The sequence below is a fragment of the Oncorhynchus masou genome, chromosome 32, assembly GCF_036934945.1.
Source record: "Oncorhynchus masou masou isolate Uvic2021 chromosome 32, UVic_Omas_1.1, whole genome shotgun sequence".
Taxonomy (NCBI): Eukaryota; Metazoa; Chordata; class Actinopteri; order Salmoniformes; family Salmonidae; genus Oncorhynchus; species Oncorhynchus masou.
The window spans coordinates 9,458,521-9,530,609 of record NC_088243.1 but is presented as its reverse complement, the minus strand read 5'-3'; the positions used below and the strand labels follow the sequence as shown (position 1 = coordinate 9,530,609).

Genomic DNA, 72,089 nt, shown 5'->3' with positions numbered 1-72,089 from the left:
GAGGGCGAGAGAGAGCGAGAGAGAACGAGAGAGAGAGGGCGAGACTGAGAGAGCAGAGAGAGCGAGAGAGGGTGAGAGAGAACGAGATAGAGACGAGAGAGAGGGCGAGAGAGGGTGAGAGAGAGAGAGCGAAGAGAGAGAGAGAGAGGGCGAGATAGAGGGCAAGAGAGAGAGGGCGAGAGAGAGAGAGAGGGTGAGAGAGAGAGAGAGAGCGAGAGAGAGAGAGAGAGAGAGAGAGCGAGAGAGAGAGAGAGAGAGGGCGAGAGAGAGAGACGAGAGAGAGAGAGAGAGAGAGAGAGAGAGAGAGAGAGAGAGAGAGAGAGAGAGAGGAGAGAGAGAGGGCGAGAGAGAGGCGAGAGAGAGAGAGAGAGAGAGAGAGAGAGAGAGAGAGAGAGAGAGAGAGAGAGAGAGAGAGAGAGAGAGAGAGAGAGAGTCAGAGAGAGAAGAGATCGAGAGAGAGAGAGAGAGAGGGCGAGAGAGAGAGAGAGAGAGAGAGAGGGGGCGAGAGAGAGAGGGCAGAGAGAGGCGAGAGAGAGAGGTGAGAGAGAGAGAGAGAGAGAGAGAGAGAGGCGAGAGAGAGGGAGGGTGAGAGAGAGAGGCGAGAGAGAGAGAGGGCGAGAGAGAGAGAGAGAGAGGGCGAGAGAGAGAAAGAGAGGGTGAGAGAGAGAGAGAGAGAGAGAGAGAGAGAGAGAGAGAGAGAGAGAGAGAGAGAGAGGGCGAGAGAGAGAGAGAGAGGGCGAGAGAGAGAGAGAGAGGGTGAGAGAGCGAGAGAGAGAGAGAGAGAGAGAGAGCGAGAGAGAGGGCGAGAGAGGGCTTGTTTCAGATTTTCTAGGAGGGATAGGGCTGAGTTGTTGTCTATAGAAAGACAGTGTGTGCACCAGATGGTTTATTTATTACAGATGTGAACAGGAGCTTGTGGAAGTCAAGCCCCGCCCCTTCTCAGAGCTCCTCCAGGGCAGAGCTGTTAGCCCCTCCCACCACTGTCACTCACTAGCATTGTGCTGTATATTGTTATAGGGACTACCACTGTCACTCACTAGCATTGTGCTGTATATTGTTACAGGGACTACCACTGTCACTCACTAGCATTGTGCTTTATATTGTTACAGGGACTACCACTGTCACTCACTAGCATTGTGCTTTACATTGTTATAGGGACTACCACTGTCATTCACTAGCATTGTGCTGTATATTGTTATAGGGACTACCACTGTCACTCACTAGCATTGTGCTTTATATTGTTATAGGGACTACCACTGTCACTCACTAGCATTGTGCTGTATATTGTTATAGGGACTACCACTGTCACTCACTAGCATTGTGCTGTATATTGTTATAGGGACTACCACTGTCACTCACTAGCATTGTGCTGTATATTGTTATAGGGACTACCACTGTCACTCACTAGCATTGTGCTTTATATTGTTATAGTGACTACCACTGTCACTCACTAGCATTGTGCTGTATATTGTTATAGGGACTACCACTGTCACTCACTAGCATTGTGCTGTATATTGTTACAGGGACTACCACTGTCACTCACTAGCATTGTGCTTTATATTGTTAAAGGGACTACCACTGTCACTCACTAGCATTGTGCTGTATATTGTTATATGGACTACCACTGTCACTCACTAGCATTGAGCTGTATATTGTTATAGGGACTACCACTGTCACTCACTAGCATTGTGCTGTATATTGTTATAGGGACTACCACTGTCACTCACTAGCATTGTGCTGCATATTGTTATAGGGACTACCACTGTCACTCACTAGCATTGTGCTGTATATTGTTATAGGGACTACCACTGTCACTCACTAGCATTGTGCTGTATATTGTTATAGGGACTACCACTGTCACTCACTAGCATTGTGCTTTATATTGTTATAGGGACTACCACTGTCACTCACTAGCATTGTGCTGTATATTGTTATAGGGACTATCACTGTCACTCACTAGCATTGTGCTGTATATTGTTATAGGGACTACCACTGTCACTCACTAGCATTGTGCTGTATATTGTTACAGGGACTACCACTGTCACTCACTTGCATTGTGCTGTATATTGTTATAGGGACTACCACTGTCACTCACTAGCATTGTGCTGTATATTGTTATAGGGACTACCACTGTCACTCACTAGCATTGTGCTGTATATTGTTACAGGGACTACCACTGTCACTCACTAGCATTGTGCTGTATATTGTTATAGGGACTACCACTGTCACTCACTAGCATTGTGCTGTATATTGTTATAGGGACTACCACTGTCACTCACTAGCATTGTGCTGTATATTGTTATAGGGACTACCACTGTCACTCACTAGCATTGTGCTGTATATTGTTACAGGGACTACCACTGTCACTCACTAGCATTGTGCTGTATATTGTTACAGGGACTACCACTGTCACTCACTAGCATTGTGCTGTATATTGTTACAGGGACTACCACTGTCACTCACTAGCATTGTGCTGTATATTGTTATAGGGACTACCACTGTCACTCACTAGCATTGTGCTGTATATTGTTATAGGGACTACCACTGTCACTCACTAGCATTGTGCTGTATATTGTTATAGGGACTACCACTGTCACTCAATAGCATTGTGCTGTATATTGTTATAGGGACTACCACTGTCACTCACTAGCATTGTGCTGTATATTGTTATAGGGACTACCATTGTCACTCACTAGCATTGTGCTGTATATTGTTATAGGGACTACCACTGTCACTCACTAACATTGTGCTTTATATTGTTATAGGGACTACCACTGTCACTCACTAGCATTGTGCTTTATATTGTTATAGGGACTACCACTGTCACTCACTAGCATTGTGCTGTATATTGTTATAGGGACTACCACTCACTGTGTATACTTGCAAAAATAACATTTATTAGAAGTGCACAGGCTTTGGTCACCGGTTCTCCGCATCATGATGACTTGGTCACCACCTCCTCCTGTTTCTCTTCTTCCTCTTCCCTAACATCCCTCTCTTCTCTCTCCATCACTTTCATCTCCTCCGTCGGCATCTCAGTCAACTCAACACCAACGTCCTCTTCCCTCTCTCTGTTCACTCTTTCCTCTCCTTTGTCTCTATTGCTACCTTTCTCGATCTCACTCACGTCTTTCTCCTCCTCCTCCTCCACCTCCTCACCCCTCTCTCTTTTCACTCTTCTTTGTCCTCGGTCTTTATCGCTACCTTCCTCTTTCCTTCCCTCTTCCTCCTCTTCTCTATCTTCCTCCTGTTTCTCTCTGGCATCTCCCTTGACAATGACAGACAGAGACAGGTGACGGTTGACATCTATCCAGTGCAGTAGAGGATGCTGGATAATGGCGCCCTGTTTGATGGCAGCCACCCAGAAGTGTGTGTGTCGTTCTCTCTGCTGGTCTCTGAAGCGGTGCACTAACACGCATGACACAGTCAGCACCAACACACACACCATCAGGGCCGAGAAGTAGCCGATGTACCACACATACCCACCTGGAGGGAGAGGAGAGAGTTTTAAGGATCAGGGTATTTGATCATTGATAGATATCTCAAAAGATCTTATCTTTAGAAAAATTTAAAAACATAGTTTAATGCTGGAGTGGCTGTATACATACTCTATACGACCAATGTTAAACTCACTGAACTGCCTTTTTGGTTGTTTATGGATGACATTCTTGCTTACCAAAACTGCATTTAAACTAACAGACATTCTTGCTTACCAAAACTGCATTTAAACTAACAGACATTCTTGCTTACCATAACTACATTTAAACTAACAGACATTCTTGCTTACCAAAACTGCATTTAAACTAACAGACATTCTTGCTTACCAAAACTGCATTTAAACTAACAGACATTCTTGCTTACCAAAACTGCATTTAAACTAACAGACATTCTTGCTTACCAAAACTGCATTTAAACTAACAGACATTCTTGCTTACCAAAACTGCATTTAAACTAACAGACATTCTTTCCTACCAAAACTGCATTTAAACTAACAGACATTTTTCTTTGTTATTGGTTGTATCAGTGGCCCATACTAGTTTGCAGAGGTCTTGGGTAACGTTAGCGGATAGTCACTACAACACAATACATCTCTGACTTTGTTGTCATTGTTTAGAAACATATAGTTGGTTTCGTTTGACTTTTCTACTTACTCTTAGGAAGTGTCATTGGGTGGAGCTTCTGTACAAGTTTCAGCTGGCTCTAAGCTGCAGCTCTCTGTTTCTGCAGTGAGATTGCACCTATCAAGGATCCAAGGATGGTTTGGTTGCTAAGGGACACAAACATTCTCAGCACAGAATGTGCATGTTTTGAAATGTGTTGCATTCTGTTAGAACTCTTCTATTTCTGGGACTCAGGCTGCTGTTCTGATTCTCTCATTAATAATCATGGTGAAATGTTTTGCATTCTGTTAGAACTCTTCTATTTCTGGGACTCAGGCTGCTGTTCTGATTCTCTCATTAATAATCATGGTGAAATGTGTTGCATTCTGTTAGAACTCTTCTATTTCTGGGACTCAGGCTGCTGTTCTGATTCTCTCATTAATAATCATGGTGAAATGTGTTGCATTCTGTTAGAACTCTTCTATTTCTGGGACTCAGGCTGCTGTTCTGATTCTCTCATTAATAATCATGGTGAAATGTGTTGCATTCTGTTAGAACTCTTCTATTTCTGGGACTCAGGCTGCTGTTCTGATTCTCTCATTAATAATCATGGTGAAATGTGTTGCATTCTGTTAGAACTCTTCTATTTCTGGGACTCAGGCTGCTGTTCTGATTCTCTCATTAATAATCATGGTGAAATGTTTTGCATTCTGTTAGAACTCTTCTATTTCTGGGACTCAGGCTGCTGTTCTGATTCTCTCATTAATAATCATGGTGAAATGTTTTGCATTCTGTTAGAACTCTTCTATTTCTGGGACTCAGGCTGCTGTTCTGATTCTCTCATTAATAATCATGGTGAAATGTGTTGCATTCTGTTAGAACTCTTCTATTTCTGGGACTCAGGCTGCTGTTCTGATTCTCTCATTAATAATCATGGTGAAATGTGTTGCATTCTGTTAGAACTCTTCTATTTCTGGGACTCAGGCTGCTGTTCTGATTCTCTCATTAATAATCATGGTGAAATGTGTTGCATTCTGTTAGAACTCTTCTATTTCTGGGACTCAGGCTGCTGTTCTGATTCTCTCATTAATAATCATGGTGAAATGTGTTGCATTCTGTTAGAACTCTTCTATTTCTGGGACTCAGGCTGCTGTTCTGATTCTCTCATTAATAATCATGGTGAAATGTGTTGCATTCTGTTAGAACTCTTCTATTTCTGGGACTCAGGCTGCTGTTCTGATTCTCTCATTAATAATCATGGTGAAATGTTTTGCATTCTGTTAGAACTCTTCTATTTCTGGGACTCAGGCTGCTGTTCTGATTCTCTCATTAATAATCATGGTGAAATGTTTTGCATTCTGTTAGAACTCTTCTATTTCTGGGACTCAGGCTGCTGTTCTGATTCTCTCATTAATAATCATGGTGAAATGTGTTGCATTCTGTTAGAACTCTTCTATTTCTGGGACTCAGGCTGCTGTTCTGATTCTCTCATTAATAATCATGGTGAAATGTGTTGCATTCTGTTAGAACTCTTCTATTTCTGGGACTCAGGCTGCTGTTCTGATTCTCTCATTAATAATCATGGTGAAATGTTTTGCATTCTGTTAGAACTCTTCTATTTCTGGGACTCAGGCTGCTGTTCTGATTCTCTCATTAATAATCATGGTGAAATGTTTTGCATTCTGTTAGAACTCTTCTATTTCTGGGACTCAGGCTGCTGTTCTGATTCTCTCATTAATAATCATGGTGAAATGTTTTGCATTCTGTTAGAACTCTTCTATTTCTGGGACTCAGGCTGCTGTTCTGATTCTCTCATTAATAATCATGGTGAAATGTTTTGCATTCTGTTAGAACTCTTCTATTTCTGGGACTCAGGCTGCTGTTCTGATTCTCTCATTAATAATCATGGTGAAATGTTTTGCATTCTGTTAGAACTCTTCTATTTCTGGGACTCAGGCTGCTGTTCTGATTCTCTCATTAATAATCATGGTGAAATGTGTTGCATTCTGTTAGAACTCTTCTATTTCTGGGACTCAGGCTGCTGTTCTGATTCTCTCATTAATAATCATGGTGAAATGTGTTGCATTCTGTTAGAACTCTTCTATTTCTGGGACTCAGGCTGCTGTTCTGATTCTCTCATTAATAATCATGGTGAAATGTGTTGCATTCTGTTAGAACTCTTCTATTTCTGGGACTCAGGCTGCTGTTCTGATTCTCTCATTAATAATCATGGTGAAATGTGTTGCATTCTGTTAGAACTCTTCTATTTCTGGGACTCAGGCTGCTGTTCTGATTCTCTCATTAATAATCATGGTGAAATGTGTTGCATTCTGTTAGAACTCTTCTATTTCTGGGACTCAGGCTGCTGTTCTGATTCTCTCATTAATAATCATGGTGAAATGTGTTGCATTCTGTTAGAACTCTTCTATTTCTGGGACTCAGGCTGCTGTTCTGATTCTCTCATTAATAATCATGGTGAAATGTTTTGCATTCTGTTAGAACTCTTCTATTTCTGGGACTCAGGCTGCTGTTCTGATTCTCTCATTAATAATCATGGTGAAATGTTTTGCATTCTGTTAGAACTCTTCTATTTCTGGGACTCAGGCTGCTGTTCTGATTCTCTCATTAATAATCATGGTGAAATGTTTTGCATTCTGTTAGAACTCTTCTATTTCTGGGACTCAGGCTGCTGTTCTGATTCTCTCATTAATAATCATGGTGAAATGTTTTGCATTCTGTTAGAACTCTTCTATTTCTGGGACTCAGGCTGCTGTTCTGATTCTCTCATTAATAATCATGGTGAAATGTTTTGCATTCTGTTAGAACTCTTCTATTTCTGGGACTCAGGCTGCTGTTCTGATTCTCTCATTAATAATCATGGTGAAATGTGTTGCATTCTGTTAGAACTCTTCTATTTCTGGGACTCAGGCTGCTGTTCTGATTCTCTCATTAATAATCATGGTGAAATGTGTTGCATTCTGTTAGAACTCTTCTATTTCTGGGACTCAGGCTGCTGTTCTGATTCTCTCATTAATAATCATGGTGAAATGTGTTGCATTCTGTTAGAACTCTTCTATTTCTGGGACTCAGGCTGCTGTTCTGATTCTCTCATTAATAATCATGGTGAAATGTGTTGCATTCTGTTAGAACTCTTCTATTTCTGGGACTCAGGCTGCTGTTCTGATTCTCTCATTAATAATCATGGTGAAATGTGTTGCATTCTGTTAGAACTCTTCTATTTCTGGGACTCAGGCTGCTGTTCTGATTCTCTCATTAATAATCATGGTGAAATGGGTTGCATTCTGTTAGAACTCTTCTATTTCTGGGACTCAGGCTGCTGTTCTGATTCTCTCATTAATAATCATGGTGAAATGGGTTGCATTCTGTTAGAACTCTTCTATTTCTGGGACTCAGGCTGCTGTTCTGATTCTCTCATTAATAATCATGGTGAAATGGGTTGCATTCTGTTAGAACTCTTCTATTTCTGGGACTCAGGCTGCTGTTCTGATTCTCTCATTAATAATCATGGTGAAATGTGTTGCATTCTGTTAGAACTCTTCTATTTCTGGGACTCAGGCTGCTGTTCTGATTCTCTCATTAATAATCATGGTGAAATGTGTTGCATTCTGTTAGAACTCTTCTATTTCTGGGACTCAGGCTGCTGTTCTGATTCTCTCATTAATAATCATGGTGAAATGTGTTGCATTCTGTTAGAACTCTTCTATTTCTGGGACTCAGGCTGCTGTTCTGATTCTCTCATTAATAATCATGGTGAAATGTGTTGCATTCTGTTAGAACTCTTCTATTTCTGGGACTCAGGCTGCTGTTCTGATTCTCTCATTAATAATCATGGTGAAATGTGTTGCATTCTGTTAGAACTCTTCTATTTCTGGGACTCAGGCTGCTGTTCTGATTCTCTCATTAATAATCATGGTGAAATGTTTTGCATTCTGTTAGAACTCTTCTATTTCTGGGACTCAGGCTGCTGTTCTGATTCTCTCATTAATAATCATGGTGAAATGTTTTGCATTCTGTTAGAACTCTTCTATTTCTGGGACTCAGGCTGCTGTTCTGATTCTCTCATTAATAATCATGGTGAAATGTTTTGCATTCTGTTAGAACTCTTCTATTTCTGGGACTCAGGCTGCTGTTCTGATTCTCTCATTAATAATCATGGTGAAATGTGTTGCATTCTGTTAGAACTCTTCTATTTCTGGGACTCAGGCTGCTGTTCTGATTCTCTCATTAATAATCATGGTGAAATGTGTTGCATTCTGTTAGAACTCTTCTATTTCTGGGACTCAGGCTGCTGTTCTGATTCTCTCATTAATAATCATGGTGAAATGTGTTGCATTCTGTTAGAACTCTTCTATTTCTGGGACTCAGGCTGTTCTGATTCTCTCATTAATAATCATGGTGAAATGTTTTGCATTCTGTTAGAACTCTTCTATTTCTGGGACTCAGGCTGCTGATTCTCTCATTAATAATCATGGTGAAATGTTTTGCATTCTGTTAGAACTCTTCTATTTCTGGGACTCAGGCTGCTGTTCTGATTCTCTCATTAATAATCATGGTGAAATGTTTTGCATTCTGTTAGAACTCTTCTATTTCTGGGACTCAGGCTGCTGTTCTGATTCTCTCATTAATAATCATGGTGAAATGTTTTGCATTCTGTTAGAACTCTTCTATTTCTGGGACTCAGGCTGCTGTTCTGATTCTCTCATTAATAATCATGGTGAAATGTTTTGCATTCTGTTAGAACTCTTCTATTTCTGGGACTCAGGCTGCTGTTCTGATTCTCTCATTAATAATCATGGTGAAATGTTTTGCATTCTGTTAGAACTCTTCTATTTCTGGGACTCAGGCTGCTGTTCTGATTCTCTCATTAATAATCATGGTGAAATGTGTTGCATTCTGTTAGAACTCTTCTATTTCTGGGACTCAGGCTGCTGTTCTGATTCTCTCATTAATAATCATGGTGAAATGTGTTGCATTCTGTTAGAGCTCTTCTATTTCTGGGACTCAGGCTGCTGTTCTGATTCTCTCATTAATAATCATGGTGAAATGTGTTGCATTCTGTTAGAACTCTTCTATTTCTGGGACTCAGGCTGCTGTTCTGATTCTCTCATTAATAATCATGGTGAAATGTGTTGCATTCTGTTAGAACTCTTCTATTTCTGGGACTCAGGCTGCTGTTCTGATTCTCTCATTAATAATCATGGTGAAATGTGTTGCATTCTGTTAGAACTCTTCTATTTCTGGGACTCAGGCTGCTGTTCTGATTCTCTCATTAATAATCATGGTGAAATGGGTTGCATTCTGTTAGAACTCTTCTATTTCTGGGACTCAGGCTGCTGTTCTGATTCTCTCATTAATAATCATGGTGAAATGGGTTGCATTCTGTTAGAACTCTTCTATTTCTGGGACTCAGGCTGCTGTTCTGATTCTCTCATTAATAATCATGGTGAAATGTGTTGCATTCTGTTAGAACTCTTCTATTTCTGGGACTCAGGCTGCTGTTCTGATTCTCTCATTAATAATCATGGTGAAATGTGTTGCATTCTGTTAGAACTCTTCTATTTCTGGGACTCAGGCTGCTGTTCTGATTCTCTCATTAATAATCATGGTGAAATGTGTTGCATTCTGTTAGAACTCTTCTATTTCTGGGACTCAGGCTGCTGTTCTGATTCTCTCATTAATAATCATGGTGAAATGGGTTAATGGGTTTATGAAAGGGAGTCATATATCTAGAAATCTGAGGCTGATGTTACTAGACTTGGTTGAGTATTGTGATCTATTGGATAACTTCACTGTTATTGTTACGGTTTTCTTCTATCTCCTCCTCTGAAGAGGAGGTGTAGCAAGGATCGAACCAAAATGCAGCGTGGTAATTTTGATACATGTTTAATAAAACGAATAAACACGAACAATACAAAACAACAAACGTAACATGAAAACCTAAACAGCCTATCTGGTGTAAATTAACACAGGGACAGGAACAATCACCCACGAAACACTCAAAGAATATGGCTGCCTAAATATGGTTCCCAATCAGAGACAACGATAAACACCTGCCTCTGATTGAGAACCACTTTAGGCAACCATAGACTTTTCTAGAAAACCCCACTATACCACAATCCCGATACCTACAAAAAAAAAACAAGACCCATGTCACACCCTGGCCTGACCAAAATAATAAAGAAAACACAAAATACTAAGACCAGGGCGTGACAGAGCCCCCCCCCCCCAAGGTGCGGACTCCCGGCCGCACACCTAAACCCATTGGGGAGGGTCCGGGTGGGCGTCTGTCCACGGTGGCGGCTCCGGCGCGGGACGTGGACCCCACTCCAACTAAGTCTTCGTCCCCTTGCATCGCGTACTTAGATTGGCGACCCTCGCAGCCGAACTTGGCCTAATAACCCTCACCAAGGACCCCACTGGACTGAGGGGTAGCTCGGGACTGAGGGGTAGCTCGGGACTGAGGGGTAGCTCTGGACTGAGGGGTAGCTCGGGACTGAGGGGTAGCTCGGGACTGAGGGAAAGCTCGGCACTGAGGGGAAGCTCGGCACTGAGGGGAAGCTCAGCACTGAGGGGAAGCTCACGCAGGTAGTTGGCTTAGGCAGATCCTGGCTGGCTGGTGGTTCTGGCAGATCCTGGCTGACTGGCGGTTCCGGCAGATCCTGGCTGACTGGCGGATCCTGGCTGACTGGCAGGTCTGGAAGATCCTGGCTGACTGGCGGATCCTGGCTGACTGGCGGATCTGGAAGATCCTGGCTGACTGGCGGATCCTGGCTGACTGGCGGATCTGGAAGATCCTGGCTGACTGGTGGATCCTGGCTGACTGGCGGATCTGGAAGATCCTGGCTGACTGGCGGATCCTGGCTGACTGGCGGATCTGGAAGATCCTGGCTGACTGGCGGATCCTGGCTGACTGGCGGATCTGGAAGATCCTGGCTGACTGGCGGATCCTGGCTGACTGGCGGATCTGGAATATCCTGGCTGACTGGAGGATCCTGGCTGACTGGCGGATCTGGAAGATCCTGGCTAACTGGGAGATCTGGCAGATCCTGGCTAACTGGTGGTTCTGGCAGATCCTGGCTGACTGGCGGATCCTGGCTGAATGGCGGATCCTGGCTGACTGGCGGATCCTGGCTGACTGGCGGATCTGGTAGATCCTGGCTGACTGGCGGATCCTGGCTGACTGGCGCATCTGGAAGATCCTGGCTGACTGGCGGATCCTGGCTGACTGGCGGATCTGGAAGATCCTGGCTGACTGGCGGATCTGCAAGATCCTGGCTGACTGGCGGATCCTGGCTGACTGGCGGATCTGGAAGATCCTGGCTGACTGGCGGATCCTGGCTGACTGGCGGATCTGGAAGATCCTGGCTGACTGGCGGATCCTGGCTGACTGGCGGATCTGGAAGATCCTGGCTAACTGGCAGATCTGGCAGATCCTGGCTAACTGGTGGTTCTGGCAGATCCTGGCTGACTGGCGGATCCTGGCTGACTGGTGGATCCTGGCTGACTGGCGGATCTGGAAGATCCTGGCTGACTGGCGGATCCTGGCTGACTGGAGGATCTGGAAGATCCTGGCTGACTGGCGGCTCTGGCTGCTCCGTGCTGAATGGCGGCTCTGGCTGCTCCATGCAAACTGGCAGCTCTGGCTGCTCCATGCAGACTGGCAGCTCTGGCTGCTCCACGCAGACTGGCAGCTCTGGCTGCTCCATGCAGACTGGCAGCTCTGGCAGCGCTAAACAGGCAGGAGACTCCAGCAGCACTGTAGAGGAGGAAGGCTCTGGCAGCGCTAAACAGGCGGGAGACTCCGCCAGCGCTGGAGAGGAGGAAGGCTCTGGCAGCGCTAAACAGGCGGGAGACTCCGGCAGCGCTGGAGAGGAGGAAGGCTCTGGCAGCGCTGGACAGTCGAAGCGCACTGAAGGCCTGGTGCGTGGTGCTGGCACTGGTGGTACTGGGCCGAGAACATGCACAGGAAGCCTGGTGCGGGGAGCTGCCACCGGAGGGCTGGTGTGTGGAGGTGGCACAGGATGGGCTGAACCGTGAAGGCGTACTGGAGATCTTGAGAGCAGGGCTGGCACAGGACGTGCAAGGCTAGGGAGGTGCACAGGAGGCCTGGTGCGTGAGGCTGGCACAATCTTCACCAGCCGACTAACACGCACCTCAGGACGAGTATGGAGCGCTGACCCAGGTTCCATCAAATCCCGACACGCTCCGTCCGGCGAATTCCATGCAAAAAGCACCATCACAGCAACTCCCTCATAACTCTCTCCTCCAATTTCCACATTAACTCCTTCACAGTCTCTGCTTCGCTCACCTCCAACACCGACTCTGGTTCTGGTCTGCTCCTTGGCTCCTCACGATAAACAGGGGGAGATGGCTCAGGTCTGACTCCTGACTCTGCCACACGCTGCCTGTGCCCCCGCCCAAGACATTTTTGGGGCTGACTCTCGGGCTTCCTTCCACGCCGCCGTGTTCGTTTCTCCAACTCCATTCCACTATAACCTTCATCGCACTGCTCCAGCGAATCCCAGGCGGGCTCCAGGACACTCCCTGGGTCGACAGCCCACCTGTCTATTTCCTCCCAAGTCGTATAATCCAGACCTTGTTGCTCCTGCTGCCACTGCCTGTCACCACGCCGCTTGGGCCTTTTGTGGTGGGTGATTATTTTACGGTTTTCTTGCGGTGAAGGAGAGGCGGACCAAAATGCAGCGTGTTAATTTTGATACATGTTTAATAAAATGAATAAACACGAACAATACAAAACAACAAACGTAACATGAAAACCTAAACAGCCTATCTGGTGCAAACTAACACAGAGACAGGAACAATCACCCACGAAACACTCAAAGAATATGGCTGCCTAAATATGGTTCCCAATCAAAGACAACGATAAACACCTGCCTCTGATTGAGCACCACTTTAGGCAACCATAGACTTTTCTAGAAAACCCCACTATACCACAATCCCAATACCTACAAAAAAAACAAGACTAAACACACCACATAATAAACCCATGTCACACCATGGCCTGACCAAAATAATAAAGAAAACACAAAATACTGAGACCAGGGCGTTACAGTTATTTTATTTTTGGTATTTCAGAAAGCTTTTGATTGAAGTCACAATTTAATCTTTGATTGTCTTTAGCATTTGAAGTTTGGTCATTTTTGATGCTATTAAACCTCTGTATAATTATGGCAATTGCTGTATCAAACTCCGTCGTGGATCATCCTCAAGGTTGAACATTTACAAAGGAATACGACAAGGTTGTCCAATCTCACCTTTTATATTTTTGTTAGTATCTCAAATCTTATGCTCATTTGTTCATCAAAGTCAATTTGAAGGCCTGACACCTCACTTTTTTGGGAAAAATGTGTCACAAACTAGATTAGCATTGGATATTGTGAAGCAGTTCTCCATAATCTCAGGTTTGGAATTAAATCTTTCCAAATGTGAGATGTATGTTCTGAAAGGAGCTGTCTATCCAGCAGATTGTAACATCTCTGAAAAAGATACTGTAACCTACCTCGGTGGAAAGATGACCAAAAAACAGAATTATCTTAATTTGAACACTGTAACTGAATCTGTCAAAAAAAGATTTTCCTCGTGTTTAGGGAGGGATTTAAGGAAGGGTGCTTTAATCCAAAGCAGAGGGGCTCTTTTTTCATCTATTGACATTCCCAAATCCACTTGCAGTACCTTAGATAGGCTTTTGTACAACTTCATATGTAAAAACAAGCCACAAGATAAAAAGAGATGTTATCACCAACAGGGTTTGTGACGGCGGTCTAAACGTCTCAGACTTCACTCTCTTCAATCAGATATCGAAACATCAACTGGGTTAAAAAGGTACATAAAAGGCCTCCCGGGCAGTGGTTAAGGGCGCTGCAGCTCCAACTGTGCCACCAGGGACTCTGGGTTTGTGCCCAGGCTCTGTCGCAACCGGGAGGTCCATGCGGCGACGCACAATTGCCCTAGCGTCGTCCGGGTTACAGAGGGCTTGGCCGGTAGGGATATCCTTATCTCATCGCGCACCAGCGAGTCCTGTGGCCGGCCGGGCGCAGTGCACGCTAACCAAGGTCGCCAGGTGCACAGTGTTTCCTCCGACACATTGGTGCGCCTGGCTTCCGGGTTGGATGCGCGCTGTGTTAAGAAGCAGTGTGGCTTGGTTGGGTTGTGTATCGGAGGATGCATGACTTTCGACCTTCGTCTCTCCCGAGCCGTACGGGAGTTGTAGCGTTGAGACAAGATAGTAGCTACTAACATTTGGATACCACGAAACTGGGGAGAAAAAGGGGGTAGAAATAAAAAATAAATAAAAAAAGTACATAAAAAATCCTCATAGTTTTTGAAATATTATACCTAATTTTGTTTTTCAGAAGCTCGGAGGGCTTAATTTTTTACTACAATGTCCGTATATTGTCGGTAAACTTCAAGTGAAATTATCTTTAACCTCACTAGGGTATGTGGGACGCTACCTCGTCAACAGCCAGTGAAACTGCAGGGCACCAAATTCAAAACAACAGAAATCCCATCATTAAAATTCCTCAAACTTAAAAGTATTTTACACCATTTTAAAGATAGACTTGTTGTAAATCCAGCCACGGTGTCCGATTTCAAAAAGGCTTTACGATGAAAGCACACCAAACGATTATGTTAGGTCAGAGCCACAGAAAAAACACAGCCATTTTTCCAACCAAAGAGAGGAGTCATAAAAAGCAGAAATAGAGATAAAATGAATCACTAACCTTTGATGATCTTCATCAGATGACACTCATAGGACTTCATGGTACACAATACATGCATGTTTTTTTGGCAAAGTTCATATTTATATCCAAAAATCTCAGTTTACATTGTCGTGTTATGTTCAGTAGTTCCAAAACATCTGGTGATTTTGCAGAGAGCCACATATATTTACAGAAATACTCATAATAAACATTGCTAAAAGACACAACTGTTATGCATGGAATTTTAGATCCACTTCTCCTTAATGCAACCGCTATGTCAGATGTTTTTTAAACTTTACAGAAAAAGCACACCATGCAATAATCTGAGTACAGCGCTCAGACACAAAACCAAACCATACAGATATATGCCATAAATATTCATTTAGCTTTGATGATCTTCATCAGAATGCACTCCCAGGAATCCCAGTTCCACAATAAATGTTTGATTTGTTCGATAAAGTCCATCATTTATGTCCAAATACCTAATTTTTGTTCGCGCGTTTAGCCTAATCATCAAAATTCATGAGGCGTGATCACTAGGTGCAGACGAAAAGTCGAAAAGTTCCGTTACAGTCCGTAGAAACATGTTCAGCTCAAGGCACTCTGGGAGAGACCTTACTCAATCCCCTCTCATTCGCCTCCACTTCACAGTAGAAGCCTCAAACAAGGTTCTAAAGACTGTTGACATCTAGTGGAAGCCTTAGGAAGTGCAATATGACCCCATAGACATTGTATATTTGATAGGCAATGAGTTGAAAAACAACAAACCTCAGATTTCTCACTTCCTGTTTGGATTTTTTCTCAGGTTTTTGTCTGCCATATGAGTTCTGATATACTCACAGACATCACTCAAACAGTTTTAGAAACTTCAGAGTGTTTTCTATCCAGATCTACTAATTACATGCATATTATAGCTTTTATGGCTGAGTAGCAGGCAGGTTAATTGGGGCACACTTTTCATCCAAAATTCTGAATGCTGCCCACTAACCTAATTTAATGTACTGGGCGTTGCTGTATAAACACAACCTTTCACCTCATAAATGTTCTATATGGAATAATGGGTCGATATTACATGGCAACGTGTTCAAATCAAATCAAATCAAATGTATTTGTCACATACACATGGTTAGCAGATGTTAATGCGAGTGTAGCGAAATGCTTGCGCTTCTAGTTCCGACAATGCAGTAATAACCAACAAGTAATCTAACTAACAATTCCAAAACTACTATATTATACACAAGTGTAAGGGGATAAAGAATATGTACATAAAGATATATGAATGAGTGATGGTACAGAGCTGCATTGGCAAGATACAGTAGAGCATGGTGCTTGCAACGCCAAGCGTCGTGGGTTCGATTCCTGCTGGGGCCACCCATATGTAAAAGTAGTGGCCCCAGCCGACTTGTAAGTCGCTTTGGACAAAAGCGTCTGCTAAATGGGATATATATGGTATCTAGTACAGTATATACATATGAGATGAGTATGTAAACAAAGTGGCATAGTTAAAGTGGCTAGTGATACATGTATTACATAAAGATGCAGTGGATGATATACAGTACAGTATATACGTATAGATATGAGATGAATAATGTAGGGTATGTAAACATTATATTAGGTAGCATTGTTTAAAGTGGCTAGTGATATATTTTACATCATTTCCCATCAATTCCCATTATTAAAGTGGCTGGAGTTGAGTCAGTGTGTTGGTAGCAGCCACTCAATGTTAGTGGTTGGTGTTTAACAGTCTGATGGCCTTAAGATAGAAGCTGTTTTTCAGTCTCTCGGTCCCAGCTTTGATGCACCTGTACTGACCTCGCCTTCTGGATGATAGCGGGGTGAACAGGCAGTGGCTCGGGTGGTTGTTGTCCTTGATGATCTTTATGGCCTTCCTGTAACATCGGGTGGTGTAGGTGTCCTGGAGGGCAGGTAGTTTGCCCCCGGTGATGCGTTGTGCAGACCTCACTACCCTCTGGAGAGCCTTGTGGTTGTGGGCGGAGCAGTTGCCGTACCAGGCGGTGATACAGCCCGCCAGGATGCTCTCGATTGTGCATCTGTAGAAGTTTGTGGATGGATGGATGTGGATAGGGGGTGTTCCCTCTGCTGTTTCCTGAAGTCTTTAGTTTTGTTGACGTTGAGTGTTATTTTCCTGACACCACACTCCGAGGGCCCTCACCTCCTCCCTGTAGGCCGTCTCGTCGTTGTTGGTAATCAAGCCTACCACTGTTGTGTCGTCCGCAAACTTGATGATTGAGTTGGAGGCGTGCATGGCCACGCAGTCGTGGGTGGACAGGGAGTACAGGAGAGGGCTCAGAACGCACCCTTGGGGGGCCCCAGTGTTGAGTATCAGCGGGGTGGAGATGTTGTTGCCAACCCTCACCACCTGGTGGCGGCCCGTCAGGAAGTCCAGTACCGTTGCACAGGGCGGGGTCAAGACCCAGGGTCTCGAGCTTGATGACGAGCTTGGAGGGTACTATGGTGTTAAATGCCGAGCTGTAGTCGATGAACAGCATTCTCACATAGGTATTCCTCTTGTCCAGATGGGTTAGGGCAGTGTGCAGTGTGGTTGAGATTGCATCGTCTGTGGACCTATTTGGGCGGTAAGCAAATTGGAGTGGGTCTAGGGTGTCAGGTTGGGTGGAGGTGATATGGTCCTTGACTAGTCTCTGAAAGCACTTCATGATGACGGAAGTGAGTCATACGGGGCGGTAGTCGTTTAGCTCAGTTACCTTAGCTTTCTTGGGAACAGGAACAATGGTGGCCCTCTTGAAGCACGTCTGAATAGCAGACTGAAATAGGGATTGATTGAATATGTCCGTAAACACACCAGCCAGCTGGTCTGCGCATGCTCTGAGGGCGCGGCTGGGGATGCCGTCTGGGCCTGCAGCCTTGCAAGGGTTAACACGTTTAAATGTTTTACTCACCTCGGTTGCAGTGAAGGAGAGTCTGCATGTTTTCGTTGCAGGCCGTGCCAGTGGCACTGTATTGTTCTCAAAGCGGGCAAAAAAGTTATTCAGTCTGCCTGGGAGCAAGACATCCTGGTCCGTGACTGGGCTGGTTTTCTTTTTGTAGTCCGTGATAGACCCTGCCACATACCTCTTGTGTCTGAGCCGTTGAATTGAGATTCTACTTTGTCTCTATACTGACGCTTAGCTTGTTTGATAGCCTTGCGGAGGGAATAGCTGCACTGTTTGTATTCAATCATGTTTCCAGTCACCTTGCGCTGATTAAATGCAGTGGTTCGCGCTTTCAGTTTCACGCGAATGCTGCCATCAATCCACGGTTTCTGGTTTGGGAATGTTTTAATCGTTGCTATGGGAACGACATCTTCAACGCACGTTCTAATGAACTCGCACACCGAATCAGTGTATTCGTCAATGTTGTTGTCTGACGCAATTAGTTTCTGTCTGTAGGCAGGGATCAAAAAAATGGAGTCGTGGTCAGCTTTTCCGAAAGGAGGGCGGGGCAGGGCCTTATATGCGTCGCGGAAGTTAGAATAACAATGATCCAAGGTTTTGACAGCCCTGGTTGCGCAATCGATATGCTGATACAATTTAGGGAGTCTTGTTTTCAGATTAGCCTTGTTAAAATCCCCAGCTACAATGAATGCAGCCTCAGGATGTATGGATTCCAGTTTGCAAAGAGTCAAATAAAGTTCGTTCAGAGCCATCGATGTGTCTGCTTGGGGGGGAATATATACGGCTGTGATTATAATAGAAGAGAATTCTCTTGGTAGATAATGCGGTCGACATTTGATTGTGAGGAATTCTAAATCAGGTGAACAGAAGGATTTGAGTTCCTGTATGTTTCTGTGATCACACCACGTCTCGTTAGCCAAAAGGCTAACAACCGTAACTGGTTCTCGAAAAACTATTGTCCTTGTCAACCAATTAATTAGTTAGTATTAGTGGGAATCTATTTACAGTGAGATAATTTATGGGGGATGGGGGTGGTCTATCTCAACCAGCTGAGAGGAAAAGGACATGAAGGGGGGGGGGGTCTATATCAACCAGCCTAGAGGACCAGGACATGAAGGGGGGGTGTCTATATCAAGTCTTCAAAAGCCATGTTAATAAACGATCACCGACCATTTCGAATCCCACCGTACCTTCTCTGCTGGGCAATCCGGTGTCCGAGCCGGTCACGGGTGCACCTCAGCCACACTCAAGGTACTGAACGATATTATAACCGCCATCGATAAAAGACAGAACTGTGCAGCCGTCTTCATCGACCTGGCCAAGGCTTTCGACTCTCAATCACCGTGTTCTTATCGGCAGACTCAATGGTTTGGTTTTTCTAAAGACTGTCTCGCCTGGTTCACCAACTACTTTGCAGAAAGAGTTCAGTGTGTCAAATTGGAGGGCATGTTGTCCGGACATCTGGCAGTCTCTATGTGGGTACCACAGGGTTCAAGTCTCAGGCCGACTCTTTTCTCTGTATATATCAATGATATTGCTCTTGCTGCGGGCGATTCCCTGATCCACCTCTACGCAGACAACATAATTCTGTATACTTCTGGCCCTTCCTTGGACACTGTGATAACTAACCTCCAAACGAGCTTCAATGCCGTACAACACTCCTTCCGTGGCCTCCAACTGCTCTTAACACCTAACTGAGGAACTCAGTTTAACCATGCGAAATACCCTAGATGCAGTTGCACCCCTAAAAACTAAAAATACCTGTCATAAGAAACTAGCTCCCTGGTTTACAGAAAATACCTGAGGTCTGAAGCAAGCTTCCAGAAAATTGGAACGGAAATGGTGCCACACCAAACTGGAAGTCTTCCGACTAGGTTGGAAAGACAGTACCGTGCAGTATCAAAGACCCCTAACTGCTGCTCGATCATCCTATTTTTCCAATTTAATTGAGGAAAATAAGAACCATCCTAAATGTATTTTTTGATACTGTCGCAAAGCTAACTAAAAAGCAGCATTCCCCAAGAGAGGTTGGCTTTCACTTCAGCAGTAATAAATTCATGAACTTTGAGGAAAAGATTGATCATTGGAAAGCAAATTACGGACTCCTCTTTGAATCTGCGTATTCCTCCAAAGCTCAGTTGTTCTTATTCTGCACAACTTTGCCAGGACCTAGGATCAAGGGAGACTCTCAAGTGTTTTAGTACTATATCGCTTGACACATTGATGAAAATAATCATGGCCTCTAAACCTTCAAACTGCATACTATTCCAACTACAACTGAAAGAGCTGCTTCCTATGCTTGGCACTCCTCTGTTGAACATAATAAATGGCTCTCTATCCACCGGATGTGTACCAAACTCACTAAAAGTGACAGTAATAAAGCCTGTCTTGAAAAAGCCAAACCTTGACCCAGAAAATAAATAAAAAGTATTGGCCTATATCGAATCCTCCATTCCTCTCAATTCTTTTTGAAAAAGCTGTTGCGCAGCAACTCTCTGCCTTCCCGAAGACAAACAATGTATACGAAATGCTTCAGTCTGGTTTTAGACCCCATCACAGCACTGAGACGGCACTTGTGAAGGTGGTAAATTACCTTTTAATGGCGTCAGACCGAGGCTCTTCATCTGTCCTCGTGTTCCTAAACCTTATTGCTGCTTTTGATATCATCGATCACCGCATTCTTTTGGAGAGATTGGAAACCCAAATTGGTCTACACGGACAAGTTCTGGCCTGGTTTAGATCTTATCTGTCGGAATGATATCAGTTTGTCTCTGTGAATGGTTTGTCTTCTGACAAATCAACTGTAAATGTCGGTGTTCCTCAAGGTTCCGTTTTAGGACCACTATTGTTTTCACTATATATTTTACCTCTTGGGGATGTCATTCGAAAACATAATGTTAACTTTCACTGCTATGCAGATGACACACAGCTCTACATTTCAATGAAACATGGTGAAGCCACAAAATTGCCATCACTAGAAGCCTGTGTTTCAGACATAAGGAACTGAATGGCTGCAAACTTTCGGCTGCTAGAATCCTGACTAGAACCCCAAAAATGTATCATATTACTCCAGTGCCAGCCTCCCTACACTGGCTTCCTGTTAAGGCAAGGGCTGATTTCAAGGTTTTAATGCTAACCTACAAAGCATTACAACGGGCTTGCTCCTACCTATCTTTCTGATTTGGTCCTGCCGTACATACTTACACGTACACTACGGTCACAAGATGCAGGCCTCCTAATTGTCCCTAGAATTTCTAAGCAAACAGCTAGAGGCAGGGCTTTCTCCTATAGAGCTCCATTTTTATGGAACAGTCTGCCTACCCATGTGAGAGACGCAGACTCGGTCTCAACCTTTAAGTCTTTACTGAAGACTCCTCTCTTCAGTGGGTCATATGATTGAGTGTAGTCTGGCACAGGAGTGTGAAGGTGAACGGAAAGGCTCTGGAGCAAAGAACCGCCCTTGCTGTCTCTGCCTGGCCGGTTCCCCTCTCTCCACTGGTATTCTCTGCCTCTAACCCTATTACAGGGGCTGAGTCACTGGCTTACTGGTGCTCTTCCATGCCGTGCCTAGGAGGGGTGCGTCACTTGAGTGGTTTAAGTCACTGATGTGATCTTCCTGTCTGGGTTGGTGCCTCCCCTTGGGTTGTGCCGTGGCGGAGATCTTTGTTAGCTATACTCGGCCTTGTCTCAGGATGGTAAGTTGGTGGTTGAAGATATCCCTCTAGTGGTGTGGGGGCTGTGCTTTGGCAAAGTGGATGGGGTTGTATCCTGCCTGTTTGGCCCTGTCCGGGGGTATCATCGGATGGGGTCACAGTGTCTCCTGACCCCTCCTGTCTCAGCCTCCAGTATTTATGCTGCAGTAGTTTATGTGTCGGGGGCTTGGGTCAGTCTGGAGTACTTCTCCTGTCTTATCCGGTGTCCTGTGTGAATTTAAGTATGCTCTGTCTAATTCTTTCTCTCGGAGGACCTGTGCCCTAGTACCATGCCTCAGGACTACCTGGCATGATGACTCCTTGCTGTCCCAAGTCCACCTGGCCATGCTGCTGCTCCAGTTTCAACTGTTCGGCCTGCGGCTATGGAACCCTGACTTGTTCACCGGACATGCAACCTGTCCCAGACCTGCTGTTTTCAACTCTCTAGAGACAGCAGGATCGGTAGAGATACTCTTAATGATCGGCTATGAAAAGCCAACTGATATTTACTCCTGAGGTGCTGACTTGCTGCACCCTCGATAACTACTGTGATTATTATTATTTGACCATGCTGGTCATTTATGAACATTTGAACATCTTGGCCATGTTCTGTTATAATCTCTATCTGGCACAGCCAGAAGAGGACTGGCCACCCCTCATAGCCTGGTTCCTCTCTAGGTTTCTTCCTAGGATTTGGCCTTTCTAGGGAGTTTTTCCTAGCCAACGTGCTTCAACACCTGCATTGTTTGCTGTTTGTGGTTTTAGTCTGGGTTTCTGTACAGCATTTTGAGATATCAGCTGATGTAAGAAGGGCTATATAAATACATTTGATTTGATCAGGATGGAAATGAGTCCAGAGAATGATATATAAATTGAGCATTTTTAATCATTTTATTTCAACTTTTTCCACTCTTTTGAGACCTTGAAGATCCATTTCCTAACAAAAGCCTGTTGCATAAGTGAAGTACATTTCAATGGTTTTACAAAAACTTCAACATAAATGAAACAACCACAGTAACTGATGCAGTCTGGTACAGTGCCTTGCGAAAGTATTCGCCCCCCTTGAACTTTGCGACCTTTTGCCACATTTCAGGCTTCAAACATAAAGATGTAAAACTGTATTTTTTTGTGAAGAATCAACAACAAGTGGGACACAATCATGAAGTGGAACGACATTTATTGGATATTTCAAACTTTTTTAACAAATCAAAAACTGAATAATTGGGCGTGCAAAATTATTTTTATTTTCTTAAATTATCTTGCTGCCAAGGGAATGCCTGACAGCTTGAAATACTTTTTGGACACTACAGTGAAAATGGTTAACAGCAGTGCCCATGTAACATTTTTACATTTCTTATTTATTTCACCTTTATTTAACCAGGTAGGCTAGTTGAGAACAAGTTCTCATTTATAACTGCGACCTGGCCAAGATAAAGCAATGTAGTTTGACACATACAACAACACAGAGGAATAAACAAACATACAGTCAATAATACAGTAAAAAAAGTATATATACAGTGTGTGCAAATGAGGTAAGGTAAGGGAGGTGAGGCAATAAATAGGTCGTAGTGGCGAAGTAACTACAATATAGCAAATTAAACACTGGAGTGATAGATGTGCAGAAGATGAATGCACAAGTAGAGATACTGGGGTACCAAGGAGCAAGATAAATAAATACAAACAGTATGGGGATGAGGTAGTTGGATGTGTTATTTACAGATGGGCTATGTACAGGTGCAGTGATCTGTGAGCTGCTCTGACAGCTAGTGCTTAAAGATAGTGAGGGAGATATGAGTCAAGTGTGCTGTGTGCTGGTTATCAAGGGGCCAAGTATTGACACGTTTCTTTTTAATTGAGAGACAAGCTTAAAGTTTTCTTTACTGACCATCATTTTCCCTTGTCTGACCACTTGCATGATGACGAGTTTCTCACACGACTGACCTGTCTGGGTGATGTTTTTCCTCGCCTGAATGATCGGAATCTAGGATTACAGAGACTCTCCGCAACTGTATTCAATGTGTGGGATAATATTGAGGCTAGACGTTGAGCTCTTTTTTGTCTGCATTAACAAGGAAACACACAGGTCTTTCCATCATTGTATGATTTTTTATGTGCAAATGAACTCAAGCTTACGGACAATGTCAAATGTGATTTAGGAAAGAAGGAAAGTAAGTTGGGTGTGCAATTACGCAGGTACTTTCCCGAAATAGAGAACTCGATTCATTATCCCTTTCATGCCCTGCCTCCAGTCCACTTACTGATATCTGAACAAGCCTCATCGGAATTGCAACAAGCTGTTCTATGAAAATGGAATTTAATCAGAAGCCACTGTCAGATTCCTGGTTAGGGCTGCGCTCAGAGTATCCTGCCTTGGCAAATCACCCTGTTAAGACACTGATGCCCTTCGAGAGTGGATTCTTGGCCCTCACTAGTATGAAAACTAAATACAGGCACATACTGTGTGTGTAAAATTATTTAAGACTGAGACTCTCTCCAATACAACCCAAAATTGCAGAGTTATGTACATCCTTTCAAGCACAACATTCTCATTAACCTGTGGTGAGTTATTCACAATGTACGATGAACAAATAAGGTTTTATATGTAAGATGGCTAAATAAAGAGCTAAATTATTGATTCTTATTATATTATTATTTATGCCCCTATAAGAGCTCTTTGTCACATCTCACGAGCCGGGTTGTTACAAAAACTCACACTCCAAAACTCACACAAACGTATCGTATAGTGTGGGTGAGGCAGGCTTACAATGATGCCATAAAACATAATTTGAGAGTGGGCTGACCCTGGTGCTAGAGGGGGTATGCAGCTGGAGGTTGAATGTTTGAAGGGGTACTGGACTATAAAATGTTTGGGAAACACTGATGTAGAGGAAGATAATGAGTCAGATGACCAAAAAACAGATGCAATAGAAGGTTGAACAATAACGTGTTACATCTCACAGGTTCATTCAGGCAAAACATTTTTTTAAATTATCCTTAAGGCAGCTCCACTCAGTGATGAGCCATTCAAAAGTGAATACCATAAGCTATGGCGAACTACTGTACAGCGAGTCATGCAAGATGACAATCCACTTCTCCAACCCAGCAAAGCTACACTCAAGCTATATGACGTCACACTGATAAAGCCAACAGGAGAATGCAATCTCAAATCAGACCACGATGGAAAAATGTTTCATATAAAATGTCAGGTCATGGAGACATCCCAGCTTCCTCTGCTGTCACCTGACACGTGTGAACAGCTCAGCCTACTACATGTGCACCACAGCCATGTGTTACATCACGCCGATACCCCAAAGCAAAAAAAAAAAAAAAATCTTTATGGAACAAAATTAACATTTGCTGTCTAACTGGGAGTCTCGTCAGTGAAAACATCAGAAGATCAACATAAACGGTTAATTTGATTGCTTTTCTGATTTGTGGCCAAGCTTCCTGCTGCTAGCTGGACATAATGCTATGATAGGCTATCGACAAACTTACACAAATGCTTGTCTTGCTTTGGCTGTAAAGCATAATTTCAAAATCTGAGATGACAGGGTGATTAACAAAAGGCTAAGTTGTGTTTAAATATATTTCACTTGTGATTTCATGAATATGAATATTTTCGAGTAATATTTTTTGTCCTTTGCGTTATGCTAATTAGTGTCAGTTGATGACAATTCTCCCGAATCCGGGATGGGTAGTTCCAAGCGGTTTAATCTGAAAGATTCTATATATTGTGGCAAGCCTCTTCAAGGTTATGAGCGTTTGTCACAAATTCAGTGGGAAACTGTTACCAAATCACCCCAGAATGAGAGTTCTTTCGAACAGGACAGTACTGTGTGTTTGTTTCTACGTCCTAGTCCACCCAGGCCAAGGGCAAGGTCAACGATAGCAGGGTTCGGTACACTAATCGGGTTCTCGGTAGGTACAGGTCCAAACGCCAACAGGGAAGTCCAAAACAGTCCAGCTCATACACGGCAAATCCAGCAAATCTCTATTGTCTCTTTCTCTATGGTTCATAGATCCTTCCAGGCCCCCCTGGTTTTTCTTGACCCTTTATCTGTGGGTCGGCTCCACCGACAAGGGTTCCCCTTGCTTCTGGGACTTGTAGTTTTGGCAGTCGGACATTTTGTGATCTGTAGTTCTGTTCGGGGTGACCATTTTAGTGATCGGGCAGAGCCCGGTTATTAGTTCTGCTCTCACATATCTGCCATTTATCACTCAGCCCCCTTCTTTGCTACAATATATATATATTTTGTAAGAGGTTAGTCTTCTTATTGACTTTAAAGTTGATGCTTATTGAAAGTACTTTAAATAAGAACAAAGTTATATTTTTTTGTTAACAGTGTAATGTTTTCATTGGCAAGGGTCTTACCCCAGTTCTCCTGTTTATGAGCAGTTATCTTCATTTGTTGTGTGAAGGAAGACGTTATGAGATGTTGCCAAGCCAATAGACGGCGCCGCTGATATGTGTATCTGAGTGTGATACTATATAGTACGAGTGAGCCAAGTTCGGCATTACTTACTATGCAGTGAATGGAGATGTATGCATGCTACACCATGAGGTTAATCAACATTACCTCGCTCTTGTATAGAAGATTTTTGAACCTCACTTTCTCACCTGTGTTCATAAAGGGCCTGATGATTGGGACTGATTGGGATTTATGAAGATAAGATGAAGATAAGCACGGCCATTTCTTATGCACTTCTCAGTAATTTGTATTGAGACTTACCTTATGAAGGCACATAACAGGCTTTGCAGGCGCGGTTCCAGTTTGCATGATGAATAAATGGCATTCAACTGCTGAAAACCTTCCCACTTGGTGGCCAACAGATTGTCTCGTGGAGTTTTCATTCAGTAGGGATTTCAGTACATTTATTATAAGCCATCCATTTAAATACGGTGTACCTTTTAATTTGAATTTGTCAACACACACAACATTTTGGGGGGAGAATGGGTTCAGAAAATAGGGGTCATGAAAGAATACCATCTATGCATATTCGTCTCCGTAGACAGTCTGGTTTTATAGATTATTTAGGGACATTTTAGGGTCAGGATAGTATGTATGATTCATGAAATAAAACTGGTTTTGAGATCATTGATGAATAAAAATTACAGTGGTTTGATTCATCCTGAAAGTTATCATATTCAAATTTTAAAAAAAAGTAAATAGGGGTTGAACAATAGTCCTATAAATCTACCATGATTCCCACCAATCATGGAACTGTATGGCAACCTTCCAGCCATTGTGAACCGTTAGCCAGGTGCCAGGTTTAACCTGCTATGTGGTGGTCTGAGTTCCATAATGATTCAAAATGGGCTACATATCCTAAATTACTACACAACGTTAGCCTAATATAATCCACTAATGCTAGTGACCCTCAGGAACAACGACAAGGACATGACAGAGGAAAGAAAGGTTAAAGAAATGATGCTATATGTAAGGTACAAATTGAAGACCTCTCCATCCCGGTTGGCAACTCCAGTGTCGCCCTCCCAGAGTGCAAAGCACCTTGGAGTGACCCTGGACAACACCCTGTCATTCTCTGCAAACATCAAAGCAGTGACTCCCTCCTGCAGGTTCATGCTCTACAACATCCGTAGAGTACAACCCCACCTCACAAAGGAAGCGGCACAGGTCCAAATCCAGGCACCTGTCATCTCCCATCTGCACTACTGCAACTCACAGTTGACTGGGCTCCAGGCTTGTGCCATCAAACCCCTGGGCTTTAAACTTTCTCAAGTTCTCTCATGTCCCCCTGCTCCTCCGCACACTCCACTGGCTTCTAGTCGAAGCTCGTATCCACTACAAGACCTTCTAGCTCTGACTTACTGATAGCTAAGTTAGAGTAAAAATGTAATTTCTATGCCTGTGATATGTATGTGGCTGTCCCACCTAGCGATCTTAAGATGAATGAACTGTAAGTCACTCTTGATAAGAGCGTCTGATAAATGACTCAAATGTAAATGTAAGTAAAGTGACCGTTATAAATGTATGTGGGTATTACTGAGGGTGGCTCCCGATAGTGGCCAATATGGGGCGGCAGGGTAGCCTCGTGGTTAGAGCATTGGACTAGTAACCGAAAGGTTGCAAGTTCAAATCCCCGAGCGGAAAAGGTACAAAATCTGTCCTTCTGCCCCTGAACAGGCAGTTAAACTACTGTTCCTAGGCCGTCATTGAAAATAAGAATTTGTTCTTAACTGCCTTGCCTAGTAAAATAAAGGTAAAAAAATATTATTTAACAGGACAAAATTTGTAAAACTAAAACGGGAAAAAAGCCTGGGCTATAATTAACACGTTCACATACATGGACTCCACAGGTTCAGCCCAACAGAATGCTCAATTTCATCCATGTAAATTACGAGGGCACACAATTCAAATTCCACATGTTAAGAGAGCCCTTGTAAAGCCTCTGCAAAAACAATATATCTAACACACTCAGACAGTCCGAGGATAACAGCTGGTTCTCTACTACACACCTCTAGCTGGTTCTCTACTACACACCTCTAGCTGGTTCTTTACTACACACCTCTAGCTGTTCTTGCATATTCATTTTTTTCCTGTTGATTTCTTCTCTTCAATGTTCCTCAAACAAGGTGAGTAGCACCTCTGCTTTAGTTTCATTACAGTGAACTCAGAAATGCAATATACAACATGAATTTAAAAACAACACAATATATAAATTAAAAGGGGCATTTCCATTCCATGTCCAATTCTTCAATTTACAATTCCTGGTTGGTCATAATGGCCAGTCAAGCTTTGATCACGGATCAAGACTAAGGGCTCAATTTAATCCGTATTGCGGAAGATACACATTGAAATTTAAAGGCAATGTTCCTGCATTCACAGAGACTGCATTCACTATAAATGCTGCATATGTCGGCTCAAACAAAAATTACCTTTACATTTGAATGCAGACCTTCCGTGATACTTCTGCAATATGGATTGAATCCAGCACTTAATTGGGACCTGATACATGGTTTTGTCTGTCCGAAAGGTACGGGAACCACCATTCAACTGGAGAACCAACAAAATCCAGCCTCTCAGCTGTGGCTGTAATTCTCCCAGGTGTTTGGCATCGCGTTGGGACCCTCCAGTTCGATGACCTGCTCCTTGGTGTCATTACGGTCTCTGCCTTTTGCGGAGCTCCAGGATCTGGGGTATGTGGGCTCCAAGACGGGGGACCCCTTGGCGCCTCTTGACCTCAGCGGGGCTGCCCACGTCGAACTGCGCTCCTCGGAAGAGCTGGGCCTGACGTTGACACAGCCCCAAGCGGCTCAGCAGAATCAGGACGTCCCCATGGAAGGCTCGTGTCAGGATACCATACAGGAAGGGGTTGGCACATGAGTTCAGCGGGTAAAATAGCACCAGCAGCACCTGGAAGAGAGAGAGAGATAAAAAGATGAGTCAATAAATGAGGATGATGATGAGCAGATTTATTAAGTTGATGATGAAGATGAGGATGAATGATGAGATGATGATGATAATGAGAGAATGGATAGATGATGATGATGGATGACGATGATCAGAGGATGATGGTAAAGGGAGAATGGATGATGATGAGAGGATGGATGGATGATGATGAGAGGATGGATGGATGATGATGAGAGGATGGATGTATGATGATGATGATAGGATGAATAAATGGATAAAAAGAGGAGTGATGTGGAGGACCTTGGAGTCGGTGACGGTGATGAGTGGGTGGTGCAGCACTGCAGACAGGCCATAGAAGGAGATGGGTGCCAGACACAGGAAATTGGTGAAGATAAGCACGGCCATGCGTTTGGCCATGCTGGCGTCTCCTCGGCTCGACGGGTGCTGTGGGTTGTGCACCATGCAGTAGATGTGTACGTAGCACACGCTCACCAACACGAATGCGAGCACGTTCAGCATTAGCAGGGTGACCACGTAGACCATGGCCGCGGTTGAGTCTGTGTCCATGGGCAAGCAGATGCTAACCCTCTGGTAGCTGCTAACGCCAGCTAGCGGTAGCACAGCTAACACCAGGCAGAGCATCCATCCGGCTAGCATTAGCACAACTATGTGGCGTAGTCGCACTTTCCTCTCGGGCCTCATAGCGAAGGTGATGGCGTGCCAGCGCTGGAGAGTAATGGCGGTCAGCGTGTAGACCGACAGCTCGCTGGCGAACACTGTGAGCACCCCAGCCAGTTGGCATCCGGCACCAGTCTGCCAGTCAATGGCGTAGTGGTGGTACTGGGAGCGCGTGTAGAGGTCCACAGATGCGATGAGCAAGAGGTACACACCCATGAAGAGATCTGCCATGGCCAGGTTGCATAGGAGGAAGCGGGTGATGGTCAGTTTGTAGTGGCTGGTCAGCAGGATGAACAGGAACAAGAGGTTAGCCAGAACGGCTAGCAAGCTAACCAGCCAAACAGACACCCGCAGGAACCCCAGGCTCATCACGTCCTCACAGGGGTTGAAGGCATCGGGCAGAGGGGTGCAGGGGACCCCCTGGTCCTCCCTGTCGTCATCGCACAGGGTATAGTCAAAGCCTTCGTCTGGGCCCTCCGTAGGGAACACTATGTAGAAGCACTCACCGGAGGGGGGACAGCTGTAGTTATCGTAGTAGTACTGGTAGTCGTGGGGGCTGCTGCTGGTGGGATGGAGGTGTTGGGGGTCTTGGGGGAGGGGCTGCTTCTGGTGGGATGATGGTGCTGGGGGTCTCGGGGGGAGAGGTTGCTGCTGGTGGGATGGAGGTGTTGGGGGTCTCGGGGGGAGGGGCTGCTTCTGGTAGGATAATGGTGTTGGGGGTCTCGGGGGGAGGGGCTGCTTCTGGTGGGATGATGGTGCTGGAGGTCTCGGGGGGAGAGGTTGCTTCTGGTGGGATGATGGTGCTGGGGGTCTCGGGGGGAAGGGTTGCTGCTGGTGGGATGAGGGTGCTTGGGGTGCTGCCCCTCGTAGGCCTCAGAAGGGGTTCCAGAGGGCCTAGTTGATTGTTGTCGTCTTGTAGAGCTGGTCAGGTTGCAAATGACGGACTCCACGTGTCTAGAAAATGAAATATCTACATGAGCATGGTACAATACAATGAGGTAAATAAGTATAGAATCGTTCCACCTCAAAAAGCACAAGAAGGAAGTTTCCGACACCCATCATCTCAGATTGTTCTGAAATTGTTTCTGTGGTTAGAAACAGATAAGATTAACATTCCTGAAACCTTATTTTGTTGAAAGATTATTTGAAGTCGGAGAAATTATGCGTATTCAATATGGTACCCAACATCGGATTTGGACCAAACCTTTTCTTAACAATGGTTAACGGACAAAAGCCACCCATGGACCCCCCAAATCCCACACTAAGCCCACCCCAACGGCCGGTATACAGTATCAGTTCTCTGTTTGACAAGTACTATGAAGCTGTGGCTTGGACTATTGGTAATTCATATTTTTTCCTGTTCAGAAAAATTACCCATTGAAGATCCCTGCATTTCTCCCCCATACAGTGTGAAACTACTGGGTTTTGTCCACTAGATGCCACTGCTCTTGCTTTTACTACCACACTCTTTCATCCATTTCTCTGGTCTCTTGTGTTTATTAAATGGATCACACATTTTTTTCCAACTTTGGGAAGAAAACCAATGTATTTTGCTCATGATGAAGACAAATTGTGTGCTCATTCTCAGAAGTGGGGCTGCCATGAAACTCAATTTGTACATCTCTTAGCAACCAAAAGATTTAACCCAACTCCTCTTGATTAGTCCAACAATGACAGCTCTCTGAGAGGGCTTTTCCTATGGTGCAATTATCATATGGAGACTTTTGCTACAAGCCCAAAAATGTGATGGCTAGTAACTAAAATGTCGTGAGAACCCTACTAAATTAATACAATTACTCAGCAGTCTCTAAATGTTGTTTGATTAGTGACATTTAACCCAACTCGATACCATTATCAGCAGCAACACACTATACAGCATTTAGGGCTTTAACCATAGAAGACCCTCAGCGACCATAAGATTTGTGGTGGAAAATTACAAAACTACATAAAGAATTGTCTCTTGTTAAAGAGTACTAGTCAAAAGTTTGGACACACCTACTCATTCAAGAGTTTCTTAATTTGTACTATTTTCTACATTATATCATTATAGTGAAGACATCAACACTATGAAATAAGGCATATGGAATCATGTAGTAACCAAAAAAGTGTTAAACAAATCAAAATATATTATATAGTCTTCAAGGTAGCCACCCTTTGCCTTGACGACAGCTTTGCACACTTTTGGCATTCTCTCAACACAAGAGCCACCAAATCTGTCAGGAAATGAGCTGGCAACCAATGGGATGCTGGTATCAAATCCTAGCTGTCATTGCTTACTGTTGTTCCCTTGAGCAAGGCCCCCCACAACAAAGCTGCCTGAGTGCCCAGTGGGGCAGCTCCCTGCACCTCTCCAAAAACCAGTGTACATTTGAGGTTGGAAGTTTAAATACACTTAGGTTGGAGTCAGTAAAACTCCTTTTTCAACCACTGCACAAATTTCTTGTTAACAAACCAGTTTTAGCAAATTGGTTAGGACATCTAATTTGTGCATGACACATTTAATTTTTCCAACAATTCTTTACAGACAGACTTTATCACTTATAATTCACTGTATCACAATTCCAGTGCGTCAGAAGTTTACATACACTAAGTTGACTGTGACTTGAAACAGTGGAAAAATCAAGAAAAATGATTCATGGCTTTAGAAGCTTCTGATAGGCTAATAGGCTAATTGACATAAATGTAGTCAATTGGAGGTGTACCTGTGGATGTATTACCTTCAAACTCAGTGCCTCTTCGCTTGACATCATGGGAAAATCAAAAGAAATCACCCAAGACCTCAGAAAGTCTGGTTCATTCTTGGGAGCAATTTCCAAACACCTGAAGGTACCACGTTCATCTGTACAAACAATAGTATGAAGTATAAACACCATGGTACCACTCAGCCACCATACCGCTCAGGAAGGAGATGTGTTCTGTCTCTGAGAGATGAACGTACTTTGGTGCAAAAAGTGCAAATTAATCCCAGAACAAAAGCAAAGGACCTTGTGAAGATGCTGGAGGAAACAGGTACAAAAGTATCTATATCCACATTAAAACAAGTCCTATATTTACATAACCTCAACGGCTGCTCAGCAAGGAAGAAGCCACTGCTTCAAAACCGCAATAAAGAAGCCAGACTACGGTTTGAAACTGCACATGGGGACAAAGATCGTACTTATTGCAGAAATGTACTCTGGTCTGATGAAACAGAAATATAACTGTTTGGCCATAAAGATCATCGTTATGTTTGGAGGAAAAAGGGAGAGGCTTGCATGCCCAAGAACACCATCCCAACCGTGAAGCCCAGGGGTGGCAGCATCATGATGTGGGGGTGCTTTGCTGCAGGAGGGACTGATGCACTTCACAAAATAGATGTCTTCACGAGGACAGAAAATTATGTGGATATATTGAAGCAACATCTCAAGACATCAGTCAGAAAGTTAAAGCTTGGTCGCAAATGGGTCTTCCAAATGGACAATGATCCCAAGCATACTTCCAAAGTTGTGGCAAAATGGCTTAAGGGCAACAATGTCAAGGTATTGGAGTGACCATCACAAAGCCCTATTCTCAATCCTATTAAATATTTGTGTGCAGAACTGAAAAAGCGTGTGCGAGCAAGGAGGCCTAAAAACCTGACTCAGTTACACCAGCTCTGTCAGGAGGAATGGGCCAAAATTCACCCAACTTATTGTGGGAAGCTTGTGGAAGGCTACCCCAAACATTTGAACCAAATTAAACAATTTAAAGGCAATGCTACCAAATACTAATTGAGTGTATGTAAACTTCTGACCCACTGGGAAATAAAAGCTGAAATAAATCATTCCCTCTACTATTATTCTGACAACATAACTCATGCAAATTATAATAGTGAAAAAGTAAGAGTGAGAACGAAATAACCACAGATAACTAAATTGCCGTCAAACAAATACCAAAACAAAACCGATACTCACAGGTGGGGACAAAGGGACATGTAGTAGTGAAAACCAAACAAGAGATCTACAGACAGATGGCATTGACAAGAGATCTACAGACAGATGGCATTGACAGAGAGATCTACAGACAGATGGCATTGACAAGAGATCTACAGACAGATGGCATTAACAAGAGATCTACAGACAGATGGCATTGACAGAGAGATCAACAGACATATGGCATTGACAGAGAGATCAACAGACAGATGGCATTGACAGAGAGATCTACAGACAGATGGCATTGACAAGAGATCTACAGACAGATGGCATTGACAGAGAGATCTACAGACAGATGGCATTGACAGCGAGATCTACAGACAGATGGCATTGACAGTGAGATCTACAGACAGATGGCATTGACAGAGAGATCTACAGACAGATGGCATTGACAGAGAGATCTACAGACAGATGGCATTGACAGAGATCTACAGACAGATGGCATTGACAGAGAGATTGAGCTCTAGAGCAAACAACAGATTTTTTTTAAACTAAGGGTAATGGAAACCGCGGGGGGGTGTGTCTTCTGATTAGCGACTGATTTATGACTGATTGGGGAATGATGATTGCCACCTGTGAGGAGGGGAGAATGAGAGAAAAGAAATACACACACACACACAGGATACACACATAGAATACCTGTATCCGTAACAACGCGTTGTATGACTGTCTAAATGCTTATGAGATTATTTTCCATCCAGGCATTACATTTAGAGAAAACTGCCCTTAAATTCTAAAGAAAATATTATCTGCTTTTATTATAAGGCACCAGATCTGGATCTGAGTCAATGGATGTTGATTTAATTTGTTTGACTGCAAATCTATTCCTTTTGCGCATGTGAGAATCTCTGCAGATAAACGCTTGGACCTTTAATTAATTAAAACATCTTGAAACTAGGGGGCAGTATTTAGATTTTTGGTTGAAAAACGAAACTGCCTATTTCTCATGCCCAGAATCTAGAACATGCATATAATTGTCAGATTAAGATAGAAAACACTTTAAAGTTTCCAAAACGGTCAAAATATTGTCTGTGAGTATAACAGAACTGATATTGCAGGCGAAAACCTGAGGAAAATCAAATCAGGAAGTGGCTTCTATTTTGAAAGCTCAATGTTTCATAGCCTGCCTTCACTCCATTTAAAGGGATATCAACCGGATTCCTTTTCCTATGGCTTCCTCAAGCTATGAACAGTCTTTAGACATAGTTTCAGACTTTTATTTTGATAAATGAGCGAGAAAGAACCCATCCTGTCAGTGGATGGCTGGGTGCCAGCAGAGTTTTTCATGTGCAACAGCCATTTTCTTTCTCTCGCCTATGGAAGAAGCTACATTCCGGTTGACATATTATCGATGATATATTGTAAAAGCAACCTGAGGATTGATTATAAAAACCATTTGACATCTTTCTACGGAATTTTCAGATACTATTTGGAATTTTCGTCTGCGATGTCGTGACCGCATGTTACAGGAATTATATTCCTCTATGTTTTAATACCCAATTAAAATTAAAAACACTGTCAATTCATAAGAATTTGTAAGACTCTTATTTGTATGAAATGGACAGAGCCCAGTCTTAAAAATCAACGAGCAGTGTTTATTTTCGAGAGTACTGCCCATGATACATTTTACCACAGGTTATAAACTGAAAATGACGTCATTAGTTTTCGTACTTGCCCGTGTCATCTCCGCTCCAGTACAATGACTGTATGGTTCTCAAGCCTTCCCACATCGTCTCGCCCTACTAAGATAATTTACGATCAGAGCCAAGGTCTGCCTGTGTAGATAAGCATTCTAGCCAGTCTAGCGATAAGTTAATTCATTTCTACCAAGGAACAGACAGTCATTGTTCTAATTCTTGATTATATTTACACACATTATATTAAGTACTAGGATTAAAAAGCAAATTCATACATATACAGTAACCTAATAGTATTCTGATTAGTCAGTCCTGATTGAAATGTATACATAATTAGTCATTATTGATAAAAATTACCTTAACACCGCTCGAGCCTGTGGATTTCTGAACATAACGCGCCAAACAAATGGAGGTATTTTGGATATAAAAATAATCTTTATGGAACAAAAGGAACATTTATTGTGTAACTGGGAGTCTCGTGAGTGCAAACATCGGAAGATCATCAAAGGTAAGCAATTTAATTTATTGTTTTTCTGACTTTCGTGAGCAATCTACTTGGCTAGTAGCTGTTTGTAATATTTTGTCTACTGAGAGAGATGTTCTTACATAAACGCTTGTTATGCTTTCGCCGAAAAGCTTTATTGAAATCTGACACGCCAGGTGGATTAACACCAAACTAAACTGTGTTTTGCTATATTGCACTGGTGATTTCATGAAAATTAAATATTTTTTGTAATTTAATTTGAAATTGGCGCTCTGCAAATCAGCGGAAGTTGATGAAAAATTATCCCGCTAAAGGGATAGGTGCACCAAGAGGTTTTAAGGCTATTTTTCTGGGAATTGTGTCGTTACAATGTGCCTGACGTTACGACTACAGACAATTGTAAATGGGGTTATTTGCGGGATTACTTCATCATTTCAATAGCATTGGGTCTATGGTACTTACTACAATCTGGGTTAAAGATTGTAGTTCAACTATTGTTATGTTTTGCTTGTACAGATGCGGCTGCCAGTGTTTGATTAAGATATAAACTGAACGTTTTAACAACTTGCTTAGTTCAAATTGAAAGATTAATTTATTCAACATAAATAGCGAGGAATTTATTCAACATAAATAGCGAGGCGATTTCGATGTAATACATTGTCTGTTGCCTAAATGGTCTACTGGAATAACATATTGAGAATGGATTCGTATTTACTTAACTCTTGAAACTCCCCATCCCTGATCCGGGATCGTGACTAAAGCCTCAGGCTCATTAGCATAACGCAACGTTAACGATTTCTGAAAATCGCAAATAAAATGAAAATAATGCGCCTACTCTCAAGCTTAGCCTTTTCTTAACAACACTGTCATCTCAGATTTTCAAAATATGCTTTTGAACCATAGCAATTCACTAATTTGTGTAAGAGTATGCTAAGCTAGCTTAGCATTTTGAGTAGCATTTAGCACACAACATTTTCACAAAAACCAAATAAATAAAATCATTTACCTTTGAAGAGCTTCGGATGTTTTCAATGAGGAGACTCTCAGTTACATAGCAAATGTGCAGTTTTTCCTGAAAGCGTCTTTGTGTAGGAGAAATCGCTCCGTTTTGTACATCACATTTGGCTACCGAAACGAACCGAAAATTCAGTCACCTACAACGTCAAACTTTTTCCGAATTAACTCCATAATATCGACCGAAACATGGCAAACGTGGTTTGGAATCAATCCTCAAGGTGTTTTTTCACATATCTCTTCATTGATATATCGTTTGTGGAAGCCTGCTTTCTTCTCTGAATTCCATGGAAAAATACTTGCAGCTGAGTTTTGCGCACCAATTTTGGCGCAGGACACCGGGCGGACACCTGGTAAATGTGGTCTCTTATGGTCAATCTTCCAATGATATGCCTACAAATACGTCACAATGCTGCAGACACCTTGGGGAAACGACAGAAAGGGCAGACTCACTCCTCTCGCATTCACAGCCATATAAGGAGACAATGGAAAATGGAGCCTCAAAAATCCTGCTCATTTCCTGGATGCCGTCTCATCTTGGTTTTGCCTGTAGCACACGTTCTAGGGCACGCACAGAGAATATCTTTGCAGTTCTGGACACGTCAGAGTGTTTTCTTTCCAAAGCTACCAATTATATGCATAGTCGAGCATCTTTTTGTGACAAAATATTGCGCTTAAAACGGGCACGTCTTTTTATCCAAAAATGATATAGCGCCCCCAGAGTTTCAACAGGATAACTGAATCAAAAAAGAGACAGATAACTAAATCTAATGAATTCTAATAATAGCGGAGAGGTATTTGCGATTGAGCTGTGCCCACTGAAATGTTTTTATCTTTATTTTGATGGATTGACTGATGGATTGACTATTTTACAGATTTGGAGCATTACATGTTATTTTTAAAGTCTTGGACATTTCATAAGTGTGAATTAGTGGTTAGTGATACAAATATAGTCATATTGATAAGGAGGATTGATGTAAACTTAACAAGTGTTGACAGTATGTGAATGGTGATATGTTATTAGTGTTTTTTTTATAGCTCTCTAATGATGCAATATTTTAGTCATTTCAAAAGCTGAGGTTTCAATACAAGGTTAAATGATGAGTAGAGGAATTGAGATTGTAAAAAAGATTAGCTGTGGTTGAAAGCGAGCAGGCAGTGGGACATTTGAACTAGAGGTATGAGAAACATTCTTTGACGTTTGCTGATTATTGTTGCTTGGTTTTATAGCTTAGGTAACACCAGTAATTTTGAGCAGGAAGTTAATGTAATCTAACATTATAATCTGTTTCCATTACGTGAAACAATATTCTGTCATTAGGTTGTATTAACTTTGAGTTTATTTGTATTTTTACAGGGACAGTGCACATTAATCACAGTTGTGTGAGTCTGATGGCAGGGTATTCCAGACATGGGAACTTCTCACAGAGAAAGCATATTGACCAAAGGTGCTTTTACAGTCACCTCTCATGGCAGACCTTGTGGACCTGCTCCCCATAGGTTTGGGCTTTCTGTTTAGCAAAACTACTGAGTGGAGGGGGAGCCAGGCCATTTAGGATCTTGAATAAAAGATATTCGTCAGTGTACTTTCCAACTCAGGACTTGATGGCTACTGGGATGGCTACTGGGCTTCCTATCAATGATGGCTACTGGGATGGCTACTGGGCTTCCTATCAATGATGGCTACTGGGCTTCCTATCAATGATGGCTACTGGGCTTCCTATCAATTATGGCTACTGGGCTTCCTATCAATGATGGCTACTGGGCTTCCTATCAATGATGGCTACTGGGCTTCCTATCAATGATGGCTACTGGGCTTCCTATCAATGATGGCTACTGGGATGGCTACTGGGCTTCCTATCAATGATGGCTACTGGGCTTCCTATCAATGATGGCTACTGGGCGTCCTATCAATGATGGCTACTGGGCTTCCTATAAATGATGGCTACTGGGCTTCCTATCAATGATGGCTACTGGGCTTCCTATCAATGATGGCTACTGGGCTTCCTATCAATAATGGCTACTGGGCTTCCTATCAATGATGGCTACTGGGCTTCCTATCAATGATGGCTACTGGGATGGCTACTGGGCTTCCTATCAATGATGGCTACTGGGCTTCCTATCAATGATGGCTACTGGGCTTCCTATCAATGATGGCTACTAGGCTTCCTATCAATGATGGCTACTGGGCTTCCTATCAATGATGGCTACTGGGCTTCCTATCAATGATGGCTATTGGGCTTCCTATCAATAATGGCTACTGGGCTTCCTATCAATGATAGCTACTGGGCTTCCTATCAATGATGGCTACTGGGCTTCCTATCAATGATGGCTACTGGGATGGCTACTGGGCTTCCTATCAATGATGGCTACTGTGCTTCCTATCAATGATGGCTACTGGGCTTCCTATCAATGATGGCTACTGGGCTTCCTATCAATGATGGCTACTGGGCTTCCTGTCAATGATGTTTACTGGGCTTCTTCTCAAGCACTTTGAGAGCCTGTTTGCAGACAGACTGAATGGGTTTTAATGTTGTACCACAAGCTTGGACCCAACTTGTCAAGCAGTATGTTAAGTAAGGGAGTACCATAGATTCGAAGTACAGTTTTACTACCTCTGTAGTAAAACAATTTCGCATGTATTAGAAATTATTAGAAACATTTTCACCTGCTTTTTAAAAGAGAGGTTGGAATCAAGTATGATGCCAAGGTACTTAAATTCGGATAATACCTGGAGCTTCTCCCCTGACAAATAGACATCTGGAATCAGTTGTCCTATTTGTGAGGAACATGCAAACTGTTTTTTGTTACATTGAGATGCTAACATGAGTCCCTGAGAGCCACTTTGGAACCTGGACCATTACAGTAGTGAGTTCTTGTGCAGCTTGTTGTTTGCTCTTTGCATGCACATATATCACTGTATCATCTGCATACATTTGAACTTCAGATCCAGTACAGACAGAAGGCAGATCATTAATGTACAGGCTGAACAGTTAATTTTGACTGTTACGCTGATGAGACAGCACCAACTTTTTGAAGGTTCTAGATTTGTTAAACAACTGGTTTATATTTTTACTAAATGAATGAAACAGATTAAAATGATTAGATTACTGTAAAGGGGTTAGGGTGTGTTTAATGTTTATTTTAGGTGCCGATTTCACTTAATGAAACACTGTGGTTTCTGATGTATTTTGAGAAGGATACTTCCTTCAGGGACTGATGGAAGTCCCCTACACTATGTATGTTAAGGAAGACATAGGCGAGCACGTCTCAAACTACTTTTTATTAATTTCCTGGGATCAAATATCACTGATTCCTTACACTGAGAAATTGACTATATTTGCGACAGGAAAAAAAACAAGTATTACATTTAGTAATGGATCATTTTATATGGTTATGGAAAAGAGAGACCATTCATATGATATGGGAGTGTTAGACTCGGTGGAGAGATAGCACGTGTCTAAGGATAGCATATGCTAAATTAAGAGCACATAAACACGTGTCTAAGGATAGCATATGCTAAATTAAGAGCACATAAACATTGAGTTAGATTAAAACAAACGATTAATGATTTGAGTGAATACAGTGGATTTATCATTATTGTCAGGTTTTGTTTGTTGTTGAAACTTTTGGGTTGCTGAATCAGTGTAGCATAGTGAATGCTATCGAAATGTTTTCTGTTTTTTTTCACGGGAAAATGGGAGTTTCATTGTCTCTCTTTGAAATGTTTCCCGGGTCTATGGTCTTAGAGAGGGCAGTAAGTGAGACTGAGGCCGTAAACTACCAAATGAAATAAGGCCTGGCCATTTTAAGTCTATTTTCCTATGGCCATATTGGTACAATTATTTTTCTTTATGGAGTTCTTAAGAGTAGTGATTTTAATTTGTTTTTGTTATTTTAAATTATGTTGTTTTATTTACTGACCAGTAGTAGTGTTGTTGTTTTTTACACATTACTCACATGGGGAGTTATGTGTCAAAATGGGGAGAGAACTGTCCTCTGAGGTTTTGGATTGAAGTTTACACGCCATGAGTGATATTTTGGAGTGTATTGAGTGATATGTGAAGAAGTGTATTTTTGTGTTGTTTGTTCTGTTCTGATACAAATCTCACCAGATTAGGTCTGCCTGGATTGTTGGGATTTCTCCCGTTGGGTTATAGGTCTAACATCCTTATCCTGTGGCTCCGCGATGTAGTTGACAGTGTGATGGGGAGTATAAACCCATTTCAAAAAAGACATTTCAATAGAATGTGTTGTTATTCTCTTTGACACATGTTTAGACATTGGTATTAATAATAATTGGGACATTGAAATTGGGACATTATCATGGCCATCCACTTTGAACAGTAAAGCTGTCAGAAGAAGGCAATGAAGACGCCAGAAGATTGAGTACCTGAAGGGGAGATAGGTTGAGGTCTACACACTACATACAATTATAGTCATTTAGATCAAGAATGCGTTAAGATACTGATCTGTATTATAATCGTGATAAGAAATGTAATAGTAAAATTATAGGATAATTATACTGGATGTTAATATAAATGTACATTCTGCCAATGTTGATGTGTGTTAATTTGACGGGTTTTGAGTTTGAGTGATAGGACCAATTTGAATCACTGAGCAATGTCATTCTAAATTTTGGTTGACTAATTAATTGGGTTTTGATTATGATTTGGAAACTGAAGGATTGATTTGAGTTTAGTATCTTAATAACTATATGAGTGAAGCAATTAATGTATTATGATTTGATTGTTTTGATTGTTGTTATGAATTAAATATGGTGACACTATTCTCAGCATGCCCTGGTGAATGAAGAGGGTGAACTCTGATCTGGAGAGTGAAACTGATCCTAATCTATTGGATCTATAGGCATTGCCATATAAATAGTGGAATCATGATGCTTATCTTGGGTCATGTTCATTAGGCACCAACGGAATACATTTTACTTAAACCAGGAGGCACAACCTGAACATGTCCAACAAGATATGCTAATCTTAGTTTCTGGGATGGAAATAGATATTTCCACCATGCTGATCCATTGGAGTGTGATAGATAACTAAGGCTTATTTTATTCAACTCCATTGTTGCATGCACTGCATTATGCATAAAATATGTACTTTTCACTGTCTATGAAGATATAGCTTTGAATCTCATCTTTAGTTTTTCTTCATGGGTTCGTGCAAGTGACTGTGTATCATAACCTCTCCAGACAAATTGTTAGAGTGCTTAGAATAAGTGTTGGAGGATGAAATGGGAGACAGTGCTAAGTTTCTTGGGAGGAAGCTGAGCCAGTGATACAGCAGCCGGTCATGTGCAGGAACCCATGAGTTATTGCTTTTATGCTTCTTGGTTTATGTAGAATGTATGCATTTTGTACATGTGAATGAATGTTCTCAAATCTTGAAATGTTCTTTTAAGTTGAGAGGACTCTCAAAACGGGAAAAGTGAAAAACATTTTTTGCAAGATTATGTTATAATACTCAAATGGTTGTTTTATTGCAACAGAATAAGGGATTGTAAGAAAGCTCATCTGCGTGTGTTCTACTGAGGATGGGCCTCTGGGAGATCTACCACGTCTTTGAGGATTCCGCATTCCGGCGCATGAGTTTGTTGTTCTATACGGTAATGTTTCTGTTCTATACGGTAATCAGGGAGAGATGGCTCCAGTATGGAGTTGGGGGGGCTGACACTGCTCTCTACACAATGAGTTCTCATGTTTTTTACAGCAGATTCTGTCTGCTGTGAATTATAAGTATCTTTCATACAAATCTTAACCTTGTGACCCATTCCATACATGTTGTTGTGTCATGTAAACTGAAGGAGGATGGACTTTGCTATAAAATGTTGTGGCTCAAACCAGCTGGTTAAGTTCTCAGTGATCACCTCCAGGGGCGATTACCGACCAGCTGGTTGAGTTCTCAGTGATCACCTCCAGGGGTGATTACCGACCAGCTCCATTACTGCACTAATGAAATAATACAGTTGAATTGTTTTGAAGAAATGTTAAAAGTCTATCTTTCTTGATTACAATAATTCCACCACAAATGACTCCTCATTCTTAATGTATAGGAAAAGAGGAGAGATATATGGAGAGGCTGGCTCTATAATAGTCAATTTTTTTATTTTACCTTTATTTAACCAGGCAAGTCAGTTAAGAACAAATTCTTATTTTCAATGACAGCCTAGGAACAGTGGGTTAACTGCCTGTTCAGGGGCAGAACGACAGATGTGTACCTTGTCAGCTCGGTGGTTTGAACTTGCAACCTTCCGGTCACTAGTCCAACGCTCTAACCAATAGGCTAGCCTGCCAACTCTACACTCTAACCACTAGGCTACCCTGCCACCTCTACACTCTAACCACTAGGCTACCCTGCCACCTCTACACTTTAACCACTAAGTTACCCTGCCACCTCTACACTCTAACCACTAGGCTAACCTGCCACCTCTACACTCTAACCACTAGGCTACCCTGCCACCTCTACACTCTAACCACTAGGCTAACCTGCCACCTCTACACTTTAACCACTAAGTTACCCTGCCACCTCTACACTCTAACCACTAGGCTAACCTGCCACCTCTACACTTTAACCACTAAGTTACCCTGCCACCTCTACACTCTAACCACTAGGCTAACCTGCCACCTCTACACTTTAACCACTAAGTTACCCTGCCACCTCTACACTCTAACCACTAGGCTAACCTGCCGCCCCAATGAGCTGGATACATGTTGCTTGATGACACATTCCTGCATAATGTAAGGCCGGGATAAAAACTTTATCCACGGACAATGGGACTTAAATGTTTAATTGGAGCAGGGCTGCCCAACCCTTTTCCCGGAGAGCTACTGTCACTTAGTGTTGTTGTTCCAAACCTTATCTAGCACACCTGATTCTAATGTTTAACTGGTTGATAAACTGAATCAGGTGAGTTGTTACTGACGCTGGATTGAAAATCTACAGGAGTGCAGCTCAGCAGGAAAGAGGGTTGGGCAATCCTGGAATTAAAGCAACTAACTAAATAGGATATCCACACATCCACTGATTTCAAAGGTCAAATAATATGTATGCAAAAATATAAAAGAGGACTTTTATACACTTTTTCACACATGCTCCCATGTGTGTTTTACTAAAAACGTGTTTTGTAACGTTGTTTAAACCACACTTGACAGCATCTGCAGATCGTAGTGTGTGAAGAGTTATTTTGTTCTCCCTATTCTGAGTACCCAATTCAGCATCCCCCCAACACACACACACACACAGACACACACACACACACACAGACACGTGCACACACACGTGTACACACACAGACACGTGCACACACACGTTTACACACACCGGTGAAAGAAGCGTGAAACAGGAGCGTGGGAAACCGGTCTGTTGTATAAAAGTTTTTTATTTCTTACCCTCTCCTCCTCTTCACTTTGCTCAGTCCACAGCAGTGACTGGGGTAGGTGAGCTCAGCACTCTGCAGATGCTGGAAGGCCCTCAGGGGGGGTAGTTTCTTGAGGGCCCAAGTGTTTTTAGCTTTGAGTTTCTGAACAGCCTCCAGACCCATTGTGGGTAAGGAGTTCACTCTTGATTCGGAAACGTCTCTGGGGGGGACAGAAGAGGGGAGCGGTTTTCACTTTCTATTCTCAGCTCACAACAAAACCCCAAAACAATGATGTGTTTTAGTTGTTTCCAGTTTGAATGTGAAATCTCCTGTGTTTTCCTGCACTTCATTTTTTTTTTGTTCTATTGTTGTACATTTTACCCCTTTTTGTTCCCCAATTGCACGACATCCAATTGGTAGTTACAGTCTTGTCCCATTGCTGCAACTCCCATACTGACTTGGGAGAGGCGAAGGTCGAGAGCCTTGCATCCTCCGAAACATGACCCTGACAAGCCGCACTGCTTCTTGACACACTGCTCGCTTAACCCGGAAGCCAGCCGCACCAATTTGTTAGGAAGAAACAGCGTACAACTGGCAACAGAAGTCAGCGTGCATGCGTCTGACTGCCAAAAGGAGTCGCTAGAGACAAGAACCTCCCAGGTCAAACCCTCCCCTAACCGAGAGGACGCTGGGCCCGAATGTGTGACGCCTCATGGGTCTCCCTGTCGCGGCCGCCTGCAACACAGCCCGGGATTAAACCCGGATCTGTGGTGATAAGTGTGGCGATGCAGTGCCATAGACTGGGAGGCCACTTGGGAGGCCACTTCCTGCACGTTTGAATGGAAAACTTTTCAGACAAAGTTGAATAAAAAGGCTCCTGAAAGGGATTATGGGACTTTGGCACAGCTGTATGACTTGCATGTCTTTACAACATCTTTCTGATTTCTTAAAACCTCTATGGGATCAGTGTCCCCCCTGCGGGACTGTTGAGCTAACATAGGCAAATGTGATTAGCATGAGGTTGTAAGTAACAAAACAAATTCCCAGGACATAGACAAATCTGATATTGGCAGAAAGCATATATTCTTGTTAATCTAACTGCGCTGTCCAATTTACAGTAACTGTTACAATGAAAGAACACCATGCTATTGTTTGAAGAGAGTGCACAATTATGATCTTGAAAATGTATTAATAAACCAATTAGGCATATTTGGGCAGTCTTGATACAACAATTTGAACAGATATGCAATGGTTCATTGGATCAGTCTAAAGCTTTGCACATACACTGCTGCCATCTAGTGGCCAAAATAGCAATTGCGCCTGGGCTGGAATAATACATTACTGCATTTCTCTTGCATTTCAAAGATGATGGTACCAGATCTAATGTGTTATATTCTCCTACATTAATTTCACATTTCCACAAACTTCAAAGTGTTTCCTTTCAAATGTTATCAAGAATATGCATATTTTTGCTTCAAGCCATTTTAGCTGAAAATTGAAAAAAATGGTCGGATCCTTAAAAGAGGTCAAGAGTAAAAGCCTTTCACTCACAGAAGAGTTGGCCCGCTGATCACGCCAGAAAATGTCCTTTCGTCCAACCGCACCAGATCCACATTCCTATAGAGGTACCTAAATAGAAAAGGTGGACAGATGAGAAAGATAGGAGAATAGTGTAGAATGGAAGAAAGGGTTATTAATGTAACGGAGAGAAGAACAGCTTCTGCTAAGCTAATACTGCTAAGCTAATACTGCTAAGCTAATACTGCTGGGTTAGCACACTGATGCCGGCTTCACAAAGACAGTGAGAGGAAGGTTGAGTAAACAGATGGGTGACACTTTACTTAAAGCCTGCAGTTAAAATCATTTATAACCCCTGCCGTTATAATGCTTTATAACCCCTGCCGTTATAATGCTTTATAACCCCTGCCATTATAATGCCTTATAAAACCCTGCCGTTAAAATGCTTTATAACCCCTGCCATGATAATACTTTATAACCCCTGCCGTTATAATGCTTTATAACCCCTGCCGTTATAATGCTTTATAACCCCTGCCTTTATAAGGCTTTATAACCCCTGCCATGATAATGCTTTATAACCCCTGCCATTATAATGCTTTCTAACCCCTGCCGTTATAATGCTTTATAACCCCTGGCGTTATAATGCTTTATAACCCCTGCCATGATAATGCTTTATAACCCCTGCCTTTGTAACAGTATAATTTTTAAACCGTCCCCTCGCCCATACCCGGGCGCAAACCAGGGACCCTCGCACACATCAACAACAGTCACCCTCGAAGCGTCGTTACCCATGGCTCCACAAAAGCCGCGGCCCTTGCAGAGCAAGGGGAACTACTACTTTCAAGGTCTCAGAGCAAGTGACGTCACCAATTGAAACACTATTTAGCGCACACCGCTAACTAAGCTAGCCGTTTCACATCCGTTACACTCACCCCCTTTTTGACCTTCCTCCTTTTCCGCAGCAACCAGTGATCCGGGTCAACAGCATCAATGTAACAGTATATTTTTAAACCGTCCCCTCGCCCATACCCAGGCACGAACCAGGGACCTTCTGCACACATCAACAACAGTCACCCTCGAAGCGTCGTTACCCATCGCTCCACAAAAGCCACGGCTCTTGCAGAGCAAGGGAAACTACTACTTCAAGGTCTCAGAGCAAGTGACGTCACCGATTGAAACGCTATTTAGCGCACACCGCTAACTAAGCTAGCCGTTTCACATCCGTTACACCTTTATAAGGCTTTATAACCCCTGCCATTATAATGCTTTATAACACCTGCCTTTGCATCAATAGTTTTATTTCTGCCAGTAAGAGTTTCGATCAATAAAATACTCAGGCAAATAGTCTAAAGAGACCTCCAGATAGTCTTGTTTACAGACCCCCCCCCCCCTTCCGCAAATCACATTGTCACTACTCACCTCTTCACCATGCTAGCTGATGTGTGCTGAGCATTCTGGCACAATAATAGTTGCCATGCATCACCCAGGTGGGTGCCACACATTGGTGGTGGATGAGGTGAGATTCCCCATTACTATTTAAAGCACAGTTGGTTGAAAGGCGCTATATACATCCATTAGTATTACTACTGTTACTACATACACTTCCTCCAGTCTGGTTCCATTGAAGGCGTAGGGTTGGATGTCCGTCAGACCGTTGCTGTTCAGCATCCTGCCAAACAACACAGCAGCTAATGGGGATCCATAATAAATACAAATACAGGTGTTCACTAGAGTTACAGAGTTACAGCATCGCCGTTCATCTTCCTAGTTTCTTCTGTTACATACACAGCCATCTGGCCAAATAAATAAACTGTAGGTAGGTTGCACTGACCTGTTAAACCCTGACATGATGTAATAGTAATTCTCTGAGAGAACATTTGTGATACCACCTACTAGGACAGAGCTGTTGAGTTAGTATGTTAACGAACTAGCTCCAATCATACACATAGTATGTACAGCAGAACTAGATGAAACAATCCACAGTTCACTTACATGGTGATTTCATTCTCTGAGATCCCATTAAATGAGTTGGCAGGAATTTCTCTGATGAAGAGGTTATCCACAATTTCCCTGAGAGAGAGAGAGAGAGAGAGAGAGAGAGAGAGAGAGAGAGAGAGAGAGAGAGAGAGAGAGAGAGAGATAATCAATATCTGTTCTGATTATTATCTACCAGCCCCAATGGCCAAACTTTATTGAGCTGTTGCTGCAATGGCTGGAAACATTGTTTTATATCACTGGCTCAACTACAGATCATATTCTTTCACAAAGAGCAGAAATTCTATGGTGGACGGTGAACAGAGGGGGGATAAGAACATCTGGATAAGAACATCTGGATAAGAACATATGCTAAATTACTAAAGTCTAAATAAAGGTCAGCCATTTTGGTCAACCATGTTTTTTTTCAAATGCACTCTGTTTGTCAGTTAGCTTGCCAAACAGTTTTAGGATCATAACATTTTGCATGTGGGAAACGAGTAGGCTACCTTCGCTTCAATTAGCTCAAAGTATATGTTCTTATACAGATTTTTCTTTAATAACACCTGTATAAACTATATTTATATTATATCAAATCAAATCAAATTTTATTTGTCACAGTACAGTATATACATATGAGATGAGTATGTAAACAAAGTGGCATAGTTAAAGTGGCTAGTGATACATGTATTACATAAAGATGCAGTAGATGATATAGAATACAGTATATACGTATACATATGAGATGAATAATGTAGGGTATGTAAACATTATATTAGGTAGCATTGTTTAAAGTGGGTAGTGATATATTTATATGACAGTATTAAGTTGGCAATAATTATATTATACCATTTCTGATACATCACATTTATTCTCCTGCATAGTAAAATCAGAATTGTGCCTCTACTGCCAATCATTCCAACTAGACCGGTATGGATTTCTCCCTTATCAATATCAGGGTTTATGACATAGCCCCTCTAGTAAATTAATAGGATCTCTACGAGATAGAGATACTCCTGGGTCTCTGCACGACGGCCTTTATTTTTACAGCTCCTGTCTACAATTGGCTTAAGTGGCTGGAGTAGCAAGACATCAAGACATCGGGACTAGAGGTTGACACAAAGGGAGTAAAAATAGAATTCCTGGCCCGTCATGTCAAAAATAAACCAAGACTGTTCTCAGAGCAGATCTGGTTGTAGCTAGATACATTAAGTTGATGTGGCGTCCTAGACAGTTTTGGTATTTTAGCTAACCTTAACCATAACCCTTTTCTTAACCTTAACCTAATGATCCTAACCTGCTGTGTATGCTCATCAAAACCAGCAGGCCTGCCCTGACAGCATTGTGAGTAACCATAGCAACTGCTCTGTTTGGCTGCTGTTCAGTTCTCACCAGACAGTAGCCTGCCCTGCACACACAGCTGATAGCAACTACATGACCAGATAGTGGCAATGAAGGCAGCCCTCTTCTACTTACTCAGAGTCAGATGAAATCTTGATATGGCCTTGTGCAATTGTCTCCGAGTGTTTTTTGAAGGAACAATTAGGTTTGACCGGAAGCGTTGTTGGTACTAGGAAGAGCTAGCTACACCGCTTCAGGGCGCTTGTCCCGCTCTCCGGTTGGTATTTAATTAAACCGCTGCAGCGTACTCGATTCCTTCATGCCAAAGAAAAACTCTAATACATTTTGTTAAAACATGACTCTTTCTTTTAAATTGCTTTAATGTTGGTGATGGGTCCTTGGCTGCAACAAGACGCTGCAACATTCACTGACATAAATCAGTGACTGGCTATAAATTGAGTGAAGAGTGAGGGTGGAGGGAAATTACAATATATATATTTTTTTAAATTACAATATATATATATATTTTTATTAAGCACACTATATTAGGCCTACACAGTTAAAAATTTTCATGAAATGTTCCACACATGACATACAGTATTTCTACACACCCCCACATACAGTATTTCTACACCCCCCACATACAGTATTTCTACACCCCCCATACAGTATTTCTACATCCCCCATACAGTATTTCTACACCCCCATACAGTATTTCTACATCCCCCATACAGTATTTCTACACCCCCATACAGTATTTCTACACACCCCCACATACAGTATTTCTACACCCCCTCATACAGTATTTCTACACCCCCCATACTGTATTTCTACACCCCCATACTATTTCTACATCCCCATTTTTCTACACCCCCATACAGTATTTCTACACCCCCCCATACAGTATTTCTACACCCCCCCATACAGTATTTCTAAACCCACATACAGTATTTCTACACCCCCCAGTATTTCTATACAGTATTTCTACACCCCCATACAGTATTTCTACACCCCCATACAGTATTTCTACACCCCCATACAGTATTTCTACATCCCCCATACAGTATTTCTACACCCCCATACAGTATTTCTACACCCCCCCCCCATACAGTATTTCTATTTCTACACCCCCATACAGTATTTCTACACCCCTCATACATACAGTATTTCTACACCCCCCCCATACAGTATTTCTACACCCCCATACAGTATTTCTACACCCCCCATACAGTATTTCTACACCCCCCCATACAGTATTTCTACACCCCCACATACAGTATTTCTACACCCCCATACAGTATTTCTACATCCCCCATACAGTATTTCTACACCCCCATACAGTATTTCTACACCCCCCATACAGTATTTCTACACCCCCATACAGTATTTCTACACCCCCCACATACAGTATTTCTACATCCCCCTCATACAGTATTTCTACACCCCCCATACAGTATTTCTACACCCCCCATACTGTATTTCTACACCCCCATACAGTATTTCTACACCCCCATACAGTATTTCTACACCCCCCATACAGTATTTCTAAAATACCCACATACAGTATTTCTACACCCCCCATACAGTATTTCTACACCCCCCCATACAGTATTTCTACACCCCCATACAGTATTTCTACACCCCCATACAGTATTTCTACACCCCCCATACAGTATTTCTACACCCCCATACAGTATTTCTACACCCCCCATACAGTATTTCTACACCCCCATACTGTTTCTACACCCCCATACTGTAGAACCATACAGTATTTCTACACCCCCATACAGTATTTCTACACCCCCCATACAGTATTTCTACACCCCCATACAGTATTTCTACACACCCCCCACATACAGTATTTCTACACCCCCCATGTATTTCCCCCCCATACATACAGTATTTCTACACCCCCATACAGTATTTCTACACCCCCATACAGTATTTCTACACCCCCATACTGTATACAGTATTTCTAACCATACAGTATTTCTACACCCCCCATACAGTATTTCTACACCCCCATACAGTATTTCTACACCCCCATACAGTATTTCAACCCCCCATACAGTATTTCTACACCCCCATACAGTATTTCTACACCCCCCATACAGTATTTCTACACCCCCCATACAGTATTTCTACACCCCCATACAGTATTTCTACACCCCCATACAGTATTTCTACACCCCCATACATATTTCACACCCCCATACAGTATTTCTACACCCCCATACAGTATTTCTACACCCCCCATACAGTATTTCTACACCCCCCATACAGTATTTCTACACCCCCATACAGTATTTCTACACCCCCATACAGTATTTCTACACCCCCATACAGTATTTCAACCCCCCCATACAGTATTTCTACACCCCCATACAGTATTTCAACCCCCCCCATACAGTATTTCAACCACCCCCCCCATACAGTATTTCTACACCCCCCCTACACCCCCCCCCACCTCAGTTAAAAACTATTCCTGTACTGCAGATTACTGTGGACTGTTGATCCTGCCATCTCCTGTCCCGGTCCTGAATCTAAAAACTTCACACGGATGGGGACTATACTGTTAGGTGATGGGGACTGTACTGTTAGGTGATGGGGACTATACTGTTAGGTGATGGGGACTGTACTGTTAGGTGATGGGGACTGTACTGTTAGGTAATGGGGACCATACCGTTAGGTAATGGGGACCATACCGTTAGGTGATGGGGACTGTACTGTTAGATGATGGGGACTGTACTGTTAGGAATGGGGACTGTACTGTTAGGTGATGGGGACTGTACTATTAGGTGATGGGGACTGTACTGTTAGGTGATGGGGACTGTACTGTTAGGTGATGGGGACCATACTGTTAGGTGATGGGGACTGTACTGTTAGGTGATGGGGACTGTACTGTTAGGTGATGGGGACCATACTGTTAGGTGATGGGGACCATACTGTTAGGTGATATAATGGGTGATGGGGACGTACTGTTATGGGGTAATGGGGACTGTATTGTTACTGTTAGGTGATGGGGTTCATACTGTTACTGTTAGGTGATGGGGACCATACTGGCATACTGTTAGTGATGGGGATACTGTTAGGTGATGGGGACCATACTGTTAGGTGAATGGGGACTGTACTGTTAGGTGATGGGGACCATAATGTTAGGTGATGGGGACCATACTGTTAGGTGATGGGGACCATACTGTTAGGTGATGGGGACCATACTGTTAGGTGATGGGGACCATACTGTTAGGTGATGGGGACTGTATTGTTAGGTGATGGGGACTGTACTGGCAGGTGATGGGGACCATACTGTTAGGTAATGGGGACTGTATTGTTAAGTGATGGGAACTGTACTGTTAGGTGATGGGGACCATACTGGCAGGTGATGGGGACCATACTGTTAGGTGATGGGGACCATACTGTTAGGTAATGGGGACTGTATTGTTAGGTGATGGGGACTGTATTGTTAGGTGATGGGGACTGTACTGTTAGGTGATGGGGACCATACTGGCAGGTGATGGGGACCATACTGTTAGGTAATGGGGACTGTATTGTTAGGTGATGGGGACTGTATTGTTAGGTGATGGGGACTGTACTGTTAGGTGATGGGGACCATACTGGCATGGGGTTCATACTAATGGGGACCATACTGTTAGGTAATGGGGACTGTACTGTTAGGTGATGGGGACTGTTATGATGTTAGGTGATGGGGACTGTACTGTTAGGTGATGGGGACCACTGTTAGGTGATGGGGTTCATACTGTTAGGTGATGGGGACCATACTGTTAGGTGATGGGGACCATACTGTTAGGTGATGGGGACCATACTGTTAGGTGATGGGGACCATACTGGCAGGTGATGGGGACCATACTGTTAGGTGATGGGGACTGTACTGTTAGGTGATGGGGACCATACTGGCAGGTGATGGGGACCATACTGGCAGGTGATGGGGACCATACTGTTAGGTGATGGGGACTGTACTGTTAGGTGATGGGGACCATACTGGCAGGTAATGGGGACCATACTGTTAGGTGATGAGGACTATACTTTAATAACAAGATGATACATTTTTATTCATAATTCATTTCCTATAAATAACCCTTTCATCTGATCCCCATCATTTGTAATGGGGACTAATGATGGGGACTGTACTGTTAGGTGATGGGGACTCTTCCTGTTATCTATCTCTGTCTGTTATGATGGGGACCATACTGGCAGGTGATGGGGACCATACTGGCACATACTGTTACACTTTAATAACAAGATGATACATTTTTATTCATAATTCATTTCCTATAAATAACCCTTTCATCTGATCCCCATCATTTGTCTAATCGCAGCACTCTTCCTATCTATCTCTGTCTGTATGCGGTTCACACACACACACACACACACACACACACACACACACACACACACACACACACACACACACACACACACACACACACACACACACACACACACACACATAAACACACACGCACACATTAAGGGAAAAAAGTGTGGCACAAAGGCTGGGCAATTAGATGTCCATTATGGGTAATTTTTCTCACTGGAGAAGATTGTCTTGATATTTTTCTCTTTCATGTTTTATGTTATCAAGGGCAGAACATTTGAAACATGGTGGTGGTGGTGATGGTAGTAGTGATGGTGGTGATGGTGTTGATGGTGGTCTTGATGGTGGTGGTGATAATTGTGATGGTGGTGGTGATGGTGGTGCTGATGGTGGTGATGATAGTGGTGATGGTGGAAATGATGGGAGTGGTGATGATGATGGTGGTGGAGATTATGGTATTGCTGATGATGGTGGTGATGATGGTGGTGGTGGTAGTGGTTGTGATGGTGGAAATGATGGGAGTGGTGATGATGGTGGTGGTGATGGTGGTGATGATGGTATTGGTGGTGATAATGGTGATGGTGGTGGTGATGGTGGTATTGGTGGTGATGATGATGGTGATGTTGGTGGATATGATGGTATTGGTGGTGATGGTGATGATGGTGGTGATGATGGTGGTAGTGGTTGGGATGGTGGAAATGATGGGAGTGTTGATGATGGGGGTGGTGATGATGGTGGTGGTGGTAGTGGTTGTGATGGTGGAAATGATGGGAGTGTTGATGATGATGGTGGTGATGGTGGTGATGATGGTATTGGTGGTGATAATGGTGATGGTGGTGGTGATGGTGGTATTGGTGGTGATGATGATGGTGATGTTGGTGGATATGATGGTATTGATGGTGATGGTGGTGATGGTGGTATTGGTGGTGGTTGTTGTGATGGTGGAAATGATGGGATGGGGGTTTTGGGGTGGTGATGATGGTGGTGATGGTGTTAGTGGTGATGATGGTGGTGGAGATTATGGTATTGGTGGTGATGGTGGTGATGATGGTGGTGGTGGTTGTGATGGTGGAAATGATGGGAGTGGTGATGATGGTGGTGGCAATTATGGTATTGGTGGTGATGGTGGTGATGATGGTGCTGGTGGTTGTGATGGTGGAAATGATGGGAGTGGTGATGATGGTGGTGGCGATGATTGTGGTGGTGTTGATGGTGGTGTTGGTGGTATTGGTGGTGATGATGGTGGTGATGGTATTGGTGGTGAGGATGGTGGTGGTGATGATGGTAGCGGTGGTGATGATGGTGGTGATGGTGGTGGTTATTGTGGTGGTGTTGGAATTGGTGGTGATGATGGGTGTGATGGTGGTGAGGATCGTGATGTTGGGGGTGGGGGTGGTGATGATGGTGCTGGTGGTGGTTATGATGGGGATAATGATGGGAGTGGTGATGATGATGGTGGTGATGGTGGTGATGATGGTATTGGTGGTGATAATGGTGATGGTGGTGGTGATGGTGGTATTGGTGGTGATGATGATGGTGATGTTGGTGGATATGATGGTATTGATGGTGATGGTGGTGATGGTGGTATTGGTGGTGGTTGTTGTGATGGTGGAAATGATGGGATGGGGGTTTTGGGGTGGTGATGATGGTGGTGATGGTGTTGGAGATTATGGTATTGGTGGTGATGGTGGTGATGATGGTGGTGGTGGTTGTGATGGTGGAAATGATGGGAGTGGTGATGATGGTGGTGGCGATTATGGTATTGGTGGTGATGGTGGTGATGATGGTGCTGGTGGTTGTGATGGTGGAAATGATGGGAGTGGTGATGATGGTGGTGGCGATGATTGTGGTGGTGTTGATGGTGGTGTTGGTGGTATTGGTGGTGATGATGGTGGTGATGGTATTGGTGGTGAGGATGGTGGTGGTGATGATGGTAGCGGTGGTGATGATGGTGGTGATGGTAGTGGTTATTGTGGTGGTGTTGGAATTGGTGGTTATGATGGTGGTGCTTATTGTGGTGGTGTTGGAATTGGTGGTGATGATGGGTGTGATGGTGGTGAGGATCGTGATGTTGGGGGTGGGGGTGGTGATGATGGTGCTGGTAGTGGTTATGATGGGGATAATGATGGGAGTGGTGATGATGGGGTGGTGATGATGGTGGTGCTGGTGATGGTGCTGCTGATGATGGGAGTGGTGATGATGGGGTGGTGATGATGGTGGTGCTGGTGATGGTGCTGCTGATGATGGTGGTGGTGGTGATGGTATTGGTGGTGATGATGGTGATGGTGGTGGTGGTGATGGTATTGGTGATGACGATGGTGGTGGTGATGAAAGTGGTGATGGCTGTGTGGATGGTGATGGTGGGGGTGGTAGTGGTTGTGATGGTGGAAATGATGGGAGTGGTGATGATGGGGGTGGCGATGATGGTGGTGATGGTGGTGATGGTGGTGTTGATGGTATTGGTGGTGATGTTGGTGGTGATGGTGGTGGTTATGGTATTACTGGTGATGGTGATGGTAGTGGTAGTGATGATGGTGGTGGTTGTGATGGTGGAAATGATGGGAGTGGTGATGATGGGGTGGTGATGATGGGGGTGATGGTGGTGATGGTGGTGTTGATGGTGGCGATGGTGGGATTGGTGGTAATGATGGTGGCGATGGTGGTGGTGGTTGTGATGGTGGTGGTGATGATATTGGTGATGGTGATGATGGTATTCATGGTGCTAGTGGTGGTGGTGATGGTTTTGCTGGTGATGGTGATGGTGGTGGTTGTGATGGTGGAAATGATGGGAATGGTGATGATGGGAGTGGTGATGATGGTGGTGATGGTGGTGCTGGTGGGGGTGGTGATGATGGTGATGTTGGTGGTGGGGGTGGTAATGACGGTGGTGGTGATGGTGGTGGTGTTGGTATTGGTGGTGATGATGGTGATGGTGGTGACGATGCGGGTGGTTGTGATGATGGTATTGGTGGTGATGATGATGGTGGTGATGGTGGGAGTGGTGATGATGGTGATGGTGGTGGTTGTGAAGGGGATAATGATGGGAGTGGTGATGATGGGGTGGTGATGATGGTTTGGCTGGTGGTGATGGTGCTGCTGATGATGGTGGTGGTGATGGTATTGTTGGTAATGATGGTGGTGGTGGTGATGGTGGTGGTTGTGATGGTGGTTGTGATGGTGGAAATGATGGGGGTGTTGATGATGGTGGTGATGGTGGTGTTGATGGTGCGATGGTGGTGATGGTTGTGATGGTGGTGATGATGATATTGATGGTGCTAGTGGTGGTGGTGATGGTTTTGCTGGTGATGGTGGTGATGTTGGTGGTGGTTGTGATGGTGGAAATGATGGGAATGGTGATGATGGGAGTGGTGATGATGGTGATGTTGGTGGTGGGGGTGGTAATGATGGTGCTGGTGGTGGTTGTGAAGGGGATAATGATGGGAGTGGTGATGATGGTGGGCTGGTGGTGATGGTAGTAGTGATGGTGTTGCTGGTTATGGTGGTGGTGGTGATCGTCATGGTGATGTTATTGGTGGTGATGATGGTGGTGGTGGTGATGGTGGTGGTGATGGTATAGGTGGTGGTGATGATGATGGTAGTGGTGGTGGTGGAAATTATGGGAGTGGTGATGATGGTGGTGTTGATGGTATTGGTGGTAATGACGGTGGTGGTGATGGTATTGGTGGTGATGATGGTGGTAACGATGCTGGTGGATGTGATGATGGTATTTGTGGTGATGATGGTGGTGGTGATGGTGTTGGTGGGAGTGGTGATGATGGTGGTGCTGGTGGTGATGGTGGTGGTGATGGTATTGGTGGTGATGATGGTGGTTTTGATGGTGGTGCTGGTGGTGGTGGTAATGGTGGTGATGGTGGTGGTGGGTGTGAATGTATTGCTGGTGATGGTGGTGATGATGATGATGGTGGTGATGGTGGTGATGATGGTTTTGTTGGTGATGATGGTTTTGGTGGTGATGGTGGTGGTGATGGTGGTGATGATGGTTTTGGTGGTGATGATGGTATTGGTGATGGTGGTGGTGATGGTATTGATGGTGATGGCAATGGTGGTGATGTTGATGGTGGTGATGGTGGTGTTGATGATGATGGTATTGGTGGTGATGGTGGTGATGATGGTGGTAGTTGTGATGGTGGAAATGATGGGAATGGTGATGATGGGAGTGGTGATGATGGTGGTGATGGTGGTTGTGGTGAGGATGGTGGTGGTGGTGATGGTGGTTGTGGTGGTGGTGGGGGTGGTAATGATGGTGCTGGTGGTGATGGTAGTAGTGATGGTGCTGCTGGTGATGGTGGTGGGGGTATTGGTGGTGATGATGGTGGTGGTGGTAATGGTGTGGTGATGGTGGTGGTGATGGTATTGGTGGTGGTGGAACTTATGGGAGTGGTGATGATGGGGGTGATGATGGTGGTGATGATGGTGGTGATGAGGGTGGTGATGATGGTGGTGGTGATGGTATTGCTGATGGTGCTATGGTGGTGTTGATGGTGGTGATGGTGGTGGTATTGGTGATGGTGATGATGGTATTGGTGGTGATGGTAGTGGTGGTGGTGATGTTGATGATGGTGGTGGTGATGATGATGGTATTGGTGGTGGTGATGGTACAGGTGATGGTGGTAGTGGTGGTGATGGTATTGGTGATGGTGGTGGTGATGGTGGTGGTGATTGTCACGCCCTGGTCTAAATATATTATATTTATATTCATTTATTTGGTCAGGCCAGGGTGTGACATGGGTTTATTTGTGGTGTGTTTCGTCTTGGGGTTGTGTGGGGTGTATAGCATAGTCTATGGCTGCCTGAGGCGGTTCTCAATCAGAGTCAGGTGATTATCGTTGTCTCTGATTGGGAACCATATTTAGGCAGCCATATTCTTTGAGTGTTTTTGTGGGTGATTGTTCCTGTCTCTGTGTCTTCACCATATAGGACTGTTTAGGTTTTCACGTTACGTTTGTTGTTTTGTATTGTTCGTGTTTTCATTCTTTATTAAAAGATGCACAAAACTAACCACTCTGCATTTTGGTCCGCCTCTCCTTCAACGGAAGAAAGCCGTTACAGTGATGTTGGTGATGGTGGCGATGGTGGTGGTGATGATTGTGGTGGTGATGGTATTGGTGATGGTGGTGATGGTGGTGGTATTGATGGTGATGGTAGTGGTGGTGGTGATGTTGATGATGGTGGTGGTGATGATGATGATGGTATTGGTGGTGGTGATGGTATTGGTGATGGTGGTGGTGATGGTATTGGTGATGGTGGTGGTGATGTTGGCGATGGTGGTGGTGATGATTGTGGTGGTGATGGTATTGGTGATGGTGGTTATGGTCATGGTGACGGTGGTGGTGGAAATTATGGGAGTGGTGATGATGGTGGTGATGATGGTGGTGATGATGGTATTGGTGGTAATGACGGTGGTGGTGGTTGTGATGATGGTATTGTTGGTGATGATGGTGGTGGTGATGGTGTTGGTGGGATTGGTGGTGGTGGTGGTGTTGGTATTGGTGGTGATTATGGTGATGGTGGTGGTGACAATGCTGGTGGTTGTGATGATGGTATTGGTGGTGATGATGGTGGTGGTGATGGTGTTGGTGGGAGTGGTGATGATAGTGGTGGGGGTGGTGATGATGGTGCTGGTGGTGGTTGTGATGTGCATAATGATGGGAGTGGTGATGATGGGGTGGTGATGATGGTGGTGATGGTGGTGGTTATGGTATTGGTGGTGATGATGGTGGTTTTGATGGTGGTGCTGGTGGTGGTGGTAATGGTGGTGATGGGTGTGATGGTATTGCTGGTGATGGTGGTGATGATAGTGGTGATGATGGTTTTGGTGGTGATGATGGTATTGGTGATGTTGGTGGTGATGGTATTGATGGTGATGGTGGTGGTGGTGATGTTGATGGTGGTGTTGGTGGTGGTGATGATGATGGTATTGGTGGTAATGGTGGGGATGATGATGGTGGTGGTTGTGATAGTGGAAATGATGGGAATGGTGATGATGGTAGTGGTGATGATGGTGGTGAGGATGGTGGTGGTGGTGATGATGGTGGTGATGATGGTGATGTTGGTGGTGGGGGTGGTAATGATGGTGCTGGTGGTGGTTGTGATGGGGATAATGATGGGAGTGGTGATGATGGTGGGCTGGCGGTGATGGTAGTAGTGATGGTGCTGCTGGTGATGGTGGTGGTGCTGGTGATGGTGGTGGTGATGGTATTGGTAGTGCTGATGATGACAGTAGTGGTGGTGGTGGAAATTATGGGAGTGGTGATGATGGGGGTGATGATGGTGGTGATGAGAGTGTTGATGATGGTATTGGTGGTGATGATGATGGTGGTGGTGATGGTATTGGTGATGGTGTTATGGTGGTGGTGATGGTGGTGGTATTGGTGATATGGTATTGGTGGTGATGGTAGTGGTGGTGGTGATGTTGATGATGGTGGTGGTGTTGATGATGATGGTATTGGTGGTGATGGTGGTGGTGAAGGTATTGGTGATGGTGGTGGTGATGGTGTTGATGGTGGTGGTGATGGTGGTGGCGATGGTGCTGGTGGTGGTGATGATGGTAGTGGTGGTGATGGTGGTGGTATTGGTGATGGTGGTTATGGTGGTGGTGATGTTGGTGGTATTGGTGATGATGGTATTGGTATTGGTGGTGATGGTAGTGGTGGGGGTGATGTTGATGATGGTGGTGGTGATGATGATGGTATTGGGGGTGGTGATGGTATTGGTGATGGTGATGGCGGTAGTGGTGGTGATGGTATTGGTGATGATGGTATTGGTGGTGATGGTAGTGGTGGGGGTGATGTTGATGATGGTAGTGGTGATGATGGGGGTGGGGGTGGTGATGATGGTGGTGATGGTGGAGATGGTGGTGGTGGTTGTGATGGTGGAAATTATGGGAGTGGTGATGATGTGGATGGTGATGATGGTGGTGATGGTGGTTATGGTATTGGTGATGGTGTTATGGTGGTGGTGATGGTGGTGGTATTGGTGATATGGTATTGGTGGTGATGGTAGTGGTGGTGGTGATGTTGATGATGGTGGTGGTGGTGATGATGGTATTGGTGGTGATGATGGTGGTGATGGTGGTGGTGGTATTGGTGGTGATGGTAGTGGTGGTGGTGATGTTGATGATGGTGGTGGGGATGATGATGGTATTGGTGATGATGGTGGTGGTTGTGATGTTGGAAATGGTGGGAGTGGTGGTGATGATGGTGGTGGTGATGATGGTGGTTTTGGTGATGGTATTGGTGATGATGATGATGGTGGTTATGGTTGTTGTGATGGTGGTGATGGTGTTGATGGTGGTATTGGTGGTGGTGGTGATGGTATTGGTGGTGGTGGTGGTGATGGTATTTGTGGTGATGGGGATGGTGATGATGGTGGTTATGGTGGTGATTATGGTGGTGATGGTATTGGTGATGGTGGTATTGGTGGTGATGATGGTGGTGATGATGGTGGTGGTTGTGATGTTGGAAATGATGGGAGAGGTGATGATGGGCGTGGTGATGATGGTGGTGTTGGTGATGGTTTTGGTGGTGATGATGGTGGTGATGGCATTGGTGGTGATGGTGATGGTATTTGTGGTGATGGTATGGTTGTGATGTTGGTGATGGTATTGGTGGTGGTGCTGGCATTTGTGATGATGGTGGTATTTGTGGTGATGGTGGTGCTGGTAGTGGTCGTGGTGGTGGTGATGATAATTGGGGTGGTGGTGTGGGGGCGATATAATAGAAAAGCCCAGCCAGAAGGACCAACAACCGGACACACTTACAAGATGAAGTCGTCCTGGCTGGAACGGATCTGGCCCAGAGCAGGGAAGGAGGGCAGGCCAGTGTTAAAGATACCCCTACAGTGGAAAAAATACTGTATCAGTCTCCATCAGGGCTAGGCTACCCATAGAGATACAATATTAACCAAGATGGCCGTGGTGTTGTCGCCTGTATGACAATTTCCATTCTAGGGCTTTATCTAGTGTTCTGTGAGTCAACCCTGCAGGTATGACCAACGTCTTGGAGTGACACGGCAGGGTTTCTTTACAAACGAGCACCATGCACACTTAACCTGAGTTTTACATTATTTCTATGGTAGCAGAGGTGGTTTGCAGCTCTCTTCAGGAGCAATCAACCTTATTCACAGCAGAATGTTTGACAATAAACAGCCAGTTTGGGTAGCTGATAAACGGTTGGGTCTTTTTAAAAACCATCACATCATGGCTAGAATTTGTTTTCTCTGAGTATACAAATACAAATAATAATCATTGCGGTGTGAAGTGGTTTTTGTACTGCAGGGTTTATGCATGGGAGCATTCTTACCCCATTAAAAATTATGAACATAAAAATATAAATAAATGTGTGAATAAGGTCTGAAGCTGTCATGACAGTTAATTGTTACATTAAAATAGGTTTTTAGTCAACTTACCTGGTAAAATAAAGGTAAATAAATTAAATGAAATAATTTCCCCCACTTACAGGTACTTTAAGTTTGTTAGGTCCTTGAATGCCTCTGGGTCAATGTAAGACAGGCTCCTGATACTCCTTATCTCTCTGTGACACACATAAACACACACACACACACACACACACACACACACACACACACACACACACACACACACACACACACACACACACACACACACACACACACACACACACACATAAACACACACACACACACAAACACACACACACACACAAACACACACACACACACACACACACACACACACACACACACACACACACACACACACACACACACACACACACACACACACACACACACACACACACACAAACACACACACACACACACACACACACACACACACAGTGAATTAATGTGATGCGCACACACTTGAACAACAACCAACACCACAGCACACAGTCCAAAATGTCCATAATGTTACTATGTTACCATGTTACCATGATACCATGTTCTATGTTACCATGTTACCATGATACCATGTTCTATGTTAGCATGTTCTATGTTACCATGTTACCATGTTACCATGTTCTATGTTACCATGTTTTACGTTACCATGTTACCATGTTCTATGTTCCCATGTTTTACGTTACCATGATACCATGTTCTATGTTACCATGTTACCATGATACCATGTTCCATGTTAGCATGTTCTATGTTACCATGTGACCAGGTTACCATGTTCTATGTTACCATGTCACCATGTTGCCATGTTCTATGTTACCATGTCACCATGTTGCCATGTTCTATGTTACCATGTTCTATGTTACCATGTCACCATGTTCTGTGTTACCATGTCACCATGTTACCATGCTCTATGTCACCATGTCACCATGTTCTATGTTACCATGTCACCATGTTACCATGCTCTATGTTACCATGTTACCATGTTCTATTTTACCATGTCACCATGTTACCATGTTCCATGTCACCATGTTACCATGCTCTATGTTACCATGTCACCATGTTCTATGTTACCATGTCACCATGTTACCATGCTCTATGTTACCATGTCACCATGTTCTATGTTACCATGTCACCATGTTACCATGCTCTATGTCACCATGTCACCATGTTCTATGTTACCATGTCACCATGTTACCATGCTCTATGTCACCATGTTACCATGTTCTATGTTACCATGTCACCATGTTACCATGCTCTATGTTACCATGTTACCATGTTCTATTTTACCATGTCACCATGTTACCATGTTCCATGTCACCATGTTACCATGTTCTATGTTACCATGTCACCATGTTCTATGTTACCATGTCACCATGTTCTATGTTACCATGTCACCATGTTACCATGCTCTATGTTACCATGTCACCATGTTCTATGTTACCATGTCACCATGTTACCATGCTCTATGTCACCATGTCACCATGTTCTATGTTACCATGTCACCATGTTACCATGCTCTATGTCACCATGTCACCATGTTCTATGTTACCATGTCACCATGTTACCATGCTCTATGTCACCATGTCACCATGTTCTATGTTACCATGTCACCATGTTACCATGCTCTATGTCACCATGTTACCATGTTCTATGTTACCATGTCACCATGTTACCATGCTCTATGTTACCATGTTACCATGTTCTATTTTACCATGTCACCATGTTACCATGTTCCATGTCACCATGTTACCATGTTCTATGTTACCATGTCACCATGTTACCATGCTCTATGTTACCATGTCACCATGTTCTATGTTACCATGTCACCATGTTACCATGCTCTATGTCACCATGTCACCATGTTCTATGTTACCATGTCACCATGTTACCATGCTCTATGTTACCATGTTACCATGTTCTATTTTACCATGTCACCATGTTACCATGCTCTATGTCACCATGTTACCATGTTCTATGTTACCATGTCACCATGTTACCATGCTCTATGTCACCATGTTACCATGTTCTATGTTACCATGTCACCATGTTACCATGTTCCATGTCACCATGTTACCATGTTCTATGTTACCATGTCACCATGTTCTATGTTACCATGTCACCATGTTCTATGTTACCATGTCACCATGTTACCATGCTCTATGTTACCATGTCACCATGTTCTATGTTACCATGTCACCATGTTACCATGCTCTATGTCACCATGTCACCATGTTCTATGTTACCATGTCACCATGTTACCATGCTCTATGTCACCATGTCACCATGTTCTATGTTACCATGTCACCATGTTACCATGCTCTATGTCACCATGTCACCATGTTCTATGTTACCATGTCACCATGTTACCATGCTCTATGTCACCATGTTACCATGTTCTATGTTACCATGTCACCATGTTACCATGCTCTATGTTACCATGTTACCATGTTCTATTTTACCATGTCACCATGTTACCATGTTCCATGTCACCATGTTACCATGTTCTATGTTACCATGTCACCATGTTCTATGTTACCATGTCACCATGTTCTATGTTACCATGTCACCATGTTACCATGCTCTATGTTACCATGTCACCATGTTCTATGTTACCATGTCACCATGTTACCATGCTCTATGTCACCATGTCACCATGTTCTATGTTACCATGTCACCATGTTACCATGCTCTATGTCACCATGTCACCATGTTCTATGTTACCATGTCACCATGTTACCATGCTCTATGTTACCATGTTACCATGTTCTATTTTACCATGTCACCATGTTACCATGCTCTATGTCACCATGTTACCATGTTCTATTTTACCATGTCACCATGTTACCATGCTCTATGTCACCATGTTACCATGTTCTATGTTACCATGTCACCATGTTACCATGCTCTATGTCACCATGTTACCATGTTACCATGCTCTATGTCACCATGTTCTATGTTACCATGTTACCATGTTACCATGCTCTATGTCACCATGTCACCATGTTCTATGTTACCATGTCACCATGTTACCATGCTCTATGTTACCATGTTACCATGTTCTATTTTACCATGTCACCATGTTACCATGCTCTATGTCACCATGTTACCATGTTCTATGTTACCATGTCACCATTTTCTATTTTACCATGTCACCATGTTACCATGCTCTATGTCACCATGTTACCATGCTCTATGTCACCATGTCACCACGTTCTATTTTACCATGTCACCATGTTACCATGCTCTATGTCACCATGTTACCATGCTCTATGTTACCATGTTACCATGCTCTATGTCACCATGTCACCATGTTCTATGTTACCATGTCACCATGTTACCATGCTCTATGTCACCATGTTACCATGTTCTATGTTACCATGTCACCATGTTACCATGTTCTATGTTACCATGTTACCATGTTCTATTTTACCATGTCACCATGTTACCATGTTCTATGTCACCATGTTACCATGTTCTATGTCACCATGTTACCATGCTCTATGTTACCATGTTACCATGTTCTATTTTACCATGTCACCATGTTACCATGTTCTATGTCACCATGTTACCATGTTCTATGTTACCATGTCACCATGTTACCATGTTCTATGTCACCATGTTACCATGTTCTATGTCACCATGTTACCATGTTCTATGTTACCATGTTACCATGTTCTATTTTACCATGTCACCATGTTACCATGTTCTATGTTACCATGTTACCATGTTCTATTTTACCATGTCACCATGTTACCATGTTCTATGTCACCATGTTACCATGCTCTATGTCACCATGTTACCATGTTCTATGTTACCATGTCACCATGTTCTATTTTACCATGTCACCATGTTACCATGTTCTATGTCACCATGTTACCATGTTCTATGTTACCATGTCACCATGTTACCATGTTCTATGTCACCATGTTACCATGTTCTATGTTACCATGTTACCATGTTCTATTTTACCATGTCACCATGTTACCATGTTCTATGTCACCATGTTACCATGTTCTATGTCACCATGTTACCATGTTCTATGTTACCATGTTACCATGTTCTATGTCACCATGTTACCATGCTCTATGTTACCATGTTACCATGTTCTATGTCACCATGTTACCATGTTCTATGTTACCATGTCACCATGTTCCATGTTCCCAGTGCCAAACACATTTCTACCATACTGGAATGCAATCATAATCACCCAGGAAGAGAAAAGATAGGGTTGGATCAGTAATCCTCGCCCCTGTTTTGGTAAAAAGCTGAGGGATGGGGCTGGAGACATGTAAACACTCTCAAATTCATAGACAGGGCTACGGATACAGGGATCCATGATATCCAAAGTATAGTTTTAACTATGTTTTGAGGCTATATAGTGTTTGTTTACATTTACTATGTTTACAAACATTTGAGTAAAACAAGCTTATATTTTGGGTTCTGATGGGGTACAACAGCTGAACTAATTTCATGAGACATTTATAAGTTATATTCATTAAGAATCAATGGGTACATATCATTATCTTATAAGTCAAAAAGGATATAGCAGCTGAATATTGCCTCTTGAGAAGACACATTTCAGCCGAATGTAGTCAGTTGTGCAACTGAGTAGATATCCCCTTTCCCTTTCCTTAATCCACAACTCAGAGTCTGTGCATGTCTACCGTGGCTATTTGGGAGACTGCAACCACAACAAAAACAGCATCTGTGCAGGGCCGGACTAACCAAATCTGGGGCCCCGTACTCTTTGTGGTAGAAATACATTTTTGCTGTTTTAAAACTAAATTCCAGCAATTCTACACAAATGTGCTCGTATTTCCTGTAGATTTACACATTTCGACATGGCTTATTCCTTTTTCTTATGTTGTCTGAGTGACTCAAACAGTATAACAAAATCAGTGGATGTCACCTGGGGCCTCGGGGCATGTGCTCCGGTCATTAATCCGGGCCCTGCCTCTGTGCCAGCCGTTGAGAATTCATGTAAATGCATGTTATTCTCCAATATTTTTATTCAGTCTCTCGTTTGGTCATGTAATTGATATTTCTCTGTCTAAACCTTTTTAGGCTAAACGAAGATTCAGGCACCTCCTATTCCAATTCCAAACCACGTGATTGGTCTAAAAGAGCCTCCAATTCCAAACCACATAACGTTGGGCTAAAACGCAAACACTTAATGGTAGATTGGATTGATTGTATGCGCTGCAACCCTGAGCTGAGGTAGATAGATATATGAGATAAGAGAGAAAAGGGTTTCCGATGGAAAAAGAGGGACTTTGGCGGGGTCACATACCCTACAGTACTTACATGTGGATAGCCTTGGGCAGCTTGTGAAAAGAATGTCTCTCCAGACTCCTCAGACTTTCATCATCTGATATGTAACTGATTGGGAAAATATAGAATGGAAATGTACAACTTTTTCACTGAAAGAACAGATTGTGTAGAAATACATTGTGTACACTCCTGAGCTCCATCTACATTCCAGGCTGTTCCCCTGTAGGCCCTATGGACGTGTATGGAAGTGAGATAATCAATGTCGGGCTATTTAGTTCTATTATACTTTTACCACTACAGATATAACATAGCAGCATATGTTACAAACAAAAAACGTACATGTGAGAGATGTTGATCAAGTTGGCGAAGGCATGCTGAGATATGGAGGTCAGTCTTGTCTCCACAAGCCACCTGTTGTGAAAATACATCGATAATCTGTTGCATTTTTTATAGTGCTTTTCATTTCATTTGTGTTGTTCGTGTAATGGTACCCATTCTCATTTTCACATCTCTATAATATCCATGCAACACATTATTATACCGCATTGGCTTTTTTTGTTGTAATTTAGGTATCTGCAAATACAAAGTAACTATTGCCTGACCTGTTACATCCATAGACATTATATAGTTAATAGAAAGATATTTGGGGGCTATGGGGTGATGGTTACTGGTCAGTGTAGATCTGCAGAAAGAGAAAGGGATTGTTCTGTAGACATAGTATCCAATAGAAGCTGATTATTATTATTATTATTATTATTAGATTATACACATTTACAAGATGAGAATACCTTCTTTGTATGTTGGGTAATGATAAAAACAGACAGCTGTGTTAAACCCATGAGGTAAGAATCAATAGGTAAATATAAAGAATTCAAATCACCAGTTGAACAGATTTCTTGAATCCCAGACTGTAGCTTAAAACTGAACCCCACTACTAGGTATTATTCGTCCTATGTCAATTAAGTGAACTTCTCTTTTGCTGAGTTATTCCTTTAAATCAGCATCACTTCGACTGACTGACAGGGCCGGTAAAAAGAAACAGTAGAAAGATACGGAAACGAGAGTACTTACAGCTCTTTAGTGCTGGGATGGAATGCAGGTAGGACGTCAATTTCGAAGCATGACACTGTTTTCGTACTGTCCCATTTGGTGCAGTCGCAAAAAGTTGGACAAACGTCGATGTTATCAGTTGAATCGACCGGAGAAGCGATGAAAAGTATAAACATACGAATAATTAGATTCATTTTCAGATAGATTACTGAATCGATATCCTCGCTCATTATTTGGTATTGCGTGAAGCCTATGAACGCATATTCGGCACATTAAAGTTTAATTTCCAATGTCAAGGTATATTACAGTTGTATTCGCCCGTATAGCATCTCATGTAGACATGTACTCCCAAGTTAAATCGATGTCAAAATTGATAGAGATGTGGTACGGGGGCGTTCCGTTCATCTGAAACTTGCGTGCGTTGAACGTGGCTGAATCACACGGCATGGGGTGGGGAGTTACTTTTACAGGCTATATAGCCTGTTACGTTGCATTCTGACTTTTCAGGACGTTTAAGTTAATGCGTGGTACTGTAGGTTATTTATTGGGAATATACAGTTCCAATACTATTTTCATATTGGACAGGTTGTAGGATCTGGGGCCAGGAGTTTTGTAGATTCATACGAACCATCCAGGGCCCGTTTCCCGATGGCGATGCATTGTACAAAATAGCGGACGTAGACGTCAAACACGTTTCCCAAAACACAACGTAGTGCACTAGATACAAACGGTAATTTACCTGTGTCGTTACAAGAGCTGTCCAATGCTGACAATTATTCCAGAATAAAGGCTAAAGAGTTAGCTGTAGCTCTTTAGAGGATAGCTATTCAAATGTATATATTTTTACAATATATATTATATGTTTTTACAGAGAAGAAATGTTCTGTAGCCTGTTATGTATTTGTCTGTACTATATGTTTGCCATGTGTTATGTAATCTAAGTATTTACTCGTGCTATTTTCTATGCAATGTTTGATTGATGTAAACTCTGAATTTCTTCAGTTTATGTAAACTGTGTGCAAGAATTAATAAAAATCTAAATCGAAAATATCAACTATCAGCTATAACTACAATATGTTGACAACTGTTTTCGTAATTGCGCAACAAATCATTGTAGCCTAATGGCAGGCAGGAATTGAGCCCTATGTAGGCCTACAGATATTATTGAGTCATACTAAATGATTAAACATGAAGTAGCAAGTTGCTGTGATACCTAATATGTTGACCTACAGTGAAATGGGGGAGCTTTTAGATGAGAGCAATATATAGATACAAATATTAAAGCAGCTCAGATGGAGACTTATTTTTTATTTTACCAGGCAAGTCAGTTACAAACAAATTCTTATTTTCAATGATGGCCTGGGAACAGTGGGTTAACTGCCTGTTCAGGGGAAGAACAACAGATTTGTCAGCAACAGACCTTGTCAACTCAGGGGTTTGAACTTGCAACCTCCCGGTTATTGGTCCAATGCTCTAACCACTAGGCTACCCTGACGTAATACTAGGTTGGTCTATCAATTGCACATACAATATATTGACAAACGTATGTGGACGTCCCATCACATGAGTGGATTCTATTTCAGCCACACCCATTGCTGTCAGATATATAACATCGAGTACACAGCCAATTTCTGCTCTGCTTGAGCTGCCCTGGTCAACTGTAAGTGCTGTTATTGTGAACTGGAAACGTCTAGGAGCAACAACGCCTCAGCCACGAAGTGGTAGGCCACACAAGCTAACGGAACGGGACCGCCGACTGCTACAGAGCGTAACGTGTGAAACTTGTCTGTCCTTGGTTGTAATACTCATTTCCGAGTTCCAAACTGTCTCTGAAAGCAATGTCAGAGCAAAAACTGTCCGTCGGGAGCTTCATGAAATGGGTTTCCGCACACAAGCCTAAAATCACCATGCGCAATGCCAAGCATCGACTGGAATGGTGTAAAGCTCGCCAGCATTGGACTCTGGAGAAATGGAAACGCTTTCTCTGGAGTGATGAATCCCGCTACAGCATCTGGCAGTCCAACTGACGAATCTGAGTTTGGCGGATGCCAGGAGAACGCTACCTGCCCCAATGTATAGTGTCAACTGTAAAGTTTGGTGGAGGAGGAATAATGGTCTTGGACTGTTTTTCATGGTTTGGGCTAGGCCCCTTAGTTCCAGTGAAAGGGAATCTTAATGCTACAGCATACAATTACATTCTGGATGATTCTGTGCTTCTAACTTTGTGGCAACGGTTTGGGAAAGACCCTTTCCTGTTTCAGCATGACAATTCCCGCGTGCACAATGCAAGGTCCGTACAGAAACAGTTTGTCAAGATCAATGTGGAAGAATTTGACTGGCCTGTCCAGCACCACATCAAGCACGTTTGGGATGAATTGGACTGCCGCCTGTGAGCCAGGCCTAATTGCCCAACATCAGTGCCCGACCTTACTAATGCTCTCGTGGCTGAATGGAAGAAAGTCCCCGCAGCAATTTTCCAACATCTAGTGGAAAGCCTTCCCAGAAGAGTGGAGGCTGTTCTAGCAGCAAAGGGGGGACCAACTCCATGTTAATACCCATGAATTTTGAATGAGATGTTTGACGAGCAGGTCTCCACATATGTAGTGTATTTAAAAGTGATGTCAATATTTAGCCTAATAATCTAGCTATTATAATTTGGTTATTTCGGATTTCATTTTTTAAAGCTTCCTAGCTTTGCCTGTTTATAACATTGCGAAATGTTTAGGCTATTTATATGAAGTCTTCTAGGTTCACTGGTCACAGAGAGATAAACATCTTCATTCTTTCTTTAGTGTATAAATTGACTTGGGACGTTTAATCGATGATCTAAGGACGCACTTAGCTGTTCTATTAGTGGTCTGAGGCAGGCATTACCGTAATTGCTGGACTATTAAGCGCACCTGAATATAAACCGCACCCACTGAATTATAGAAAAAAAAGGATTTTGTACATAAATAAGCCGCGCATGTTTATAAGCCGCAGGTGCCTATCGGTACATTGAAACAAATTAACTTGGTCACTATCTTCCTCTGCACTGAAACCACAGAAGTCATCTCCTTCGGTGTCGGAGTTGAATAGCCTCAGAATTGCTTCATCCGATGTTGGATCGTTTTCATTGTCGCTCTCGTCACTTTCATCCAGAGGCAAATACCCCGCTGGGCTCATGCTGCCCCTTCAACACGCAGCAGTCCAGCCTTTTCGAAATCCGTTGACTAGTGGATTTTTCGACAATGCTCCACGCTGTCAGGACCCACTGGCAGACTTGACCATAAGATGCTATTCGCCTGCGGCCCGTTTTAGTGAAGGATTTCTCCCCACTTGTCATCCAAGCCTTCCACTGAACAAGGAGCGCCACCTTAAATGCACGATTTACACTGATGTCGAGAGGCTCCAAATACTTTGGGCCATCTGCTTTTCTTCCCTCTGAAAGCTTTTGTTGTCTTTTTGCACTGAGTCAGTTCCTCACGCTGCTGTTTCCAACGTCTTATCATCAACTCATTAAGGCCAAGCTCCCATGCAGCAGCTCTATTTCCTTTTCCAACAGCCAGATTGATCGCCTTCAACTTGAAAGCTGCATCATATGCATTTCTCTGTGTCTTTGCCATGATGAGGGTGACAAAATTACTACCGTAATCAGAATGATGGGAAGTTTGAGCGCGCTCGATTTACGTCACATTATGTGACGATGCGCAGTTTTTTGGCGGCATGAATCTTGTGAAAGCGTGAAAAGTCCATAAATTAGCCGCGTCATTGTATAAACCGCGAGGTTCAAAGTGTGGGAATAAAGTAGCGGCTTATAGTCCGGAAATTACGGTAGATTTCAAGTGCAATGAAAGACGAAAGATGGAAAGTTAAGATGCTCTTATGAAGGTTCTAATGCTAAACTTAGAAAGATGCTTTTGGGAAACTGAGCCCAAATATCACGAGGTGACATTCTGTTTTGCCAGAGGTTTGTCCCATAGAGGTAGAAAGAGGGCTCCAGATGCATATAACCCATTTTAGAATAGACCTTGCCATTGAGGGCTTCCACCATTTCATAGTTGTCAACCCAGCGGGCATTTTTTTGGGGTTGGTAGAGATCAGCCAATAATAATAACACTGTCTTCTGCTTAAATTGGGTTGCCTATTGCACCTTTAAAGACATTTACATGCCATCTGCAGTAGCCACATCGATGTTTGGATTCATTATTAATTATATGCACCCATTGATTCTTGATGAATTAAAAAATGTATTTTACCT

The 72,089-nt window shown here is 43.3% G+C and overlaps 1 protein-coding gene across 1 annotated transcript; it reads right to left on the bottom strand.

Moving 5' to 3' along the window:
* Positions 1–28,297: 28,297 nt before the first annotated feature.
* Positions 28,298–68,043, bottom strand: LOC135525529 (thyrotropin receptor-like). The gene is made up of 12 exons (XM_064953199.1): positions 67,871–68,043; positions 67,139–67,210; positions 66,833–66,907; positions 61,606–61,680; positions 60,909–60,983; positions 47,470–47,547; positions 47,078–47,146; positions 45,511–45,588; positions 43,991–44,179; positions 30,305–30,454; positions 29,123–30,056; positions 28,298–28,825 (listed from the first exon to the last, which is right to left on the bottom strand). Exons 1-12 carry the CDS (start codon positions 68,041–68,043, stop codon positions 28,571–28,573), a joined length of 2,223 nt encoding a protein of 740 aa, XP_064809271.1. The 3' UTR covers positions 28,298–28,570.
* Between the last annotated feature and the right edge of the window lie 4,046 nt (positions 68,044–72,089).

Excerpts from the sequence above, each read along its gene's own strand:
- LOC135525529 (XM_064953199.1), bottom strand. The coding sequence starts at position 68,043 with ATGAATCTAATTATTCGTATGTTTATACTTTTCATCGCTTCTCCGGTC. Across the intron at positions 66,908-67,138 it reads TTGATCAACATCTCTCACAT|TTACATATCAGATGATGAAA; the intron begins GTACGTTTTTTG and ends TTTCCCAATCAG. Across the intron at positions 30,057-30,304 it reads CCTTCCCCCCGAGACCCCCA|CCCCCACGACTACCAGTACT; the intron begins GCACCATCATCC and ends CACCAGCAGCAG.